General features: G+C 39.2%; 3 protein-coding genes across 4 annotated transcripts; 1 reads left to right on the top strand and 2 right to left on the bottom strand.

The window, feature by feature from the left end:
- Positions 1-21,445: 21,445 nt before the first annotated feature.
- On the bottom strand, positions 21,446-28,041 carry brms1lb (BRMS1 like transcriptional repressor b). Its single transcript, XM_041976399.1, has 10 exons — positions 27,767-28,041; positions 27,458-27,548; positions 27,158-27,285; positions 26,992-27,071; positions 25,049-25,145; positions 24,686-24,775; positions 24,482-24,546; positions 24,363-24,402; positions 24,044-24,173; positions 21,446-21,703 (listed from the first exon to the last, which is right to left on the bottom strand). Exons 1-10 carry the CDS (start codon positions 27,900-27,902, stop codon positions 21,586-21,588), a joined length of 975 nt encoding a protein of 324 aa, XP_041832333.1. The 5' UTR covers positions 27,903-28,041; the 3' UTR covers positions 21,446-21,585.
- Positions 28,042-44,227: 16,186 nt separating this feature from the next.
- nfkbiaa (nuclear factor of kappa light polypeptide gene enhancer in B-cells inhibitor, alpha a) lies at positions 44,228-46,587 on the top strand. The gene is made up of 6 exons (XM_041976409.1): positions 44,228-44,533; positions 45,073-45,178; positions 45,289-45,496; positions 45,605-45,693; positions 45,809-46,069; positions 46,175-46,587. The coding sequence occupies exons 1-6, from the start codon at positions 44,301-44,303 to the stop codon at positions 46,202-46,204; spliced, it is 927 nt and encodes a 308-aa protein (XP_041832343.1). The 5' UTR covers positions 44,228-44,300; the 3' UTR covers positions 46,205-46,587.
- A 1,193-nt stretch (positions 46,588-47,780) lies between these two features.
- On the bottom strand, positions 47,781-55,724 carry psma6b (proteasome 20S subunit alpha 6b). Of its 2 annotated transcripts, none has more exons than XM_041976497.1 (7): positions 55,706-55,724; positions 53,325-53,419; positions 52,947-53,028; positions 48,785-48,940; positions 48,331-48,509; positions 48,108-48,202; positions 47,781-47,997 (listed from the first exon to the last, which is right to left on the bottom strand). In XM_041976497.1, the coding sequence occupies exons 3-7, from the start codon at positions 52,960-52,962 to the stop codon at positions 47,940-47,942; spliced, it is 504 nt and encodes a 167-aa protein (XP_041832431.1). In that variant the 5' UTR covers positions 52,963-53,028; positions 53,325-53,419; positions 55,706-55,724; the 3' UTR covers positions 47,781-47,939. The 2 variants fall into 2 exon arrangements, with proteins under 2 accessions (XP_041832431.1, XP_041832430.1); XM_041976496.1 differs by lacking the exon at positions 55,706-55,724 and adding an exon at positions 54,237-54,414.
- Between the last annotated feature and the right edge of the window lie 16,365 nt (positions 55,725-72,089).

Here is a 72,089-nt window from a genome sequence, read left to right as displayed (position 1 = left end):
AATGTTAGTGCCATAGAACTGATTTAATAGATGTTGCTGGAATGACACAACCTATTTAGCACCATTATATAAAGTAGCTGATTGCCAAATATCACTTATATCATCTTACTGATGTCTTACTAACAAAAACATATTTTTGTTTTCTTGTCCTGACATTAACCGGTTTCACTTATGTTAGTTTAAGAGAGAAGGAGAGAAGTTCATGATAGTTAAATAATATAAAACCACTTCTTACTTGTGAAATATTATCCCTTGTTTCTTGGTTTCTGTGTTTCTTTCACGGGATCATCCGTATGCAGCACAAAAGTCTGGCATTTTGGTTTTAGATGCACAGTCTGACTGAGTCTGACTGCTTGTCAGAAACCCTGGCCCAAGATGGCGGCTGTGTTGATGTGCCTGACAAGCCCGAATGTAGCATCTATGTGTATATATCTATGGAATGTGGACAATAGCTAGCATGTGGAATTGAAGCTAAAGCTAATATACATGCTAATAGCTCTTTCTTTTAATCGGTTGACTACCATAATACTAGAGGTATTTTTTAGTATTGGCGACACAACAGAGGTTTTCTTATGCCAGACAGAAGAATGATTTGTCACAATGTTTTACTATTTCCGTCGCCTTTTCCAATAATGACGCTGACTATTTTCCCTATAAAAACTCCCCTAATCAAAATTATCACTTAAATAAATGAAAAGAGTAGTTACTTTGTCCTATAATGAATATGAATGCTAATAATTTTTAAATATATACTACACATTAATTTAAAACATAATATATGTACACAAAAGATCATTTCTGCATTGTCAGAGCTAATCTGTGATTCCTCCAATGACTAATTTCATTCCTGCATGTGTTTTAGGTTTGCTCAAACGTGTTGGATAAACAGGAACCCCCGCAAACCTTGGAATTTGCTTTAAATAGCTTAGAATTGTATTACGGCCTTCTACAGAGTGAGTGTGTGTATGTACATGCAACCACAAAGACAAGGCTAAACAGCAGAAGTGTCCTCTTCGCCATGTCCACCCACACAGAGGCCTAGTCACCAGGTGGGCGGCTGGCAGTTCACTTTCATTGGCCAGCTGAGGCCGTTTGTCCACTGGAAACTGTGAGAGTGCAGTTTTCTTAGCCAAAAGAAAATGATTTCCATTTCCTCATCTCCCCACACAAACACACCCCTGTAAGCAGTGATGAGCAGGGGCCGATTCTGAACAGATGATTACCTACATCTCTGTCATTCTGTCATAAGACTTCACCAACAAAGAATTTTTTGAAGTGGCTTTGATTGTGTTCGGGTAGCCTGTTAGACCTTGGTTCGTTGGTACACTAGAAACAGATTAGATTAATGCAATGGAGGTCTGTAGGGTTAAAAACGATCAGACAAGGCACTGTTAAATTGTTTACCTCAGTGGTTTACATCGTGGGAAACAAGTACTGATGGTTGGACAGGAGGAGGCCCATAGCGTGCCAAAAAAATATCCCTGACACCATTACACCACCACCGGCCTGAACCGTTGATGCCAAATTGACTTTACTATCTGAATGTGGAAGCTGAAATGGAGACTTGTGATGTTCAAAGTCACTTACATTCCCTTTTTTCCTCATTCTGATTCCCAGTTTTAACAAGTCAACAAGTCATCTTCATCATCTCTACCTGACTAAATGCAATGAGTTGCAAAAATATTAAAGCAAAATTAAATGATTTTGAGAACACGATGCGGCTCTGACTTGTTTTAAGTACACAAACCTTTGTTATGCACATCCCATTGCCCCAAGGGGTGAGATACTGCGGTTCACATTCTTGGTTTTCAGCCTGGCACAACCCACTGTTTTGCTTAATGGTACCACATCCAAACCAACTAGATCACACACTTGCACCAAAAGGACAAAATTAAACAGACTGGATTTTAGACAGGACTCAGAGAAAAAAGAAAAAAAAAGCATAATACATGTAAAGTTAGGTTTCTGTTACACTTGGTAAGTGGATCAACCTTGCACAGTTAAACTCCTCATCTTCACTACTAATCATTGCACTGGACTATATTATTTGCTGGCTATTCTCACTCTTACTGTGTATAGCTAAATATCTCCTTGTATAAGTCTTGTAAATATTGAAATTTTTATACTGTTTTCTATTTTTTTGCTGCCTTAAGAAGCACAACTGCTAAATGACTGTACCGCTGCAACACCTAAATTTCCCAGCTTGGGATGAATAAAGTACTTCTATCTATCTATCTATCTAAGTAATAATTAACTAACTTGTTCTGCTTGGCGTTTGCTTTGTTTGGATTTGTTGGTGAAGTTGCAGATGTGCAGGTTTATAATCATAAAAAGAATATTATCATGATCATTCCTCCCTCTCCTCTGCTTATGTTATAATTCAGTGGGGGGTTGAGACTGTGGTACCCTATATTAGAACGACTAAAGTCTATACTCCAGACATTCATGTTAATTCTATTTATCAGTGATAAAACCACATTAAAACAATAGTGTGTTTATCACTGTTACGTTATTTATCAAAGACTGAAAAGCAAGATGTAATCTTATTGTTACAATCTCTAAGAAAAGATGTTTTTTAATCAAATCTCAGATCCTAAATTGCCTTAAACAACTTTTTGGCCTGTTTTGGATCATCGTCTGTCATCAGCAACTCTGCTGTCAGCAATTTGGCATGTGTTACAGAAGCAGAGGAGAGTAGATTTCACTGTTAGACGGAGCAATGGATTCAATTAAATACCAGCAAATCTGGCAAACTTTATATGCTTAATACAAAATAAAATAGACGAGAAGAAAATGGCTTCAACACTGTAAAATCCACACTGAGCAAATTAAAGAAATGCAAACTGAAGGTTGCGCAACAGTCTTCACAGTCTGCTGATCAATGCAGAGACATTACTGAAAATCTGTAAACTGATTTTAGAAAAGCACAGCAAGCAAGACAGTCCAAAAAACTCTAAACTTTACAGGGTTTGGAAATGTAGGTAATCATTTTCCTAAAAGACGACTTGCTAGCTGTTTACAGTAACAGTGTTGAGGTTACAACTTGGTCCAGAAGGGCTGGCACCTTCTGGACAACTTGTCTTACATTCAGTACACAGTATCTGTATCTGGTTCTGTATCAAGAAGCACTTATGTACACGTCATAGATAACTTGCGCATCTACAAAGGTACCAACAATATTAAGTTATTGTTAAGTTGGGTTAATATTATGCAGGGCTTTGCTAATTTCATCTAGCCAATGCCAAACAACCATGCTGTGAACATAATACATCAGCACGGCTCTCACAATAATCTCAAAATATTTGGAAAAGAAGCTACATTAATACCTCAGAGGATTATTTTGTGACTCTTAAACATAGGCAGAATTATGCCAAACTGGCCATGAAATACTACCATATTTCAGTATGGCAACATTTATGATGCAATATTTTGCATGTGTTTCAACATCAGTGTAGCATCAGTGATGTACATTTCAGGATCTGATACTGAGCTGAGTCACTCACTTTTTCATCCCTCTCTCTATCCCTCCATTTCCTCTAATTACTGCCTGGCAAGTAATGAGGATTCTTTCATTAAATACAAATAGCAGTCTGGTCCTTAATTGGCAGCCTCTCTAGCTTGTTTTTGAAAACACTGCGTCATAGAGCTGAGTGGAGCATCTGATAAAGGACTGGTTGAATCTGACATTGAGACAAAGATTGCAGCACCCAACGTCAAATTGTGGTGGAAAATTATCAACAAATATCATTAGATCTGCATATCTGAATATAAGAAGTCATTCCTCCTGTTTTAACTAAAACCAAATGTGTTTTTACCTCTATTAAAGAAATTTGGGAATCAAATTATGACTGCCTTTACTTTCTTCTCCTGGTCACCTTCTTTACACTTATCTATCTGCCGCCCATAGGCTACTCTCTAAGAATGACACATGCCTATCCCAGTTACTATCAGGTAAAAGGAAGGGTACACCCTGGACTGGTTGCCAGTGATGTTCATTTAGTTAAGCATTAACAAATTCTTGCGTCACTTCCCAGTCTTAATGAGGTGACTGCAGCTGTAAACCAGAGGGTGTGCCTGTGAGTGCGCCTAAAAGCACACTGTGGTCTAGAGACCTGCAAAAAGAGACCACATTTTAAATATCAGATATGCCTACAAAACATAGTCTTTAATAAAATGGCACAAGAAGTAAAGATATCTACAACAGTTGCCCACATTTTAACTCAGATTATAGATTTAATCAATCCTTTATTGTTAATTAATTTAAATTTAAACAAATGGGTTTTCTTTCTTAAAGTGTTTACCAGCTCTTGGAGGGGAAGCATTACGATTTCAGCAGTTTCAGGTTCTCTAACTATCCAAAATAACTTTTTCAGTTTTTTGGAACAAGTTGCAGTCAAGACAGGATTTATTTCTATTGCTGGTCTTCCTATAGATTGTGCACAGGCACAAATGAAAACACCCTTACCAGATCCGTTCCCTCAGCCACAAGAACAAAAATGTCCAAGTCACCTGTGACTCCCAGATCCACCTGCTGAATGTGGTCTTTAATAATTAAACTTTACTACAACAGTGTCTTTTTATTGTAGTCATTAGTTTTATGAGGAAATCAAGGTTATGCTCTGTGTTGACAACACCACTGACTGACTGATCTGGAGGTTTGATTCCATCAGATACACCACTCAATCCATTGATGCACCATTTCTTAAAAGCAGGTGGCAATTTAATTTACAAAATGTAGAAGCTACATTTGGCTTTGTAGTTAAAATTTATGCTATGGTATATCCCCCTTTAGCCATTACACCATGAGGATGTGCGTCCTAACGCGCTCATTGGACCAGACGCGCTGCTGTCCAAGTTCAGGACCAGTTTATACATAAAACTGCTTTTATATGATTTTAATCTCACTGTATGATCATTTATAACCAAGTTATCACTTTAAAAATGAAGACGATCAGGCTTCAGTGCACATCTTTATTATCATTCTGTGTTTTCATTCATTCTTTTGGCATTCTGCTTGCTATTTTTCCTCATCTGTCTCACATGGCCTGTAAGTCTTTACCTTTTATGGGCATTTTTTGGGTGTTTATCTATGCAGCATAGGGTCAATAGGTGCACACTTTAAATTCTACTAACATGTTTGTGAATCTGACATAAGGTTTTTATAAAAAAAAAACAAAAAAAACTTGAGTACAACTTAAGAACAAAATTGGTGAATGAGGCCCACTGTTTGCTGTCAGAAATTCATCATGCTCTGGAGGAAGACAAGCATGCGTTCTGCTGTATCTGGAACTGAAAACATCTGATCATTGTCACAATGCTCTGATCTGACAAGCGCATCCGATAACAGTAGTCTTTTTTGTCCTCACTGCAGAGTGACAATGATCAGATGTTTCCAGTTCCAGACACAGCAAACAGACACCTCTTTCACAACATAGTTCGTTTCTGACCGTCATGTCCAGACAGTGACCTTTCATCTTCTGAGGGCGTTGATACAATTTTTTTTAACACACATGACTACAGTGGTGTACAGATTATGTCCCCAGTGCATGATGGCAGTATCTATTTCTGAAGTATTTTGGTTTCTCTTCTGGAGAACTGCCAAATTCTCTAATTTTATATCAAGTCTATGACAAACAGCAGGCTTCACAAGAGCTTCAAAGCATGCTTTATTTATGGCTTCATGACAAACTGCCCTGTAATAGAGCTGCTGCATTTTCAGTGTCAAGACCTCAATCTGAGCATACAAAGGTCAGGCCCTCTGAAGCCAGTACAGTGCTAATGGGAGGTCTCAGACTTCGCACAAAGAAACACAGCCTGCTGAACTAAAAGTATCCTTTTACTCTACATATCGCTGGGTCATGTAGAGTTTTGCATTGTATGTCAACCTCAATCCCACCCCACACAGCATGCCTGCCAGGCATACCAGTGCAGGTGAGGGGGTGTACTTCATCCATGGTTACCAAGGAGACCAGCGGGGGACTGTGAAGATGAAAACTGGAGATGACGGCAGTGGCCAGCTGAAATTCACCACCACCAAGAGAGTCATTTACAGTTTCCACAGCAGGACCTTGTCTTCAGCAAGGACCAATCACAACAACTCAGTGGCCCTGGCTGACATGTGATAGATGGCTGAGGATGAATCTGTTAGGTGTGGGCAGCTAGTGATAGCCCGATGAAGTAGCAAAAGCAATATATGTGAGAAAGCTCAATGGACCACTAATAAGACATTGGATCCTAAATGATAACATAGTGTTTATGTGAGGTCATCTGAGATGCCAGATGAATAATAGAGGTGATGTAGGCTGGTGAGAACAGGTGAACTCACCCGGTTGTGGTCAGAGCTCAGCTCAGGTGCAGAGAGGGGCAAACAAAGGCTAACAGGTGTAGTAGCTGGGCAATCAAGAGGCGCTGAGCTGCAGTTGGGTCACTGGCACAGAACAATGGTAATGGGACTCAGCTGTATAGTTAGCAGCAATCACCAGAGGATAGCAGGGTTTCAACAGAGAACAAAAGATGTTTTTAGTGCTAGCTGTTGTATTTTTAAAGTGGTGATTATAAATAAAAATTCTTTTCATATAGCTTAAAGTTGTTTTTTTCCAGTTGTTAATTCTAATGAACAATAATTTTAATAAATATTCTCATATGGCAACTTGTGTTCAGACTACATTTGTTATCTACCGTATGCAGACGCAATGTTTGTCTGAATTTCTGACAAAATCTTTTGTCTTTTCAACTTTTTACCGAGTTGTGTAGCAGCAGATCTATGATCAGCGCACAAAAAGAAAATTAACCAACAAATTTTCATCCTACGAGTCCTGGGCTGGAGGCAGTGAAGACATACACTCATAAAATATACAGAAAAGTGGGCTTCTGTAGAAACCTTTCCAAGTGATGTGGTTCGATCACCCTTTCTCAACAAGATTGTGACCGCTTGTTGCTTTCTGATTAACATGAACATGTCCCAGTGTTGTTCAGTCAGAGCATTAAGGACTGTTTGCTGTTTTCAGAGGCTTCAGAGTGGATCTGCCATCGGATCCAGTAAAGTTTTTTAGCATTTTATCGTCCCTGTAATGATTAAGAATACCTCTGCATATTTTTTGCATATTTTAATCCTGTATATTCAGACAGCTGTCTTTTACTTTCATAACACCCCAAATATATAAATTTATCAGGATAGATAGATAGATAGATAGATAGATAGATAGATAGATAGATAGATAGATAGATAGATAGATAGATAGACAGATAGATAGATAGATAGATAGATAGATAGATAGATAGATAGATAGATAGATAGATAGATAGATAGATAGATAGATAGATAGATAGATAGATAGATAGATAGATAGATAGATAGATAGATAATCACAATACCCATCAGCTGTGGAGTGAATCTGTCAGAACCCCCCACAACCAATAGCTTATAAAACCATAACCATCTGTTTTTGGGAATGCTGCTTTAATTGCACAGCATCCCTACCAGACGATTATGAGTTGAGTGGATGAATTAATCAGAAACGTATTTGTCAGATTAATCAATAATGAAAATTGTTAGTTGCAGCTCCAAAGCCAAAGCGACCTCTTAAACTTGCTTGTTTTGTCCAGACCAGACTTAACAAAGCATGGCTGTAATTTTCTGATATTACTGCTGTTAGCCCTGACCCAGTGAAATATTAATGAGGGCAGGTGTACTCCGCTGGAAAATCCATCTCTACCATTTGGGAAGTGCTCACTCATATTATTATTATGCCATAATAAGGCATAGTTACATCACACTGAGCACAATTATAATCGCCCCAGAAGCAGGGACAATTTGTTGCTATTAAAAACCTACTGGAATTATTTGGACTTGAAAATTATTGGATGATGTTGAATTCCATTAGTGCATCCTCCCTCTGTTCTCTACATCTCTCTGCTTGTGTCGTCTTTCTCTGTCCCTCAGTGTAATCCATTAAAGTATGCATCCATTTCACAATGAAAAAAAGCTCTTTTTTCCTCAGCCTTCCCCAGCTCGCTGCATTAGTTTGCTGACAGATAAAGGGAAGAGAACGCTTCCACATAAAGAAAACACAGACACATTAGCCTATTCATTTCCGCTTTTAAACATGTATGCGGATGGATGGATGGGTCAGGAGGAAGGAGCTGTGCTTTTGCTCGGAGGGCCCTCTGTCTTTATGTATGTTCCAGTACGCAGTCTGCGGGGCTTAACATGCACCCCTGGGCATCACTGAGGCTCAGTGAAGCCAGCACATAAAGACAGAGCAAGCCTGCTCCTCTGCTTGCCCTCCTTCTGAGGGTTACATAAGAGTAGAAGATGCAGGCATGCAGACGCTGTTGCAGCCAGAGGTGAAAGTAGGCCTGTAAAGCCGAAGGGGTGATAGGTGTTTGACAGGATACCATTTGAGGAGGGGGAAAAAAAAACAAAAAAAAAACAACTAGAAGCAGTGGGCAGGGCGGCTTGACGGAAAAATCTATTTACTTATTCATAAACAGAGACCTTGAAGGCTTGTTTTTAGCATATCTGTCAGTGTGTGTGTGTGTGTGTGTACTTTTTGAATATTAAGCAGAGGTAATTACGCTGGCATGTGAAATAAACCAGCTAACCAGTTAACAGATCACATGATTGACGTTCATGCATTCTTAGTGTGAGAATCTGATTTAGCATGAATAGAAACAAGAATTTAAACTTGCGTCAAACAATTTCGCTCATTGACAACCCTCAGAGGACACAAGACGAACCTGTGCTTGAACATAAATCCAACTACCCGAACCTCCTCTGACCCCTCTTCCACTCCCTCATTTAGAGGCCTATGTGGAACAACACGAGGCTTTTACCAAAAACAAGAAGGCCTCATGAATATTTAAGTTTTTAACACTGCTGGAGATGCAACAGAATTCGCTGAGATCAGCGCAGAGAAATTCCCGCTGTGTAAAAACACTCAAGTTCACTCGTTCTGTACTGTACGCCATGCTTGCATCGTGGGGCTCTCTCTCTCTCTTTCACTAACATCCCACCCACATACATCCATATGCATGCACATGCACAAACTCAAACCCTCCTACATGCTTTCATGTTTACATGCTCAGGCTGGTAGATATCGAGGTCCACGTCTTTTTTTCTCCAAGGAGGCCCCGGATGAGAAAATCTGTATGTTACAATTCAGCATCTGGCTTTAACCAGTTTGGATAATTTAAGATGAATCCATACCTGGACAGCTGCTTCTCTTTTACACTTATCCCTACACATGCTAAGACTGTATTTCAAATCTTTGCATTCGGACAATTTCACACCTTGTTCTCATGTGATTGTGAGTCAGTGCTTTCCATCATGTCCTCAGATGGCTCAACACCTGCTTTTCAACATCGTGGATAGAAGTTGATACAGTAGGTTCGACACTATAGAGGCAGAGTTTTGATCATAAAAGGAGACGACAGCTAATCAGTCTACTTAAGAGATTTTTGTGACGAGACGGAGCCCATGGGCCCACGACATTGACAAGTAACCTCGTATTGGTGCTGTACTCTGCAATCCCCTGACAGCACTGCTCAGTTTACAGCTGCGCATTTGACATGACATTCTGAGGAAAATAAACAAGGGTGAAAATGGATTTTCACTTTTTTTTTATCATTGACAACAAGACGTTTGTCCTGAAATGGGAATTATCCTGTGATTTTGTGATCTTGCGGATCCAGCTACGAGGCTGTACTTGCTTTCTCTCCGCATATGACACTCCCGGTGTGAACTGGCCCGCCACTATGGTCGGAACAAAACCACGGCACAGCTGGAAAGCTGCACACAAGAACCAGGTGGAAATTATGGTTAAGGATTGCACGGACAATCGCCTTGAAAGGAACTTTGCTGAGACGTCCAATCCTGAGAGGATCAGCAACTGTCTTGGATGTTTTTAATTTACAAAGAATAATCTTTCTTATAGAATGATGATGTTCAAATTGTTTGGAAATATCCTTATAGCCCTTCCCAGATCGATGCACACCAACAGTTGCTTCTTAAGATCACGGCGGATGTCTTTCCTCCTTGGCATTACCACACAGCTGAATGCTTCAGTCCAGCAACCTGACAGAACCTGCTTTTATCAAGGTGGTTGTATTTAATCAAATTATAGCATTAAGTATAGCATTTGCTGTATCTGAGATTGTTAAATTATTTTTTAAGTGACAGAAATCTTAGATTTAAAAGAGATTGTACTTCTGTTTTCATGCGGCTGTATATACAAAAAAATTTTGATGCCACGAAGGTAACCAAACAGTAAACCACCCAGGCCAGATAAGCAGCAGTCAACAGTCTCATTAAGGCTGGCCTATCTCCAGCCTATCTCTCTATCCTCAGCTTTTCCTTTTTTTCTGTAACCCAACACTGGAAAAACAACAAGCTTTGGAACTTGTCAAAGGGTACTACTTAAGTACTTTTTTTAAAATATCTGAAAACAAGTGGTGCAGGGAATTCCTCTGAGGACTATTTTCACAAAGTCAGAAGATGAAACAGAGAGAAACCGAATACCTGTCTGTACGATGTGCTCTGTCAGGATCCTGTCAACACCACACAGCCAATTAGGACTTCAGCCAAATGGCTGGGAGAGTTTCTTGCTGCTGATTCTACATCCTGCACAAACATACTTACCATAACATCTCCATATGCCCATGTAATACACAAGAGCAGACATGTATTCAACTGGACGTTCAAGTAAAATGTACATATGCAAACAAACACAAACTGACACTGAACCAAAAGAAGTCTGAGATGCAGGAGAATCACTCTGTTAAAAGTCTCTGTAGATTCCTGTTTCTGATGCCAGTTGACCATTTGACTACATTTTCATATTGACCTGAGAATGAGCATGTAAGGCTGAGCCTGACAGAGAGGGATAAGATGTGTGGTTTATCTGGGAAGACGCTGTTCAACTTGATCACAACTGTAAAATCTTGGATGAGCTGCTGAATTCAGACACAAAAATATAAACAGGAAAGGGCATGAAAACACATCCTGTCTTATGCACACACATATATGTTGCTCCTGTCTGCTGCTGCCATGCTACAGTAGTTCTGGGGCTGCTTTGCATATCAGACCTGACATAATGAGGAGATACTGCATGGTGTCTGAGGACAGTAGGTGTGGAGCTGGAAGGTGATACATCACCACCGCCACCTCCTCTGGCCAGCTAAATAAACCTGACACATACACACAGAGAGGTCTGCCAGCTTGTTGGATCTCCTTAGTTTCAAGTTATCAAGTTAAAACGACTTGTAATTCCAGAAACCAGTGATTGCTGCACTTTCACAGAACAAGAACAGCCTCTCTGAGGAGGCTGAGGTCAAACTGTTTAGCTCGGAAAAGATCCGTGTTTAATGTCATCAATATCTCCAGGTTGTGGGAACGCTTTAAAACCTCCACAGCCTACCTTAATCAATGTTATTGTTGATTAACCATGAACAAAATGGTTAATTGTTAGTGTTTTTTTTTTTTTTATTTTCTATTAGGTTCCACGAAAGCTAGCCTGCAAATATGCTAGTAGCCAAGCAGCACTCACCGGCCTGGATGGCACATGAGTCCAAAATGATTTCATACTTCAGCTGAAAAGGATGCACCAGCTGGTTAGTGAGTTGCAGTTAATCAGTTAAACCTGTTATTTAAATGCTGTGTGTTGTGGGAGACCTGGCAAAAACATTTATGGTTTACGATCCTGCAGAAATCTGCTGCAGAACGTAGACCGACAGCGGCTCATATGTACAGTTTGAACCAGTACAAACATGAAATGGTAACACCTGAAAAAATGCAAAGATACACATCTCAACAGATGTTGCACTGAACTGCATTTTGCTGCTCCTAGTTACAGACAGACAGCCAAGAGGTCCAAAGAAACCCCTACACAGCCACTGGTGGTGCCTCAGGGAGTGTCTGCTAAGAACTCTATCCAAAGAGTAAAACACACATTTCTCTCTGGTGGGGAGAAGTGAATTTGTATCATGACATACCCAAAGAACCTTTAACTTTCCCTGGCTGAAAACAGTTTGGGTGGTACGAAAGAACTGAACTTTATCCCCTATTAGCCGCTGTCATCGTTTGATGGATAACAGCTTTAGAAGCACCTGGCCAAGGTATAAATTAGAAATGTCTACAGAGGGGCAGAGGAGTAACCCACAGGAATGTAGACGCTTCAGTCAAATTCAGGGGAGGGTGGTTAAAAATAAACCCTCCAAGCCCCACATGACCAGAAGAGATCAATGATGCATAGGCCTTAATAGTAGAATATGACAGACATGAAAGGGAGCAGGGACGAGGCCTCCTTTCTTTTCCTCACACTGCCTCCATAAGTCAGGTTTTACCTTGTAGACAGAAAGGGCTGATAGCATTCTAGGCGTTTATTCTATAATGCTTCCATGCCTCTTTTGCATTGTCATGGTTAAGTCAGTTCCTCCCCCAGTGGACAGTGCTACGTTCAGACTTCACTCCTGTGAGGCAACCTCAGACTCTGTTTGACAGCAGTAATGCATCGTTATAAAGTTTATTCCAACTGCCCAACACGCCCTCAAAGCTCGCATATAGTCTTTCTTCAAAAGCTTGTGCAATTTCTACAGAAGTTGCGCTAGTCTTCATTCTTCTTCTGCTCTTTTTTGTTCCCTTCCTGATTCTCTTCTTCTTCTCTGGTTTGTTTCTTTCACCTGTGGCATGTCCGCTATTCTGCTCAGCACTGCCCCCGTGATTTCCGGTGGTATTGCTCCGTCTTCTGCGTCAAGCAACAGAGAGCTAAGCTCCCTGAAAATGGATCATATTATGCATGTAACCGACATCTTTTGTGCAGTCCATAAATTGGCCTTAACACTTAGCCCAGCTTGGGGTCAGTATAGGAGGTTTGGTCCATTTCCCATCATATTCAGTATATCTACTCCAAAAGTTGGTGAGGTACAAGGAAACGTGTTCTGCTTTGAACACAGAGCTAGGCAACTATAGAAAACTTGGTCATCTAGGAACTGTACAGCTATAGAAAACCATGCTTTCATTTAAAGTTATCAGCTCTAACGTTGGTCTCTTTCTTCAGAAACAACTTCTGGAGAAGCAAAGATCTAATCTGTTGTAAAATTTAATGGCAACGTAAGTATTATGAGATGTAGTTCCATGTTCTTGTCTCTCATCCTCCATCCAGGAAGTAGTATCTAAACACCAGAATATATAGTATTTCAGGTTAACTGAAGTGAAAGCTTCAAACAAACAATTGATAAAACCAGGTAATTCACTGAGGCAATGAAAACACCTGTTATTTATCAAAGCCCCATCACCAAAGTAAAAAAAAACATTTTCCATTTCTAAAAAACCACAAATATGTAAATTCAGCATGTATGAGCATATCCTTATCAATCTGTTAACACATTCAAATTGATGACGGTGGAGGATGTGTTTTTGTTTAAACTTCTCGCTCAGTGGTGTCTTTGCTTAGATTTAAGCTACTTGGTAAGGTTTGGGTATAAATCATAGTTTAAATTTCAGCCGTTCAAATCCCTAAGAGTTTCTTAGAAAGCATCGATGGGTGTTAAGGTAGGTGTGAACTCAGCAGGCTGTTCAGTCTGAAAATGCTGCAGTCATACACATGTCTGGTTCTTGGAAGTGTATAACTGCAAAACTTTAAGTCCTAATAGCTTAGCTATAGACAAATGGAATTCTGTCTCTTAGTTCTTAGAGATGTTTCACCTCTTATCTGATGAGGCTTCTTCGGTTCTAAACAGCCAGTTGGTAGTGTCATCTTATAAGTGCTAAAGAAACATTTACACATTAAGGCTGGATTTATACTCGTGCTGCACCTGCGTACGGTACGGTTGGTGTAGCTGATGCGGGTGAAATGTGCTCTTGCACTTGAGCGTATGTTTTTGGCATCTTGTTGCAGTTTCTCTTCCGCGGTAACCACAAAAATTCAGAAAAAAACATAATCACAAACCAACCAATTACAAGGGAGTACTTCCATGTAACCACGCTGCAAGCAGGGGTGCACATCGGGTCTTTAAGAGGTGAGCTTCGAGCCTCCGCGGATCTACACAGATCATACGGTGGTAACGCCATAACCGATCTTACGCAGATGCTGCACGAGTATAAATCCAACCTAAGGGTCTCTAAGGGTTGCAATGGACTGACGACCTGTCCAGGGTGTATCCTGCATTAGACCCAATAGCTGCAGGGATAGTCTCCAGCCTCCCTGGCCCGGTTGTTTAATTGTGATCCGATCGGATTTTGGTTGTCAGATAGGATCAAGTCTTTAAAAAAATGGGTTGTTCAAAAGGGAAAGCTGGATTCTGAAACTGGCTTGGATCATCATCCAATCCAGGTTGCTTTCTGGATAAAACCCTCAGTTTGGGTTCAAAACTTCTGAGTAGGATCCGGATAACTTTGATCCAAGAAAACAGATTATCCTGATCCCAACAGAGGGTAGGATTACAAGGTGGAATTCAGGAGGAAACTGTGGTAAAACCACAGATTTGAGCAAAAGTATCTTTTTAGTCAGTGCATATGCTAATATTTATATGTTGCACCTAACTTGTTTAATCGTTATAGGGATATAGGTTAAAATAGGCATAGGCTACCTATTAAGCCTTTCAGCATAGTACAGCAAGAATAAAACATAACATCATCTTGTCCCCACGAAATAAACCCCAAACAAATTCAATAACAAACATACAATAATCAATCTTCCGTCAGTCAGCACTGCATAATCAGAGAAGAACCTGCCAAAAATAATGTCTAGCGGTTGCATCCCTTACTACACGTCCTGTCCGTCCCTCATTCTGACAGAATGCCAGAGATTGGTCCGGTTCCTTACCATGGGGCTCAGGTGTAGCATTAACATAGTCACAGAGAGGGACATTGCGCCTTCATGAAGATGTTTCCAGAATATCCACAGTGTAGTTGTTAACAGATTAGTTTTACTTTTGTTGTGGCTCTGATGGGAAGTCATTTAATTATACACAGAAGTGGGTGTTCATGATTTCCTTTGTTGTCGCAAACTGAAACGGAGTTAAAATGACCCCATACCGGCTCTTCTACCTGTAGTTATTGTAGAATATCCGGATTTGGTGATCCTGAAAAACGGGATTCTGGATCAGGGTGATCCCATCCAATGCTGCTTTGAACTAAAAAAAAAATGGTCTTGTAAAATTTTTATCCAGATTAAATTTTTTAACAACCAGCCCGTAATTCTAATTCCAATGGCCCTAATATGGTATTAGGGGTGGTAGAAAATGGATGGACGGATGATTAAGATCACATCATGTCACTGACTCACCTGATCAATCTGCTGGTTTAAGTCAATTTTACTTGTGAATTTTCTACCCGAGTGAAACTTTCAATGTGTACATGGCTGTTAAACCTTCTACAGGAGAGAAATGGCTGCATTGTAAGTCCTGGGAAGATGATACCTAATGATCACCACTCCTGTTGAGGTGGTTTTTCCAGTTTTACATAGATGGCTTCTGCCACCTTTCTCTATCTGTCTTGTATGTCCAAAATGTGCACACTACTGTCCTCAAAAGAGCCTCCTTTATCCTTAATATGCAGATGAACTACCAGATCTTTATCTGTAGAGCTGCTTTCCTGTGTTGTGCAAGCCATTTATGAAGGGGTTGTCAGGTCTTTCCTTTACAAAGCACTCCTTACTGCATTGCCACTCTGCAGTAAGGCCACACAACGCCACTCGGCTTGTGTTTGGGTGTTTTGTCCTTTGGGTGAAGCAGCTTTTGTCTGAGGGTGTTTGGTTTGAAATGTACCGAGAGGTCATGTTTGGAGAAGATCCTTCCGAGTTTTACTCAGACACTGGAATGACAATATTCTTGCACCTGTTTGTTTTTTTCCCTTCTTCAAGAACCAGGAAATACAAGTCCAGCTGCCTTTATTTGAGCTCTTAAGATTACCATGACATGGCTGACTGAGAAGCTACACCAACAAAAGGGTTTAGCAATAAGCAGTGCCTCACTGAGGAGAATCTTTACTCTGAAAACACAAATATTGACCTTTAACTTGAATTTGAATTTCTTACCTGCTGGGGAAAATATACATTTATGCTTTAGTTTTCAAGACTGAAGCATTTATTATAATTACCCAACAACAGGAAGTGAGAAAAAAAAAAGAAATTCATGGTGAAGAGCTGAATAAAGATAAAAAACTTTTTAAAATGAAAAAAAGTTTCTCATGGTTTTTCCCCACTGCTTTGTCTTTTTAGCAACTATTCTAGAGGCTTTTAGGGGGTACAAATTAACAACACATGTATGATATTTATCTATAAAACTAACAATAAATCCATTCAAACTTACTTTTACATTTGCACTTTTAAATAGTTTGTAGACTAAACAGCTCTGGGCCAAAGTATCAAAGCAATCCTCAAGATTTTACATATCACTCGAGTTAAAGGAAACAGTGAAGTGAATTTATTCAAATGTGCAAACATATGGAAATGCAATTTATAAGGGAAACAACACTGTGAATATTATGGTATCAACAGCTTTTACCCTTAACACACTCAGAACACTCTTAGACAAGCTTTATATCATTACTTTGACTAGTCTTCAGGAATAGTCCTCCAGACTTATTGAAGGATTTTTTCAAGCTCTTGTTTGGATGTTTCTACCTTTTGTTATGTTCTCTGTCCAGATGATCCCAAACTGCTTCAGTAATGTTGAGGTCTGGGCTCTGGGGAGGATTCATCGCTCCATCAGACCCCTAATTTGCAGTCCAGTTGCTGTCATTTAGCATACCTCAGCCGTTTCTCTGTTTCCCTTAAACATGGCTTGACAGCCTTCCTATCATGGAGACCATTTCTGATGTGGGCTCAGTGAACAGTAGATTCCTCTCTTAGGTGCTGCGTCAGGTCTTTGTTGGATGTTTTCCTATTTCCTATAAATATGCCAGATTTTTAACTAAATGTTTCTTGGGAACCAAGTTTTTGATGCAAAAGTACTTATTCATGGCAGTCAAACTAATCTTCTAACCCCATCTTTAGCTTTTTACACACATGCAACTAAAGAACACAAATGATGCATCTTTGTAAATGCTGGTGCAAAGCACATATATCATTCAAGGTTGGTTCTTTGCTAAGTTGTCTGTTATTTGTATAAACAAGTTTGGAGCTAAACATCATAGAATGATTCATAGGTCAAATAACTGACTTAAAAAAGAGCTTTAGAAAACCTCTACAACTATTGCTCAAGACCACAGATTATAAGAAAGTCTGACTGCTTGAAAGAAAAAAAGAAAAAAATGATGGATGGCTCAAGTCTTTTGCACAGTGCTGTATCTCTTGCTAAAGAAGCAACAATAAGATGCAAGAGGAATTCAGACAGCAGAAGATGAAGGACCTGAGTGCTGATGGAGGATTCTGGGGCATTGACACCCTTAGAGAGGCGACAATGGGCTCATCTAGAGCGCAGGTTGCAAGCTTCAGCCCTGTCCATTTGAATCCACATCGCTCTGTGTCTGCCTCATCTATCCTGATGATGAGCAGCTTGCCTCATCCCATAGATGGCAACTTGTGGATGTGTGCATTTAACATTCTCTCCCACAATCTGCATCAAAGATCCACACCCACGCCCCGCACAGAGCACATGCAGGGTCTCGCTCTCCTGAAGACATAATGATACGTGTGCACATGCATCACACAAAGGGGCAGGGGTATAAGTAATTTAGAACACTGTGACACTTTCACGATCTAATTAGCCCCAGCGTTGCAGTAAACACGCCCCGATGACCCCACAGTTCTGGTTACTCATTAAGTATGGATAGAGCTAAAGATGGCCAGCCTTTCTCATCCGTCTGGACCCAACTGGTCACAGCAGGAGCTCCCCAGAACCACGCAGAGCCCCTCAGGACAAACCGACTCAACAAACACAGATGTAATCAGACTCAAAACAAACAAGGTATCCCTCTCTTATTGGTTCTTTCAGATGACTTATTACCATGTAATATTCATACTTGCTTGTGTGCACATTGACAGGAAAGTGCAAAGCACGTTCAAGGAAAGCGATGCTGTGTGGCATGTAGGGAGGCAGACAGCCCAGAAGCTTGCTTTGACACGGTGATGGGGATTTTCCTCTTTCTCTCACTCTCTCTGTTGCAGCAGCAAACGTGGCCAGCGAGCTGTGATCAAACCGTGCTTTCATCCCTCCTCTCTCTCTCTCTCTCGCATCAGCTGGAAGGCTTCAGCAGCAGGGTGCCCCAGATTAACAAGCCGACCCCCCCTTACCTCCTTCCCTCTAGTGCAGAGGCTGCTTCCCGTGTGCTGCAGAGCTCTAATGACACCCACTGGCAAAAGAGGAGGTACTGCAATATAAATACCTTCTGAAGAGAGGCTTTTAAAGCGCACTTCATTTTTCAGATGTCATCACGTTGGCCTGGTACAACCCTGTCCGAATAACTCACACTAACTTGGAAAAATTTTAGTTTGGTAATGCAGCTCTATCAAGGGGGGAGGATTTTGTCCAATTATATTCTCAAATGGATTCTTTTGAATTTCAGATGGCGCTGCCACATCGATAATCTGATTAGATCAATCCAAAGTTGCTGCAGTGCCACATGAGGCGTCCTCACAAATCTGCGAGCAGTCAGATGGGCCGTGCAGCGGGCGAGAAAAAGTGGTACATCAGCGTAGAGTCCCGGATCAATAGCAGAATGGTGTTAATCTCGCAAGTGGCCTTTTGGCAGAAATAAGTGACAGAGAGGTTTAACAGCCCAGCACACCAAAAGAGCCATTATCCAACAGGACAAGCTCAGCATTTTTCCTTCAAATAAGCCTTTTTTGTTCTTGTCATATAAAAGTGCAGCTAAGGTCTAACACACCCCAGGGGTGACTTTATGCTGAGCACTGATGTGGACTTTCTCCCTTTTCTTTATTGGAGTATTACATAAGATTGTATCTGAGCTTTCTTTGTACATGCCAAGCCAAATCTAAGAGGATATTCAAGAGTTTTTTCTTTTTTAAAAAAATGCATACAAAACTGTTCAAGAAAAAAAGGAGTTATCTTGATTCGAGCTGCGAAGGGTATGGATTTGTTATCACTTAAAGGCAAAGACGCAGCATTTTGTATAGAAATATATAGCCTCCATCACAGCAGATGGAGAATTTCTGAAAGGACAAAAAAAAACCCATTCAAGTTGAGGATGATGAGGATAACTTTCACAGCAAAATCAACTTCTATTGTTTATGCCAGCTCTGAACCATCAGGTCACGGATCCGGGACCTCTGGGGTGTCGTCTGGCAGCAGATCTGCTGGGTTCTGTCGGTTGTGGGATTGTGCCTCAAGAGACTTTCTCCATCACGTCCTGCAGATGTTAAATTGGACTGGGATCTAGAGACTTTTGAGGCTGGGTCAAAGCCTCGGGCTCTTCTTCTAGCTCCTTGATCCATTCCTAAACGGTCTTTGAGCTGCAGTGGTGTGTGTTGTTCCTGCTGAGTGGTGTCAGTAACATCCACATACAGTAAGTGCCAGGGGCAAAGGTTTTAAAGCAGAACACAGATGTTTAATGTTACCATCAATGTTGAGGCTGATCTCTTAAAGTTGTCTTGAGCAATAGTTCTCCAGAAATCGAGGTTTTTCACAGTTTTTTTCCACTCATTTTCAGACCTGTGCATGTACCTGGCCACTTCCTGAGGAATCTACTGTTGTGTTTTATCACTTACATTAATCTATTAATTTTTAAAGCCCCCCCATTTAGACACGCAGATTACTTGGCAAAAAGAGAAAACAAAAGCACTTGGGTCTCCAGCAACCTGTCACAAAAAAATCATCTGTTCCCACTTTTTAGGTACATCTACAAAAATGAGACACCAGCCTGAAGAATGGCATTTCTTCCACTGGTGTGCACTTTCCTGTCACTGTGAACATAAGCATGTATCATGTATATTACATGATATAGCCCCAAAATGAACAAGAATATTGTTTGTTTTGAGTTTGCTGAAGTTGTTGGCTATATGGTTCTGGATGATTCTTCAAAGGTCCCTACTGTGACAGGTCAGAGCCTTCAAGAAGCCTGGAGAACGAGGCTGTGTAACAGATAAAAAGCCACTCATTCCAAATACTAACTTTCAAGCTTATAATAATTGCCTTATATCCTGTATTTCCATTTACTTTTGCACATTTCAATACATCACTGCACCCATTTGCTGAATTTCTTGGTATAAAGATAAATGAAGTGTGGCGTGTGCAGAATATTCTCTCTTCAAAACATACAAATACAATCTCAAATCACTTCTAAATGAATTGGAACAAATGTCAGGTTTTATTTCCACATGTGTGTAAAAGGAAGCATGATGCATAAAAAGATAAAAAAAAAAAAGGTAGAAATGACAAGACTTTCTATCAAAAGTTCTCCCCAGCAGACGCCAGTAAGGCTTTGCATACAATTTTTTTTCTTCTTGATATACACTGCAAACACTTTTCTTTACAATACTGTTGGCAGGTAGTAGTTTATATGTGCACAAAGCTAAAAATATAAAGTATCATTTACACTTGGATAAGTTGATTAGACAGTTGCACATACAAAAATGAATTCTTGCTCTATTTTTTTGCATTGAGATGTCAGGATTCAGGAATAGTAGCGCAATAAGAAAGACAATGACGATTAAGAGGAAAGAGCAAAGACAGAAAGGACAATGAAGAACATAAATTCTATTAAAATGCTGCAAATGTAACAAAAAGTGAGATAGCAAGATGATAATAATAATTTAGGCCAAAGCTTTAGAGGTTTTTCTTTTAAACTGAAATTTGACTAATCTAAGCTAAGTTCAGGCACCATCACACAAATGGCAACATGAAAAAAACACACCAGTGTCTCTATATACAGGGCTGCTCCCGTTTCTGTATGCTTAAGTTTAGTTAAGTGCAGGCCGTAGTTTAAACTTAAAAGTGTAGTGCTGGACAAATAAAGAGCACCCAAAGTGGATTTAATCTAAACTCTGGGATTTTCTGAGTTTTTATCTCATTATATTCACAATATCAACATGTACTCAAACTGATTCATCCTTCTCTTTCTCTCCTTTTTAACTACATTGCTTTGGGAACCTAACACAGATTTAACAAGCTCCCTGCACGCGCATGAAATTCAAGTTGTGCCAAACACACACTGCTGGTGTCCGTGCCCGCATCAGGCTAACACATTCACGCGCTCACTGACCCGCTTCAGTCCACTTGGTGCTGACCCAGTACAGAGTAAGGCTTCACTGCATTTAGAGTTCAAGACTTATCGTTACACCCCCGTCGGCCAAGGTGTTGTCTCGTCTCGGAAAGGCACGTGACTGAGCTTTGCTCTTCACAGTTTGCTTCTGCGCCGGTTTTTCCCCTCATTATTAAATTTTTTTTTCCTTAGCAGCACTTTACACAGATCTCCATTTTAGAGAAAATGACACTTTGTGACCATGTTGATAACATCAACACACATACACATATGTACAGAGGGGGTAGTCGCCTCACACACCAAGGTTCAGGTGATATTCGTCTGCTTTTTGACTGTATGTTAGAGAAACCACATGGAAAAAGAGACAAGAAGAAACACAGCAGAGATGTATGTGGGTGTGTGTGATTTTGTCTTCTTTCCTTTCTTTATGAGTGTTTGATAGTGTATTTGCCTTTCTGCAGCTGGGAGATGTAAAGCTTTGATTTGGTACCATCCAGCCGCTTGAACCACACCTCATCGTTGTTGATGGTGGTGATGATGGCACTGCAAGACAAACACACACACAAACCGACAGGATAACGCTGCGTGCAGGAGCTTTCACCAAGGTGCATTTGCATGGAAACCTTCGCTTCAGTCAAGTGGATTCGGCTGCAGTAGTCGATACGGGGGAAATTTCTAACATGTTCATAGCCAGAGCTGCAGCATCTAAAATGATATGTGATGGGACGATATGACTTCAAATGAGTGGAAAACATCCATTTTCTAGCGCCTACATATGTTATAATTTACTGAGACAATGCATTATTGTCCACTTTTACTATTAAATGAATGTAATTACTTTAGTTTAGCCATGACTGGCCTTTTGAAACATCATGTTCAGCATTGTCTTGTCAGAAGCGCCAGAAGCCAGAAGTGGCCATATTTGGAAGGTGGAGCTGAAGAGTGATCCCTGAAAGTTTACTGGACAAAACTCTGTATCTGGGTCACCTTTTCAGCTCTAGTGTAGATTCAGTTAAATTCAGTTCATTTGCATAGTTACAATTCACGATTAAGTCATCTTAAAGGGCTACTTTTAAGATCAATCCAATATAATCCCATTAAAATCGAATTAAACTGATCATATAACTCACATTTGTTCAGGACATAATTTGGGTCATTAAAACCAATTCAAAAGAAAAAATGGCATAGCTAAGGAAACCATAGGATTGCTTTGAATCTCCCATTTGATTCAGTTCCCATCCTGAGAACAGCACATGGGACCGTGGAAAGAAAAACCTCCAGCAGAACCAGACTCGGGAAGAGCTGAATCTGGCTTGACTAGGTGTAGGTGAAGAGGGCCGGACTCGTAGACTGTGATATCTGCTGGGTTCAACTTGTATCATTTAAATAAATAAATTAAGCTTAAGCTGGTTTCATTTTACAAAGTCAGAGAGCCACTGTAGAGCCATGTTAAATCACTTTAAACCTCTTTTCCAACACACTACAAAACCTCCCTCCATTATTTATAAGATGTCGCAGCTCTTGCTATGAGCCCGCTGCAAAAATTCTCTGTATCTGTTGACGCAGCTGAATTTCTGTAGAGAACATGAAGTGGTAAATCTTCACAGATCATAGTGTTTGTTTCTTTTTACCAGCAAACTGATGTTTTAACATCACCATCAAAGTTTAGAAATGCTGTAAAATGCAATGAATAGTGTTTGTGAATAATAGTTCATATTCAGTTAAGGAGTAGCTTCGACTCATAATAAAGAGCAGCAAGTGTCACAAGTGACATGAACTGTTGGATAGACCATTACCTGTCAATCAAACTGCTCTGTATCTTTGCTTGTAGATGGAAACATAAAAAACTGAGCACGTGTTCAAAACGGCTTGCGATAAAGTAGAGGGAAGATCTGAGTCACGTAAATTAGAACCTGTGTTGTTCTGAGAACAAAGTTCTCAGATGAATATCCCATTTTTTATTTAGGTTTAGGAACTAGAAACTATTTTTTTTCCAGCTTTTCACCTTCTGCAGGGAAAAAAGCCAAACTGCCTGGACGTACACTGACCCTTTACAATCCCCACCAGGGTTTTCAAACACAGTCCAGCATTTGTGAACAATGCTGCAAACAGGATTTATACCCAAAGTTTGAGCAGGATTTAAAATCAACATCTGCAAATATGGCTGAAAACTTACTTTATAAATTCAGCTGTAGAAAAGTTGTTGCTCTATGAAACTTTGGGCAGCGTTTACAAATGTTACAAAACTTCAAAATAGCTGAAAAAGCAAAGGAACCGTGTTAAGCGGTTAAGCGGTTTGGTTGGTCTCCACAGCCCCGTCAACCCCTGCCCCCGATAAGAGTTGATGCTGCTGTTGCACCAGTTTTTCAGGGCTGGAATTGAAACAAGGAACTGGTTCTGAACCAGTACTGGAAACACTGGAGAGGAAAACGGAATTTGAGGAGGGGTATCTATGAAAAAAGGAATCATTTAGGGTAAAGACATCTTAGTGACATGACTTAGACGTGACTCAGTCTTTTTGTTTTTTTTTTTTTTTACAGTTATCTATTGGATCCAGCCTTAAGTCTGAAACAAAGTAAGTTATTCTCTACACAGATGAAACTGCTTCTACACATCATAAAACACCTTGTTTGTAGTCCCAATTTTCCTTCCACATTAGCAATAAAACACAGTTACATAACTCAGGCCTTGTCAATGGTCTAATGCGCCTCACATAAAATATGAGCAACTTTCCTACATGTCATTTTGAACCCAGAAGCTGTCAATCAAAGCAGACTGGACTTTTAAGAAGGATTAAAGATTAAAACAACCATCTACATTCAAACTGAACTGGAATAAATTGTGCTTTAATGGATCCTCAACAAACCCTCATCCCGTACGCACCTAGTCGGAAACTCATCCTTCCTGTTGATACAGATGGCCTGTCCCCTGCAGTACCACTGGTTGTCATAGAAAAGTCGCCCATCCTCAGAGCGAGCCACATGGTGATGTCTGTCAGGCTTCACAGCTGGGACTGGAGGCAGAGAAGAAGAAGAAAGAGGTGGATTGAATGGAGGGAATATGACATGAAAATGTTTTAAGAGCTGTGGTCTGCGGTGCTTCTCGCAGAAAGCAGCGAATCGAGCCTCCCAGTCTGAGAGCGGGTCGATTGCTGCCTTTTGCTAGATATTGACTGTAACCGAGGATGAGGAGGAGCTCTTACCATCCACCTTGACCCGGTGTGGTCCCAGAGATGCCATCGCCTGTAAGATGAGGGGAAAAAAAGATCAAAACACATCCAGAACATCAGTCACTGTATCCTTTTCCTACAGATCCAAATACCTTTCTTATTGCAGTCCAGTCTTCAAGAATATCCAGATCTTGCAGCATGTAAACGATATAAGGCCGTAAAACAAAGGCTAAGGAAAAAAGACAAGCAAAGCAGCAGGAAATATCTGAATTAACGGCATGTCACTGAAGAGCTGATAGTGGAGGAGATGAGCGATGGGTGGAACAAGTAGACGGCTGGGCGGTGGGAAAGGATATCAGAAACAACAACAGGCTTCTTCTTCTTCACAGGACAGAACGGGTCTTTTTTCTTGTTTTTCCGTGCGTGCAATCCATCATTCCACAACTCTGGAAAGCAAAGCAGACAGTTTAAGAGACGGAAAATACTGGGAAACACCTCCTTCCACAAGATATTTACTTCATGCTAACTATTTCACTGATACAAAATGAAGACTTGAAATGTTAGTTAATATCTTCTGCATCAAATCTACAGTACTGAACATGATTCACTGTCAAGCAAAACAGGTGGTTTTTCTATTTTGTTCTGATACAAACTAAAAAAAAAATAAAACAGATCTAAGAAAATATTTTATATAATAGTTTGTTAGAGCTGGTTGGTACCTGAGGTAATGTCAATACTGTGTCTGTCTTCCTCCAGTCTTCTTATCTTCTCCTCCAGCTCACTCTGCACAGTGTCAAATAGCAGCAACTTCTCACTCTGGACGACAGAAAAAAAAATGTGCTAGTCAGCCTCAAAAAATTCAGTAACAAGGGCAAGAGCTAGAGAAATAATCAAATCTTAGGTGCATTTCCAGGTGTCAAAATAGACTTTGCAAATGCTAACTGATGAGATGACACTGGGAGGAGGCAAAAGGTGGAACTTAGAAAAGTGGATGTGAGGCACTAAGGGGTTGAGTGTGCAGTCCAACCAGCACCCACTGCATCAAGAGCTAGCATGCACAAGTACTCTGGTGGGGAGAAAGATTAAATACACAGTGCAATGACAAGGATTCATCCTAAATCAGAAAAAAAAAGGAAATTACAAACAACTGCAACATTTATTGCCAAAGATTTGGATTCTTACTTAGCCTGGGAACAAGAGCTGTTGCACTACATTGTGTAATTTGGAGCGTCCCGTCTTAAAAATATTTTACTGGCACAGAGTTGCCCGTATCATACAACAAGACCAAAAGCGAAAACATGGAATCCTTTATGAAAGTAGATAGGAAAGCTCTCTCATCTAATGATTAAAGTGGGTCCTGTTCAATCCTCACCCTGACCCTCAGGGCTATGTGCCAAGTTCTCTCCTGTACACTCGTTACACCCCTCCAATACCCTCATTGGAGATGACACCACAATCATCAACCTCATTAGTAGAAGGAATGAGACAGCTTGCACAAAGCTGGAAGGATGGTGTACCAAGTACAATTAACTACTCAACACCAGCAAAACAAAACAGATGGTTATTAACTTCAGCAAACACAACAAGCTCCACTTTACATCAACAGGGTGTGTCTGCTTCTAAGTTCCTTGGGAGACAAATAGCTGAGGACCTCTCCTGGTCTCTCAACACAACTATGGTGGTAAAAGAAAAGCCCAACAGAAACTCCATTTCCTGAAGATGCTGAGAGGGAACCATCTGGATGAGAGGCTATCGATGTATTTTTAAAATCACAGTTCATAAGTAAAAAAAAAATACTATAATTTTCTTTACGATGCATTAATAAACGTTTATATGTTCAGAGAGTCTCATCCAAGGCTTTCTTTGTGTTAACTGGCTTGGCAACACTCCACTCAGAGATAAATCAGACTCCCTTTTCAGGTTCTGTGTGAGCTCACACAAAAATGGTATTTTTCTTCTACGCAAAATACATCCATCACCTGGAATATCATTCCAAAAAAGAGCAGACTGTATGAATAAGAAGGGATGACGCCAGAAAGCTGTTAGTTGTGTAAATTATTGATGTCTGGTGTTTGTAATGACAACTGCAAAAGCAGATATTCAACTTCTAACAGATAAGATGTAAACTCAGCCCTGACATGATTCCATAATAACACAGAAAACACGGTTTAGATCTCAGTGGTGTTCAGCTCTGGTCCACGAGGCTGTTGGATCCATTTAATTTGAGTCAGATGTGTTGAAGCAGGGACACATTGAAACCTGCAGGACAGCGACGACTTTAGACACCCCTGGTTTAGATACTGACTCTTTTAGTCAGTGATTTGACAATCACACGATTAGTCCACATTAACATCAGCTTTTAGTTCTTCGTGACAAATTCTGTCCAATTTCATTTCATTTTGTTGTCTTATAATCAATAAAATGATGACACAATTTAATCCAAAAACTGAGCCTGAACTTCTTTGGAGTATCTATGTGCTCAGCCAAAGTTACTTTGGTGATCTTGCCATTGAAAACTCTGATTTCAGACTTTCTCCAAGCCACTAATGTTGCTACCTCTGGTTTCAATTTACTCCATTTAGGTTGAAAAAAGCCAACGTTTTCTTCTTTATGAAATTAAATAATTGAAGTTTGTGCATTGTGAATAGGAAAGACCTCTTACTTCCCAATGTTGGCATGCAGCTTGGATTTCACACTCATATTTGTTCTTCACGGACTCAAGACACAGCTCCCTGTAGATCCCTGACAAAAAGAGAGAAAAAAACACTTTTCAGATAAGACTGTTACCAGAGGTATGATCTCTAAAACCAATAAAAAGTCCAGCTCACCAGCCACTTTGGTCCTGATCTGCATGTTTTCCTGTAGGTTGGCCAAGGGTTCCAGGTACTCTTGGGCACAGCCAGCCATCACCTCCTGCAGTTTAATGTCCACCTGGCTGAGACGCTCCTTATACAACCTAATGCGACATAGAAACAAAGCAGATTAATACATGAGCCCAGTCTGAGAGTTTGTTGGAAGTGTAGTGTGTGAGTATCACAAATAACCAGGAGATGTCAAGCATCCCACAGTCTCTAACCTCAGATCATTTGACATGAGCAGATGAAGGGAGTCTTTAAAAGATAACTTACTGCTCCTTCAAGTCAGTGAATTGTTTCTCGAGTGTTGTCATCTCATCCAGGCACTCCATCCTCCTCCTCTCGCAGTCCTCATCATCCATCTCTGTTCACATCAAGACATCACAGGTGTGACATTATTTCCTATCATCTGTTTTCTCTCTAGTCCCCACCATTACCACCCCATACAATATACGAGCTGTCTCTTTGAACTGTTGGTTAACTCTAATCACAAGCCACATATTTCGCTAAACCTATATATAGCAGATATATATGTCTCAATGTTTTACAAGTTGGTTGATGGTGAAGGCCTGTTTCTCCTACCCGAGCTGTCTCCATCTTCAGACACGGACGAGCTAACGGTGTCCTCCTCGTCTGTGCTGCTGCCGTCTTGCTCGGGAAAATCCACCTCCATTTCTTCGTGGTTACTTTCTTTCTTCTCCCGTGAGTGGACTGGCATTACGACTATCAAATGAGCCGGGGTTAACGGCGTGGCACGCCCGTACCTTTATGTTTAGCCCCAAGAAAGAGGCAATCACGGCTCAGACAGCTAGCCGGTTAGCCAGCCCGCACCTACCAGCCAGACACACAAACTGGGTCGGAGTCAGCCAATCATGTAAAGCTTTACTAAGATTGGCCAATCAAATATTCGCATATAAACATCGTAGCGACCGAAAAGTTTTAGGGACTTGTAGTTTTTTAGGCTCCTTGTAAACGCCTGAAACGTACATTTGTATACCAAGTTATTTTATGTTTTTAATTTACTTTAGCTTATGAAATCCATTTAAATTAATCACATAGGTAAAAAAAAAAAAAAAAGTATTTATTATTTTTTTCACACACTACTGTACATTAAACTAAATCACCAAAACCTGAACGTGTATTAGGAAATTATGTTTAATAATTACAGCTGTTCTAGTTTCTTTTTTCTCTTTGATTTTATTCTAGATTTTATTTTTTTTCTTTATTCTTAATCTTTACTCTCACAATGCCCCCTTAAAAAAAAACCAATCACGAGCATTAGTTTAAATGAAACTCTTTATAAAGGCTTTTTAAGCCCCAATAAAATTGTCACTACTGTCTATATTTAGGCTTTTGTTACATTATAAGGACTTAACAATGTTGCTTTTCTCCTTTAATTAATTACACTTACTGGTATCTAAATAAATATTTATGCTGAAAACCAGGAAATTGGTTCTTACAGCAAAACATGTGAAAATATCAACTGTTGCATTATATATTATTAAATGTGCAGGAGTACCTTCAAACTGCAGGGGGGGTGGAGGTGCATTGCTGAACACATAGACAGGCAGAATCATACGAGCTGACAGCTGAGTCATGAATGACAGTTGAAGCACACTGTGCAGCTGCAAAAAAAACATTTCAAAAGTGTTTCAGAACTTCCACCTGCTGCGTGACAGAGGCATCATGCACCCTGGGGTTAGAGCCTCCTACTTGATTCCTCTCTTTTCTCACTGACTGGTGCAGCAGTGATTGACAGGCTGAAGAATGAGTGGAGGCTGGAGATGTGGTATTGTCTTGCATTGTGATGGACAGCTGAAATTAAATAGGTGTACTTTCTTTTACTGAAAAACAACAACAGCACTTCAACCGCTTTAAGTCAACAAATGTCTTGTTAGATTTTAAAAATATATTATGCTTTATGTATTTTTCCATTACATTCAGCGTGTTAAATAGCTTTTTGTAGAGTCAAAAGTCCTCCAGAGTTACAAAGTTCATACAAATAGGAGTTATTTTCTCATACCTGAGTCACTGCTTCTGATATTTCTGAAACACCTTGTTTGTAGTTCATAATTTTTTTCCTTCACTTAATGACATCATAATTAAAGATTTTTACATGTGTCTGACCAATGAGAGCTGAATAAGCCTTCTCGAATGGATATCTTAAAGAGACCAGAGCTAAAACAAAGAGTTTCAAACTAAAGTTAGAAGAGTTTATATATATATATATATATATACTACAACAAGTGATTATAGTAGAAACCCTAAATAAAATGGTTGATAACATGTTGAATAACGTGATATGAGCTTTTTTAAATCCAGTAACTAATCAGCAATAATTGTTTTTTTTCGCGGGGGCACCACAAGAGATAATATGTGATATATGGTGAGTACTAGCAAAAAAACAAACATTGTATATATATATATATATATATATATATATATATATATATATATATATATATATATATACATATATATATATATAGATAGATAGATAGATAGCTAGATAGATAGATAGATAGATAGAAAATGGACTTTAATCATAGCCCTTCCTTACACAACCCTCTACATTTATCCGGGCTTGGGACCGGCCCTCATAGAACACTGGCTTGTGGCCCCCTTGGGGCTGCAGATTTAATCAAGATGCATTGTTAAATTCAAACAATGATAAGTCAATGTTTCTGGGAGTAAATTTACTAATTAAATGTACTTATTGTCAGCTATATGTGAAAATTTGCTTTTTTTGCTAGGATTTGTGCATTTTACTTTTATTTACTTCAAATAGCTCAGTTAGACTAAAGCAGATATCTCCTTTGTCATTATCTCGCTAATGAATACTTTTTCCCTAGAATGATTTATATTACAATAACATCCAGATTTCCCAGTCATTTGTCGAGGGCTTATTTGTATGGAAAGCCTAGCTCCTGAAGAACAAAGTGATTAATATATCTGCAGTTAAAAATTCAACCACTTGGGGGCAGTAAAGACCTTTAGTGCTAAACAATGGCTCCTGAGTTAGTATGACGCATTCTCTGGTGTTTAAATGGTAAAAAAACCAAATCAGTTTAAACAATTTTAGAAAAGATAAAGATATTCTATGCAAGAAATTAAAAAAAAAAAAGTGGCTCTGTGGAAAAGTTTTTGAATAACTTGATTGTCCTGCATTCTGCCAGGATTACACTCTGCAGCATCATTTATCTCAAAACATCACTCTGCTATGTGTATTTTAATAAAATTCCATTTTGTGTTTCACTGCTCAATATGAGCTCTTCCAAATAAGTGATCTGAAGGAACCTGAGCTCCTTTTTACCAAAGAAGCTTTTTCATTTCATTAACGCCTGTTAATAGTAACATTTATTTATAGCTGGAGCCACATGCACAGCATCCTCTGCTGGCCACACTGCAAAATCAGATTTCGTTCGCATTAGTTTTTCTCCATAGGTAGGACACTGCTCCTGAAAAATGGCACACATTTCCAAAAACACTGCACACAATTTTCTTTATTAGGACACAATTCTCAAAGCACTGAACTCTTGATTCAAAAGCGTTCTTTGTCAAAATGTAAACTTGTTTCCCAAATTATCACACTGCAAACTACAAAACACAGTTCTCTCACTGTGTTCACATAAAGTACAAAAAAATCATACATTCCTCAAAGACAACTTAATTACAAATACATCATATTAACTGACCAGAGAGGACCATTACAGTGTGTGACTGTACTATACAAAATAAAAATAAACTTACATAAAAATGCTGGATCCTGAAATAGAAGCGAAATGTCCTTAATGGGATCAAACCAGTTATAATCTCTTCAAATATGTATGTACACAGTACAGTATGCAAGATTTTTAGTTGAAAAACTATGGAATAAACAAACAACAAAAAAAATCAGTCATGTATACTTACTGTAATTTTACTAGCAGTAGTGGAAAAAAAATCTGCATTTGACTTTTTACAGTATTCTCAGAATATTTCTGAAAGCTCATATTGTTACAGTTTAGACATGTCACTAGAGTGACAAATAGATTTACATACCAAGCAAAATAAACCAGAATAAACCTGAGACAATCTACTTTATGCACAACCCTTGACCATCAGCTCAGTTTGAAAGATTGACCAGAGAATAGTGCAGGTCTGGAAAGGATGACACTGCAGTATTTGAGGGTCTGATAGCTTCAGGCTGACCTTGTTTTTCTTCAGAACTCGATCAACGGTGGAGAGGCTTGCATTGTTGATTCCTCTGAAATTGTTGTTATCTTGGATTTTCCGTTGCTGGATTTCACAGAGTTTTATTGCATTGTTTTGCAACCACAATCACAGCCTCTTGCTGTTGGTTAAATAAAGGCAGTCTTTCTGCCACAACACTTACAACTCTACAAAACAAAAGAACATTACAGTAAAACATAATAAATCTCCTGTAGAGTAGGTGTATATTTGAGTTACAGCATATAATTGATGTCCTCTTTAAATCTTTGAATAATGGATCCCACGGTGCATCTGCTCAGGTTGGGTGTTAATCTTTGTCCTGCTTCTTTCACTGTCATTCCATGTCCCAGGACATTATGAATGACAGCCACAAATTTAATCTGAAATTCTGCTTCTTTGCCTGGGTTGTTTTCTCCATCTAGGTTTTGGCCTTTGTCTGGGTTGTGGTCCTGGAGAAGATGCATTGGCCGGACTGGATTCTGGACCAAGAGCAGGTCTGGGATCTGGTTCTGGACCAGGGTTAAGGGCTGGTTCTTACTGTGGTCTGGGTCTGGGTCGTCCATATCCACATCCTCTCCTTCTAACATGACCTCTTGCTCCTTTGACATCCATTTTGTTCCATTAATGCTGTTTACCAGCTGTTTTTATAGTGTGCAGTTCATGAGCAAAACACTTTTTAAGCTTTGACCTGTTGTGTAAATTGTAACAGCTGTGTGGGAGAAGTGTATGAATTCTGCCTACTAGTGTTCACCATAGCGTGTGCTATGAGTGATAAATGTATTCACGTGAGCCAACAATGTGTCCAGTCTTTTGATTTGAGTGCAAGACTTTTTGGAACTCTTTGCAAACCATGAATTTTGTTCAAGATTTTGACAGCAGAGTCCTGTTTTTAAGAAATGTGTGCAGTCAATTAGTGGCAATGGTCAGTCAGTGGAATTTAACTGTAATTTTTCTGTTGGTTAACTTCTGTGATGATAAACCCTTTGAACTCTGGATTAAATATATAATTGTGAAAAGGTAGACCTGTACCCTTATATAATTCTTGCCGGCTCTTCTAAGTTATCTCTAAATCCATGTCTCCTTCCTTAAATATCCTCCTGACTACCAGTAGTATAAATTTGTCCTCTGTGGAGGACATTTGTAAACCTGAATATCTCCATCCCCCTGCATGCTATTAAACCCACTCATTTTGTTCTCTAAAAAGGACATCCAGGGCTTTTGAATGGTACCACATTTATAGGGGTGGGGCTTTGGGAACATCCTGTTTTCCTTCAAGGAAAATGGCATTCATTACCACAATCACATTTCATAAGAAGAGGAAAAGTAAGTGCATAACTTCTTTTTGTGCAAATGTAGTCCTGAAGTATTATTGTAATATTTCTTTATGATATCTCTTGAGAACACATTAAACCATTTTCTAAATGAATATAACAACATTTTACCATAACATTTAAGAGTTTGAGAATTGTCTTCTGTAGTGGACATTTGTAGCTATTTCCTGAATTTTGTTCTGTATTTTTCAATTAAGAAGAACGAGTTTCATTGTCAGAGTTTTCTCATTACCCTTCAAACAGGGGGAATAAAAAAAAATATTGATTAAACAATTTTTTTCTGGTAGTCAGGAGGATATAATTTGAGCTGTACTATATAAGTGCAATAATCCCTCCCTCCCATATCAACTCAGGTGTCTTCTCTCTGACCCTAAAAACAGCTGACACCAAGTCACTCCTGAAAAAGAACAACTTAGATTCATCATTTATGAGCGGCTATCAAACCTCCCCATTCTTAGTAAAATGACAGAGATAACTGTCTTTCAGCAACTAAAAAAATTCGTCAGTGCTGCATTTGACAAGGTCAACCATAACATGCTACTAGACCAGCTGAAAAACTGGGTAGGACTTTCTGCCACCGCAGTTAACTTGTGTAAGTTCTATCTAAAAGACAGGGACTATTTTGTGTCTAAAGGTAACTATAAATCTGAGTAAACTAAAATAACCTGTGGAGTTCCAAAAGGCTCCAGCTGTTCAACATCTATGCGCTCCCACTCGCTCAAATTATGAAAAACAACAAAATATGTTACCGTAATTATGCTGATGATGCACAAATCTATATAACCATTTCACCAGGAGACTGTAGCCTGATCCCAACAATGATCAAATGCATTAATCAAACTAAGAATTGAATGTGCTGGACCTTCCCTTGGTTAAATGAAGACAAAACTGAAATGACCGTTTTTGAAGCAAAGAAAGAAAGATTAAAAGTCAGCACTCACATACAAACAATAATGTTAAAAACCAACACCCATGCCAGAAATCTGGGAGGAGTCAAAGACTCAGACCTGAATTTCAGCATAACATTAAGACAGGTGTAAAGTCAGCCTATTATCACTTATGTAAGAACATATGGAGGATTAAAAAACTGCTGTCTCAACAGTATGTACAAAAACTTGTCCATGCATTTATCTTCAGTAGACTACATTACTGTTACGCTGTCCTTACAGGTCTCCCTAAAAAGTCCATCTGCAGTTAGTCCAGAACGCTGCAGCTCAAGTCCTCACCAAGACCAAGTGGATTATATAACTCCAGTCCTCAGATCTTTACACTGGCTTCCTGTTTGTCAAAGGATTGACTTCAAAATCCTGCTGTTTGTTTACAAAGACCTGAATTGTTTAGGGCCAAAATACATTCAGGATCTTCTGGTTTGTTGTGAACCAACCAGATCCCTCAGGTCATCAGGGTCAAGTCTACTTTCTGTTCCCAGCGTCAGAATTAAACATGGAGATGCAGCGTTCAGTATTTATGCTCCTCACATGTGGAACAAACTCCCAGAAAACTGCAGGTCTGCTGAAATGCAGCTGCTTTAAATCAAAGTTAAAACCTTTTCTACTTGCCACTTTTTATTAAAACAACTATTATATCCTCACATTGTAAATCTTATTTCTTGCATTTCATCTTATTTGATCTTTCTCTGTCTCTATTTAGTCAATCAATTTACTTTTTAAAGTCACTTTTTAATGCTGCAAACAGCCATAATGTTTTTAATGTTTCTTTGTAAAGCACTTTGAATAGTCTTTTACATGAAATGTGCTATACAAATATACTAGCCTTGCCTTGCCTTGCTAAAGGAGGTCAAATATCAAAAGTATTAGGATGTTTTATGTATACTTTGTTCTACATGTTCAGGTTAGATTAAATCAGGTGTGGACCCCAGCTGTAAAAGGCCAGGATTCACTGACTTATGATAAAGTATATCTTGCAGGAAACTGGAATTTTACCCGAAACTCACATGCCTCCAAACATCATCAGAGTTTAAAAATGCCTATGAGAATACTTAAATTTTGCTCAGATGATTTGCAGTATCTTGTTGCCACACTGTTTCCGTGGTGCGTGGCTGGCTGCCAGTCACATCCCTTTTCACACGCCTTGTTTGGAAATTTTGCTGGTCTAATATGTATTGAGGACAGTACAACCGGTTTTCAGAAAGTCTGAGCTGTCATTGTGGTTATTCCACAATACGCGTAATACTATTTCTCATGGTCTTTTATAATACAGTGCTGGTATATAAAGTATAAAAAAATATAAAACGAGAAGAAAATTGAATCACCGTTTATGTTCAACTCCCTCATCTATTTAAAACTGTATTACTTCACTGTACTAAAGATGTCCACTGGAAAAATGACTTCTTTCCTTAATTTAACTCTGTGTGTGTACTCACATGACAGTCAGCTCTGTGATAATATTATGTAATTAATGTAAATCTATGACCTCAGCTCATACTTGCTTACACAGGCAATGTCTCCTTTTATTTTTAGATTTGACATTATTGCAATGTTATGAGTTCAAATGAAATAATACATTTTCCTGGTGATGTTCTTGAGAGGCCTTCTGCTGCAGCCCCTTTTTTAAAGTCAGTCTGATATTTACCTAATCTCCTTTAAACCACTGCAGCCCTCACAACTCTTGCTTCAGTCAAGGTACATAGCCAAATTGGGTCAAAGCACAGTGTTTATAAAGTCTCCTAATAGCATTCCTCCTCTGGTCATCACTGTGAAAAGTTATTGGAACATTTTATACCTTTTAAATCCATTTTGGTTACTAGATGCATTACATTTTATGATTCTGAAGCCTGAATTACTGCAATCATATTGTTCTCATCTTTAATTAGCTCCTTAAACTATGACATATGCATTTTTAAAAGTTAGCTTGTTAGCTTTCTTGCTAAGAGTTTACAGAGAAGATTACATATCTGTTTGCTCTTCTTGCATATTTCTCTGTAAACCAAAAGTCGTGATAAAAATGTTGTAACATAAAAGATTAATACAAGAATACAAGTTTAAAAATCATTATGGTTTGCTAATCAGATTGGCCAGCATCCGTATTGCCATTGTTAGCTTAAACTGCAACAATAGAAATTCTAATTAACAGAATACTTCTTTCACCACTGTTCATACATAAAGTATTGGTGAGGATCCTCTAAGTTAAATTCCAGAAACAGAAATCCTCAATGTGGCATTATAGTTGAAATTTTCTTAACCGATTTTAGAAATGTTAACTTTGAAGTCCAAGTGAAGCAAACCAATATTATATAGTGAGAGTAAGCATGTTCAGACATGAGTGTAGCGTTACACATTGAAATGGGGAGTAGCAATAAGCAATAAGTCAAAATTTGTTAAAGCTGATTATCAGATGGTAAATATGAAAACCTTTAAAAACAAGAAGTTATTTTATCACATGCTGAAATGTTTTATCAACTGTGTACAATTTCTCCTTGGAAATTCCGCTGTTAGTCTTGCAACCAATAACAACAAACCATGAATGTTGTGTGAGCAGTTTTTGGACAATTGGGGATTGCGGCTTCCTCTATTTCCAACCTTTAAGCTGAGCTAAGCTAATTAGCTGTTGGCATAACTTCATGTGAGCAGTACTGATGCAAGTTTCCAGAGCTGCTACTTTACAATATCTCAAGTTCAGGGCCTAAACTTATAACTTTAAAATTTTAGAAAAAGAAAATCAACATGTTAAAAGATATATCTGAAAGGTGAGTTATATAAAAATAAATAAGAGGACTTATGTTTCAGTGTTGTAATCTACAGTGAGCCACTGATAGAATAAGCTGGCAGAGACCCTGATAGCAGCACCAGCTAGATCCATTTTAAAGGGGTACATGCTTGAGTATCAGTCTGTGCAACTCAAATAAAATGTTACTGACATATGTATATTAGGCCATACAATTACTCACTTAACTATTGTGACAATTTTGTGTACTACAGCAGCTGGAATTTATTACATCTTTACCTTGGATTGGTTATATGACTAAATATATCATCGGTAAGCCACATGAAAGTTTGCCATACTTTGTATAGTGGCTGTTAAGAAATCTTGAATCAAATATACATTAGAAAATGTAGGATTCCTAAAATATTCCTGCCATCGAATGGTTTGAGGTGCTATGAACAGCTTCATATTTTGTAGTCTTGTGACTGTCAACTATGGCTTTGTCTTCTGTACAAACATGTATCCAGTCATGTTCATCGTCATGAAACCTGCATGAAAAAAAGATGATTTTTCATTTCAATGAATAACCAAACATAATCCAGAATAATCATATTGCATATTGCAGTTGAAAGGAGCTCATTATTGACTAGTTCATGGGAGAACCTGATGCTTTTTAAACCAGATCCTATTGGAACCCTAGTTTTTGGAGCCCTTGTGCTCATCTTTGTTTTACATACACTCACTGGCCACTTTATTAGGTTTACCTTGCAAGAAACTTGCTAAAGTTGGACACCCTTGTGCTGTCATGATTGCCTTAATTCTTGGTGTCATAGATTCAATGAGGTGTTGGAAATGCTCCTTATTGACATGATCTGCAAATCTGTGGGCTGCATCCATGATGAGAATCTCCCGTTCCACCACATCCCAAAGCTGCTCTAGTGGACAGAGATCGACTGTGGAGACCGTTGGAGTCCAGTGAACTCATTGTCATGTTCTAGAAAGTAGTTGGAGACCATCTGAGCTTTGTGACACAGTGCATTATCCTGCTGGAAGTAGCCAACAGGCAATACTCAGACAGGCTTTCGTGTTGAAATAATACTCACTTCGTACCAATGTGCTCAGAGTGTGCCAATAAAATATTCCCCACACCAACATACCACCATTACCAGCCCAAACCGTTGATACAAGACAGGGTGGATCTATGCTTTCATGTTTTTTCCACCAAATTCTAAACCTACCATCTGAATGTGGAGCTGAAATGGAGACTCATCAGAACAGCAATGTTTCTCAATCTTCTATCGTCCAGTGTTGGTGAGTGTGTGTGAATTGTAGCCTCAGTTTCCCGTTCTTAGCTGACAGGAGGCACCCGGTGGGGTCTTCTGCTGCTGTAGCCCATCTGCTTCAAGGTTGGAGATGTTGTCTGTTCAGAGATGCTGTTCTGCATACTTTCATTGGAACCAGTGTTCATTTGAGTTCCTGTTGCCTTTCTATGATCTCCAACCAGTCTGTCCATTCTCCTTTCATTTTCACTTAAATCTTCTTTCTTCATCATTCTGATGATCGGTTTGAACTTCAATAAGTCGTCTTGACCATGTTTACATGACTAATGGTACTGAATTGCTGCCTGATTAGATATTTGTGCTAACAGCCAATTAAACAGGTGGATCTAATAAAGTGCCTAGTTAGTGTACATGTTTTATAATGTAAGTTTAACAGCAATCTGTATAATGCCAGAACATACAAAATCTGAATCAAAGCAGCCATACAGTATAACTCCGTGGACTATAGTAAGTTTTTGAATCATACTGAGGATTATATTTTTATTTTAATTGGAATGAATGTTAATAAAATTAGTCAGCTTGAACTTAGTGCTAGACCACCTTAAATTGATGGCAACTGACTTCTTTTTTAATGTCTGATGTACTATTTTTGAGGCAAGTTTTTCAGTGGGATTACTTACTTGATATCTGCATATGTAGGACATGATTTTTCAGCTCAAAAACATGTTGAAAACACTCATAATGGTTTTGGAAATAACATTTGTGTGAAGATGAACAATTTTACATATTCAGCTTTACCATCTGTTTCAGTTTCAGCAGCTAGTTTGTGGCAGTAAAGGAGACTGATGCCACACATTGTATAGCAAATTTCACACATGCAGGAAGCATTAAAGAAAAAAAATAAATAAATAATAATGTTCGTGCTCCTGGACCTCAATACAACTTAATATAATGTCACCTCTATATGGCACATAGGGCAGTAGGACAAAATTTTTTTAAAGGAATTCAATTGTCCGCGTTTTTGTGTGTGTCTGAGTGTGTATACAGTATATCTTGCAACGTGGGAATGCCTGGAGTAGGAAATAGAAGTATTACCCCTTCTCTGAAAAACACCTACGTTTCCCCGAAAAAATATGCATTTGTACATTCAGCATGAAACCAAAGCATCAAAGGGGAGGATCACAAAGGTTTTCACCCTACTTTGAAAGTGTAAATCAACACACAAAATCTCAAACATCTGTCATAAGTTTTTCAGACTCTAGTGCATATGGAGAAAGAGAGAGAGAGAAAGCGAGAGAGAGAGTCATGGCCATCGTATGCCACAGGTATGGGAATCTGTTTGAGCTCTTCTTTACATTCAAGCTGTAATTTTCCTGAACTTTTCTTAACATCCTGAATACAATAATTGAAAAAGGTCACAAGAACAAAGAAAAAAATGCTCACTTTTTGTCTCCTTACTGTGACTATTAAACACACCTGATATATGACATAATACCAACAGCATGTAACGACAAAGGTTACTTTACACACAGTGTGATGGTGAAGTCCCTCAGATAGAGAAACAGCCTGACTCATATCATTAGGCTAACATGAGCCTACCCATTATCTAATAAAAGCCATAGAAACAGCCATGTGTGAACTTGTCATTATAAAATACTCCTTTTGTTACATTATGAAAACGGGAGGGTGGGTGTAGTTTGTATAAACTCTGGGTGTTGAACTGCAGTGTCACAGCACCCACACAAGAAGCGGACTGGTTTATGTTGACTGTCAGTGATTACTGTAATATGGAGTGAAAGCTTCCTTTTGAAACAGGAGGAACATTATCATGAATGACATGCACACATCTGAGAAGCTGAAGCCATTTTTAGACCAGTGAGCTACTTGTGTAAAAGAGACTCATACTGATGGTACTGTGTCTTCTAGTGGATTCACATTTCTTACCCTTCAGAAACTAGCTTTTTGAGACATTTTGACAAATGTTTATCTGCTTTCCAGACTAAATGAATAAAAAATTATTAATACCACTCTTGTGGGTTGTATGCTAAATATAGAGTTTAAGGCGGGAGGATTTGAACAACGAGGCAGATGTAAACAGCAAGAATGGGTCGTGGCAAGTAAATAAAGTGTCTATCGACATGATTAGCAATGCCAAGCTTTACACTTGTTTAATTCATGCACTAAAAATACAAAGTGTGTCTGCATGTTAATGATGCAATATCTAAATCTGCTGTTCATAAAGCAGCATTATAAAATTGTTGAGATCTAGGTCCTCTATCAGTATGTGAATAGGAAAAAGAAAAGTTCAGGTAACATTTTGTGGTCGCAACTGCAATATTTTTAGATTCAAAAAACATTTTTAAAAGCAAATTTATAATGAAAATGTTGTCTTTGTTGGTAATATTTTTGCTCGGTTTATCTACAGTTAACAAAAATGGGTTTACATTAATTTGTGACTTTCAGGGCTTTTTACTTTATCCATATTTTAATCAAGCTAGGCTAATGCTGTTCTTTAATGACATGCAAGTTAGCCAAACTGATAATTATGCAACACATTACATTACGTGATTACTAAATACTTAAAATCCAGTGTTAGCACATTAGCTTCTGAGTTAGCTTAACTTTGCACAATCTTTGAGAAAATGTTGATAGAAATTATAAAAGTAACCACAACTCTAACTTTTTTTTCTTTTTTCATTTTTTTTACTGATGACTACAGATTGATCTCTTTAGGAAATGGTTACTTGTCAGATACTGATTAACAGATAAGATCATTTTCTCATAGACTCCTAAACAGAGGCAGGTTTAGGTATGGTTATGCAAACACCATTTGCCATGTGATGGCTGTGGACTTCTCACTGGCTTCATTTCTCAGACTGGGAGGCTAATTAAATCCAGCATATGCACGCTTTTAGCAGTTATTACTTACATGGCATTCACGTCACAACTTACAACATTTAAATATAATATGAGACATATTTTGGTAGATTATTCCATAGTTTCCTACATCTACTAGTCTCATCCTATCCAGCTCTCAGTCAGATATACATTACACTGTATTATCCCCCAGAGTACTTCACAGAAAATAATCGAGTCATAAATAAGCAATAAGCTTTGTGGAGAGTGGCTGGTGGTTTAATGATGCCTTGTAAATAACCTGCATTGCCTCTGAGGGCTTTCATTTTGCAAAGGCAATATTGAGCTAGTGATTTGTCACTATTTTTATTACTTTTAATTTGACCTAGAGCATACAGTACATCAAACTTTTAGCAATATTGTAAAACAAGTTGTGGAAAATGTGACAAATTTATTATAAACACCAGTTACAGGTTTGTACTCTCCTTTAAAATCATTAAATACTTACTCAAGTGCTGGATTGCAATAGAAGTTGCAGGTAAACCTATCAAAGTGGCTAATGATTGTAAGAGTCACAGAAATATACAAGACCTTGTCCTCAACTTTCCTATTTGAAGTTAAAACACTAAATGCAATACTGCAGCCAATAAGAAGTGGAACAAAAATCTGTTTCCAAAAAGCTCTATATTTTTGTTATGACATCTTTCAGTTAGGACTGGGTCTATTCTGCCTCTCGCCTATAGCAGCTGGGATAGGCTACAGCCCCCCCTGTGATCTGCTTTGTCATGAGCAGTTAAAAACAATGGATGAGTAGATGGATGTTTACTTTTTTTATGTATCTGGATCTGATGTGTTTTTGTCCCATATAAAGGTTTGAATTAATCTAGCAGAACCATTCTTTGGAGAATACAATGGCTTCTTCCCAGCTTTGAAGCAGAATTTTCATTCATTTCCAGTTTTGCATGAAAATGAAAGCTACTGAAGATATTACTTTTTAAAAAATGGCATATTCTTCTAATAGAATAGAAAATAAAAAGTTCATATTAATATTATTCCTGGCTCAAGCTCTGATGGTGTGGTGACCTGTCCAAACTGTACCCAGCTTCTCCTCTTTACATCTGGGAACGGCTCCAGTCTCTCACTGGCCTGAACAAAATAAAAAAGCTAAATAAAATGAATGAATGAGTAAATATGATTACATAAAACATCCAGAAATCACCATTAAGTTGAAAAGGTTAATGGATATTAAAGGCCAATTTCATCTAAATCCAAGGTAGAATTTGTTTTGTGAACTTTAGAAGAAATTTTAAAAGAAATTTAGCTTCAAGGGAAAATTTGTTGTACAGTTTAAGGATTAGGCAAGTAAATTTAGAGGAAACTTTAACCCTTTTTTTTTAAAAAAAAATCCAAATCAACAAAAATAATCTCATATGAGCTATGATACCTATCATAATTAGAATTCTCATAATGTTAATTTTATGATTTAAATGTTTGTAGATCAGGGGAAAAATGCAGATATTTTTTTTATTTATATTAAATTTCTTTCTGAAACTCAATATTATAACCTTCATGACAGCTGGACTTATTGCAGGATTGTTTTATTAGACCAGTTGATGTTGGGCAGTTGGAGAAAACAGAAAAGTTTCATGACGGTAGCTTCATCACCTGACCTGTTGGCGTCACACTAACAGGGCGTGATGCCCCCTGGGCCATTTTACTGACTCAGATATGTTATGCTGTACCAGAACAGACAGAGGGCAATGTACAACCCTGACACTGAACTAGCATTAGCTATCTCTCAGCAGTTGGTGTCCATAGCAACCAGTGTTATAAACAAAGCAAGTGGAGACAAGAGTATTTGCATAACTTTAAAAAAAAAAAAAAAAAAAAAAAAAAAAAAAAAAAAAAACTTAAAGTGGAAGTGGAAGTCCCATTATTTCCTATGTGGGGCACATCTGACCCTATAAACACAAAAACACGCAATCTTGGCAACAGGAAGTAAAAAAAAAAACCAAAAACACACTGGACTGCAAGAACAGTTTGTCCCCAGATTGTTCATTATGATACTTGCCAGAGACAAAAGAATGTCTGGAATTCAATGGAGACCCACAGGAGATCCTTGAGTGGGTGACGTTTATTTGATGTCACGAACGCTCACAGATAGGCAGGGATGCAGTAGGCTTCTAGATGGTGTAATCACAAGCCCTCTGGGTGTGTACAGGTGTTTCTGTTTGGTTTGTATAGTGTAATCCCAATTAAGTATCACCCCGCAGAGGTGTGAATGCTTCACTGCTCTTGGATACTGTTGCTATGTTTTCACCAAGCCTACCTTTCACAATACAATCAGTACTGATCCTGGGATTTTTTATCTTAAATGTCAGAAGTGCATGTTCAGGTAGCTCTGTCACACACTCTGTGCAACAAGAAGGAATTTCTTTCTTCAGACTGGAAATGTTACATAATTAGATACAAAGGAAATTCACAACAGGTATGAAAAGAGAAGGAAAAAGTTTGAAATTTCCATTTAAAAATCCAGGAGATGTACTTTTTAAAAAAAATTCAATTTACTACAATGCTTTACAGGATTGAAAAAAAAAAAAAAAAAAAAAAATTCTTGGTGGAGGACTTCACCTCCAGAAGTGTGCTAAGCATGTGTGATGATAGACTGGTAACTCCAGAAATTCCCATTGTTGAAGAATCATATTGCTTTCAAGGGGGAGACTCCAGGAGGACACATGAAAATATTTCCATTCCCTCCTCTACACAAAGTAAATTCACTTGTAGTGTACATCTTCCTCTGTCTGTCCCCAAAACATACGGGGGGGGGGGGGGTGTCCATCACGTGTTCTTTTCTTTAAAAACATATTTAAATATAAGCTTGTGAAATTAACTTTGCATGTGTAGGAGGCTGCAGAAATGGTTTAGCGAGTAAGAAATCAATAAAACTATGTTTGCTGGCTAAAAAGGTGCATATATAAAAATGTGTTTAAAACCTGAGCTGTTCTTTCCCAACTACCTGCAAATTCTTTATTAAAATTATTTAAATGCACTTTGTGTTAAAAGCCTGGACCGTTGTCTCCCTTTTCCACTGCACATCTTTCAGCACAGTTAAGCTATAATTACAACCAAGCGCATATATTGTGTAGAAAGAGAATGCAAACTATAACAAAAATGTAGGAAAAGATACACACTTGCTTTGGAATGTGAATTAAGTAAACATATTGCATGGTGACAACCGCATAATTCATATTATGTTGATATATTCTTAATAAAAGTGCTAATTGTTTATATAAATTTCGAAATGTTGGAAACTTGAATGTGCCTTTTCAAACTGGTCCAGATTTGGCTAAAAATAAAAGAAAGGAAAATTATGCTACAATTTGGTTAGCCCCTTGAAATAAATAATTTCCCCAGTGCAGAAGGGAATTCTTGAAGAACCAGTCAGGGGCTGTCTGCCTCTCATTCATGCCCATCGTGTCTCATTCACTGAAATAACCAAGAACCAATGTCCTCTAACCTACACAGGTGAAAATAGGTGTCTAATAGGAAACTACGAAGTTTTCATTCTGAGTCTCTTCAGGGGGGGGATTTTTCTCACAAAAGCACAGGCCATATGTGATTTCCCTTGCTTTTCAAAGATAAGTAAGTTGGAAATCCCCACCAAGGCTCCGCCCTGAAAGCACAAAAACCCAGCGCGACTCTCTCCGCCACACAACTCTTTCCTGACCTTCGGAGATAGACGGAGCCTGTAGTCAGACAGTCGCTAAGTTAAACATGGACGTCCACAGAATGCCTAACCACAGTCAAATGGATTATAACTTCGACAACATGGAAGCCAAGCACGGGAAAACGTTGCCTTGTCCCGAGGATCGTTTTGACAGCGGCCTGGATTCCCTGAAAGAGGACGAGTTGGTGAACCAAATTCAGGAGCTCAGTGTGAGCATAAGCGACGATCTCCCAAAGGAATACGAGCCTTGGAGAGCTGTGATGACAGACGACGGTGACACGTAAGTGGAAGTTTTGTGTGGATTTTTATTACTGCAAAAGCCATTTTGCTTCTCTGCGCAAACTACAGTAAATCCGGGTCGTGCGCAGTGCAGAACCGTGCGTAAAGTTGGAAAAGATGCAGAAATATGATATAAAATCCTGCAAATGAGCGCATGGAAATATATATTTAAAACATGCACGCAAACAAGAGGCCTTTAAAGTTGTTTATTATGTTTGAAGAGAAAAGCTGTGAGTGTGCAGCAAAGTGCGCACTCGTGTGCGTGTTTGTACTTTGACCGAGAGCGCGCATTTTGGGCGGAGCTAAAGTTCGCTCTGCGCATTCAGGAAAGTCCCTGGCCTGCTGCCAGTAACTGATAAAGCATCAGATGTGTCAAGCCACAACTGGTGGAAATAACCCGACAAAACTCCATTCTTGCGAAACGTTCCACTGCTCAGCCTTTGTTCTCTCTCATATGGCTGGAACCACTTCCCTCGTGTGTATTTTTTTAAAGCACTATTTTAACTAAACCTCTTTCTATTTTTCTCCCCCTCCTCACAGGCTGCTCCACTTGGCCATTATTCATGAAGCAACTGAGCATGCCCTCCAGATGATCAAACTCTCTCACAACCACCCTTTCCTCAACACCCAGAACCACCAAAGACAGGTTATTATCAACATTAAATCCCAGTGATAAGCAGACATTTGGAAACCTTATGCACACATGCACAAATTATTTAAACTCATTATAACATGTTTCAAATGCATCCTCCACAGACTGTCCTCCACCTGGCAGTGATCACAGAGCAGCCCCAGTTGGTGGAGAAACTCCTGAAGGCCGGCGCTGACCCTCTGCTGGCTGACAATAACGGGAATACGGCTCTCCACATCGCCTGCAAAAGAGGCTCCCTCGCCTGCTTTGGGGTCATCACCCAAAACTGCCAACGCCACCTTACATCCATGCTATCCTTCCCCAACTACAGTGGTGAGTATAAAGTTAAAATAGCACCCTTAAATGCAAAGACTCATGCTATTTTTTTTTTATTGGATTTGGTAACTGAGCTTTTTTTAACCTCTTATTTTCTCTCTCCAGGACACAACTGCCTCCACTTGGCTTGCATTAACGGTTATATTTCTTTGGTGGAAAGCCTTGTTCAGCTGGGAGCAGACATCAATGCACAGGTATGTTTCTTTAATACAGAAACAGAAATAATAATATATATATAAAAAAAAACAAACAAAAGGCTAAGCTGCATGTCAGAACCTAATATTTTTTTTTTAAAATGGTTTCCTGTAGGAGCCATGCAGTGGACGGACAGCTCTTCACCTGGCAGTGGACCTCCAGAACCCCATGCTGGTCTGCCGCCTTCTGGAGCTCGGCGCCGACGTTAACTGTTTGAACTACGGTGGCTTCACGCCGTACCACCTCACCTATGGACGGCAGAATGAGGAGATCCGCTGCCAGTTGTACGAGAGGACGGCGCAGAACCTGAGAGAACTGCCTGACAGCGAATCAGAAGAGAGCGACATGGAGGACCTGGACATGTCGGACGATGAGGTTAGTTCTGGCTTCAGATCAGAATTAGTCTGAGTACCATAAGATTTCATCCAGTCAGATCTTCAAAGTGCAAGTCCTTAAAGTGTTTTTTTTTCTTGTCTACAGCTGTATGACGATATAAAGTTCGGAAAGTAAAGAAACACCCTTCTTCTGGTGTGAACTTCAAGCTGCTACTGGGTTTGCCAAGTCATGGCTCCCAACAGGGGACAAATCAAGTCATAGCCTCCCCTCTGATCCCCGTCCAAGGTCCAAGGTCCAGGTCCGCGAGAGCTGGCCCTGGGACTGCAAACAAGAATGAAGATGGCCATCCAGTCTGGTCTGGTCTGGTCAAGATCGCCAAAAAAACACAATAGCAAGACCATGACCTTGAAATGGTCCTGCAACTGTTTAAATGTATATTACTGTGTATAGATATGTGTAAAATATTGTAAATAGAGATATTATTTTTGTACTAACTGTAAATTTAAACACTATTATTTTGAAAAAAAATGTTCCAAATAAAAAGGAGTTTATGAGTATTAAGAGATCTGACTTGTGTGCTTCCTGAACTGAACCAAGAGTTGAATTTCCCTCCATATGACTGTTGTGTCCTTTCCATACAGTAAGAGTCACTTCTCAGTTAGCCAAAGTCATGACAGCGTCATCAGAGACTTGTCAAAGATACAGACATAAAAAAAAAAAAGATCAAACAGCCCATTTGGAGCAGTATGGGATTTCCTTTGTTGGGCGAGGTCACTGGGTCTCTGAGTCACCGCACTGAAAGTCCCTGGGCGGCATAAGAGGAACATAACGCGCTTAAATATTCCACCCAACCCAGCTGAATAGCAGCTAGCTGACACTAGCTACCAAGGAGGAAATGTTTTGTACAAATATGGGAAAATGTGCCTGATCGTTTGATTTACTGCTCCCGTGATGACCAGGAAATTTAGCTGGAGTCTGGGAAGTACAAGATTTCCCCACTAGCTTGAGTCAGGAATTTTTTTTAAAGAGAACTAACTCACAACCTTGGTTATATTTCCCTGTATGGGGAAAACCTAAATGAAGTACTTGTACATTACCATTAGACTCACATGGGATTACAAGATTTACTAAAAACCCAAGGACCTATGACCCAAAGATCCACACTGAATTTATGAGTATATGAAACTTGACATTTTTTAAATTGCTGCCGAGGCAAAAAAAAAAAAAAAAGACAAGGAAAGAAAAGATGTCAAGAAACCAAAGTGAAAGCTGAGAATGACTAGTTGATGACATGTTCACATCACTTCTGATCAGAGGTGCAGAGCTGGTCACAGACCCCCAACCGAGACTAATCTTAACCTCTGTGTCAGCTGATTTTCCTTTTGCAAAGAGACAACAATGACTTAAACTATGACTTATAGGTTTCCGCTAAGTTGTAGTAATCCATTTCTGACATGCTGCTTGTGTTTAAAAAGTACAGGGGGAAAAAAAAGGAGGTCAACTCAGCTCTTCATTGAGCGTGTAGTAAAATAACCTGCTCGCAGCACCTCAGTGTGTCATGTGATTGTAGATCATTTATAGTCACAACAGGAAGCTCAGAGGCAGAGCTGTGCACACGCTCATGTTCCCATCAGAAGTTTCCCCTGATGCTGAACCTTTCTACTACACATGGATTAGTTTACAAAACCAGGGGTAAAAAAAATACTGACGTATGTGGAAAATCAAACAGAAAAAGGACATTTTTTCTTTTACTCCAAAAAGTTGTTTTTTTTTTATTGTTGAATGAAACAGTGGTGGGAGAGGGTGGAGAGGGGGGGTAAATATACAGCAAACAAAGATAACACCAGCCTCAGCCTGGGAAATGCAAATCCCATCATGCTCTAAGTCAATCCAGCAGGTGTCAGCTGGCTCAGTCCCGCTCTGCCAGGGACATGAGGTGGGAGTCTACTTCAGTCTCTGTCAGCATCCTGCAGACAAGAAGTAGTAAAAGATGGAGAAGAGATGATGAGTCCAACTCTAAAATTGATTTAAATGTGAGGCTTATCTTGAAGGGCATCACTCTTGGCAGATGTTTTACCTGAACTTAGGGTCCTGTGTTGTTATGACGCCCACCTCGAGCTCAGAGGGCTTGAAGTCAATGGAAAGAACGGTTGACAGACAAGAGATCGCCGTCTTGAGAGAGAAGGAAAAACAAAAAAAATTGGAGGTTTTCTACTTGGTTCAAGGGTGGAGGAGTTAACTGAAGCCACCCCAGCTCATGTAAGTTCTGCTTCATCTGCAAAACAAGACTGCTTTCATACCTCGATAGTCTGTTCAAAGGTCCAGTCCAGTTTCTTTTTCACTTTCTTCTCCAGGAAGCTGGTGGCTTCTGTCTGCTTCACTCCAGCTGCGGTGGCCTTGAAGCCGCAGTAGTAGCCTGCAGGGTCGCATTTGTACACCTGAGGTCCGTACTCTTCGTCTATGCCGATCACGATCATACCTGCAGGATTACAGATGACACGTTACATTTCTAGATATGTGACTTAACTTTACCATCATGGACAAACCCCTTCTGAGGCGTGCAACCACCTTTTACATCCAAGATTACCTAAAGAAATTTTCCTCTCATTTTCAAAATTTCTTCAGGTTTCTATGTTCTATTGTGAATAAAACAGTTTATAAAATCTACAAATCATTGTGTTCTGTTTTAAATTAGCATTTTTCCATTTTACACACTACTTTTGTGGAATTGTGCTTGTAGATGGATGTACTCACAGCAGCCTAGAGGTCGCATCTCGGCGTTCTGCGTGTAGACTTGGGAGATGTCAGCAATTCTCTTACACAACATGTCCACTGGGATCTCATAACCGTACTTGTACTGCCAGTTGGCTGCTTCGTAACGAGCTCGCTGGACTTGGGACCTGCTGTCAGCTATAGAGGATGGGATAAAAAAATTAAGCTAAATGAGAAAAAAGTTTTTCCATTAACATTTTTAAAGATAAAAAAAAAACATTGTAAGAAATCGTCTTTTAGGGGGACACATCTTGGTAAAAAGGAAATATTGATATAACAAATGCTGTCAAACATACAAAGATTGATGGGTGTCAAAAATACTTAAAAATTTCAACACCCTTTAGCTGAAACTCCTTTTTAAGAGTCTAAAAACTCTAATAAAACTAATCAAGTGTTTCAGTAATGGAAAGTAAATTCTGGACAAAAAATAAAACCCCTAAGCCCAACAACCGTGAGAATATTTGGACAGTTTTTGTATAACATTGTTTTGTTTTATCATTTAAAGAACGTTTATGTGTTGTCATTTCAAGTAGCACTACTTCACTTTTCGACTTTAAAATTCTGCTTGTGACACGTTGAATGTCACACAGACATTTATTATGTTCATTCCTGGAGCCGGCACTGCCCAGAAGTGTCCTGAAGATGAAGAACTGCACTTCACAACTTTTATTTTCTCTCAGCATCTTGCTTTATGGCACCAAGTCACACCTGCAACTGAATATCAACACACTGGCAGTTTTGAAGGTGCACCATGGCTGATTCATCAAAGAAACCCAAGAGGACATTATTGGAGGAGACATAAGGAACAAAGTAAGAGATAAAATAAGAGTCAGCATCAGACTGACTTAGGGGCCGTCCCCACGACGCCAGATTCCAGTAAAACCACAAAAGTATTTCAGCCAACCACCCTTTTATCCCCACGAAGCCAGGGATTAGCCTCCATGAAACCGACTATGTCTGAAGCCAGGTACCAAGAGGATAGGCTTGAGTCCTCCGTCTGCGGTACTGTGCGTACAGCGAAGCTGCACAACTCGAGGATATGACGTTAATGTGATGAACACGCGCCGATTCCCAATCCACCCTTCCTCGAGTTTTTTATGCTTTGTAGTCAAGCATTTTTTGAAGAAGCTCAACTTCTTTATTAAGAAATGTTTATCTTTTGCCTCACAGTGAATCCTCAGCTATCTTCTCTTCTCTGCTTCCAATGTGAACTTCCTGCAAAACGCTGTGAGCCTTTATCTGCGCATGTGTTGTTTTATTCTAGCTTTGGAGTGTTACTCTTTAGCGTCCCCACAGCCTTGTAGTATGTACCACAGCGGTGTCGTGGGGACGTTGAAGCCTCTCTCCAAATTTTCACACCGTTTTCACACCTGAACCGGCTTCGGTGCCATGTGGACATAATCTTACTTGCTAGGAAGAGCTCAAAGAAGAGACAGGATGCAAGATGGATCCTAAATTATGGCCCATTTATACCCGATGCAGAAGATGGATTCCCAGACGGACAGTTCCCTCTGTCTTCTTTATCAGTTACGCGTGTAATTTGATCCGTTTTCAGTGAGCTTAGCTATCTCTTAATTGAAGCAGAAGACGGAGCAATACCATCAGAAATCGTGGGGACAGTGCTGAGCAGAAGGGCTGACATGTTTATCCTGGAAGTGGAGAATCATAAGATTCTCCACGTGTCCTGTGATTTTGTGATCTTGTGGATCCTGCTAGGTGGACTGCACTCGCGGGCGCTTCTCACCTGACACACTTCTGGTATAAAATGCCGCTTCATGCAGGTCGGAACAAAACCGTGGTGCAGCCGTAACATGCCACACATGCACCTGGTGCAAAGGGGGGGGTCAACGAAAGACTATATGCAAGTGTTTAGGGCGTGTTGGACGGTTTAAAGTGACGCATAACCGCCGCCAAACGGTGTCTGAAACTGACGTCAGCCCACAGGAGTGAACTCTGAACTGCCCGCTAGTGGAGGAAGTGACGCAACAAACATGACAACGCAAAAGAAGAATGGCAGTATGAGGACGGTGACGTATGACAACGTTTAAAATGACACTATTTACGTACGTGTGGGAGCATAAATGGGCCTTAAGCATTTATTAGGGTGGAGGTGCCTCACTGAGAAAATCTGCTAAAGTTTCGTAGTGGGGCTTTAGGGCCCTTGCAAGGTCCCTCAATATTATTATTTAGTCTGAACCATCACTTAAATCTTGATGCCAGTAAATCGCCTACTCAAACAGTGGAGGGAAGGTTCAGCAGACTGCACTGAGTACAGCATGTGAGAGAGCTAGAGATAAACAAAAGCAAGACAAGCTAACAAATGCCACAGCCAAGTGGGCAGCTAAAAACCGCAGTGTGTTATGAAAGACTTTGGTCTGTGGAACTTTCTTAGGATTCCAACGAATAACAACATGCATTTGCTTCCCTCAAGATGCACCGTCACAAGACAAATAGACAAGTTGTATGAAAAGAACAGGACTCCAAAAACATTGGACTTAAACTGTTACTCTTACTGGATACTACTGGTCATAGCTGGGTAACTATAGTTACCTCAGAGTTACATGCATTACATTTACATGCTCTGACTGTAATGATTGATAACATTCATGCTTAAGCTGAGACTTACAAGAACTATTTTAACTTCTACTATGTAAAGGGAATTATTTGTTTAAAGTATTTGTAAACTAAAATTAGTGCACTTTTGTTCATATAGCACTACGACGCACAAAGACACAATTAACTTCAGAAAATTATGCAGTTAATTGTGATAAAAAGTTTAGTATTAAATTCTTTATTACCAACAACATTGAATTGTGTTTCATCTTTATGCTTTCAAATTAAACAAAATTTCTCTATAGACATGTCTTAATTCTCTTTCTAGAAAAGAAAAATTAAACTTCTAACCAATACCAGCTAAATTCAACTAATGTGAAAGTACATAAACATTCTAAACTGTATGCAGTAAAATTGTCAATCACTGATTCATTAAAGAATGTTATCAGTCTTATGCTGTACTTCGCCACTGTACCATAATTTGGCCTAAAATGAACAATAGCATCACAATGTTGGTATTCTTATTGGTATTTTGGTGGCAAATGATATATGTATACCTAGATATCATTATTAATAATCTACAATTGAACGTTAGACTCTTCCTGTACCACTTTTTGCATCCAGTGTTTCTTTTCTAATTTCAGCAGAGCAGACTGGACATGTTGCATCTTCTGTTTTTGCATAAAATCTATAAAGAGGCACCATTTCATGGTGACTTTTTGCATAATGAATGTTGCATGTTTGTATACACTCATTCTGATTGTTTCTTAGGTGTATGCTGTTCCTGCACATGCTTGAACCACATGGGGGTTTGGTAACATGATGACTTTCAAGCAAGACTTGAAAAATGGCAGAAGCAAATCAGAGCTGGATTGTGGCAGAGATAACATCGTTGAGCATGCGTAAAGCATTACAATTGTATTAAATCTGTCCATCATGTAAACTCACAACTGATCAGATCTATGTAAACATGTCAGCTGGAATCTCTGATCAGATTGATTTCAATTGGATTGATGAAATATTTGTCTTTGTAAACGTAGCTGGCGTCTGCAAAAAGCAGCAACTTTCCAACATAAAGGAGCAGTTGTCTAAGTATGTTATGTAAAAAAAATAAATAAATCGGAAAACAAAAACTAACTCAGGATACTTTCTATATAAAACATGTAAATAAAGCAAAATTTGCATGTCTGCTCATTATTATACCAAATCCGTGTTTGGATTGTATGTATAAAACATAATGTGTGTCACTTAACACTCCGTGTGGTGTGTTAAGTGACACACATTACGTTTTATACATACAAACTTTTATTTGCAATTTCAGCTTTATGCACTGAAAAATGACTTAACAGTTATAATGTTTCAGTGCTCAACAAACAGCAAAACCCAACTTATCGCTTTCGCGATAGAGGAGAATCCCAACATTTGACCCATTCTGAAGGACAGAATTTGAAAATCGCCCTGACCAAGGATGATATTTTCCACAGTACAGACTAGGGACAAACCTGGTGACAGTGCACAAACACAGCATAAAGAATCATGGACAGAGCACAGGGAAAAACCCACATTGTCATTACATCAGCTTGTTTCTTACCCGTCATCCCAGACATTACACATCCAATGTTGTCTGTTATTCTGAAGAGGTGGGTCACTGTGGAGGCATCCAGAAGCTTGTCCTGTTTAAACAGTAAACAGCAGGTTTGTCACATTAAAAACATTTACTTGACTATACGAGAGATCAGAATAAGCATTTCAGACGTCTAAAACTGGAACAAAACTATGCAAACAACTGACACTTGATCAGAAATGGCTTAATTTCAAATTCTTGAAGGCTTTAAGGCTTGGTTCTTTCAGATTCAGCTAAAATGAATGAAACAGCAAATATAAAAATCCAACAGAAAAAAGGTTGGTTCTCCCAAATTTACTAAAGCAAATAATGTCATATAAAAACATCAACATGATATCAACTTACTGGTACTTTTTTTTGTGTTACAACAACTGCACAATCCTTCCCCCGAACTGCTACTGACGTGAGTCCACCTTGGTTTATAGCCTTGAAAGCATATTCTATAAGAGGACAGAAAGGGTGACTTTAAGCCATGCTTGTCTGACAACAGCAACAAACATTAGAAGATACAAACAAAGGGACCATTCACTGATTTTGATTTCAAGACTGAGTTTATATACACTAAGAGACAGTTGTCTGTTTCAGATGGAAAATTGGAGCAACAACTCTTTTAAGGTGTCATCTAATCAGCCAATGGACAGAGATTATTATTTGATTCTAGAGCCTAAGAGAAGTTTTGCTGGAAATGTTGCTCTGAGTAGTAACAGTAGCAGTATAACATAATGCTTATAAAACTGTGCAGCTGGGATTATATTCTCTGATCTTTTTCTTGCCCTCAACTAAAGTGGCATCCATAACTTCACTACAGACTGGCTCGTGCTCACATTTAAAAAGTAATAAAACGCCATCTTTATCAGTAGAGTAGACTGTCACTGTAATTCTTTACTAACCTAATCTTAAAATAATAAATAAATGAATACGTCAGCGCTACTGTTTGATTCAGCGACAAATTAAGTCTAACAACAAGGAATTGCCGGGCTTGACTGCAATGCTAACCATGCTAACAAGCCTACAGTCAGCTAGCTGTTTGGATACGCTGTTTTGTAGGATAATAGCGTCAACAAAATTAACCTAAAATTACAACGACACCATATTTAGTAAGACTTTCGTGGTAATAAACTATATTACTTTTGCTTTAGCGGGGAATTATCTATCAGCCCGAAGCCGGGCTAAGCGAACCATGACAGAGCATTTAGCTAGCTAGCAAACCATTGAGGTAGCAAACCGGCTTTTGGTAGAACAAAAACCCACACTGACCAACTTGATAAAGTCTGCCTTCAGGAGAGAAGATGGTAATGTGTCGATCAAACCCTGCACTTGAGCCTCGGGACATTTTCTAAGGTAAAATTTGCCAAAAAGTTCGTCCAAATGAACCTGTAAGCAGATTTCACTTCATGCACAATTTATTTACCCGGAAGTTTAGCTTGACACACGGGAACTTCTTCCGGTGCAACAGGGCCTATTTGTTTCTATGGCGATATGGTACAATGGTACACTTGGTGTCATTGATTTTTGGTAATCTTAATAAAATTTGACCAAAAGACATTTGAATGCCCTAGTGTCCACAACATTAGTTTCTCTAAATAATATAACAATTTTAAATTATTCAGTTCTTTTTAAAATTCACTATTATGTGACTGGCACAATTACCAGCATCTTTTCAGGTTAATATTTTTATTAGGAAAAATGGCATCATATTTATTGACCATAGGCATATACTTTAACTACTCATCACTTAAAAATATAGTCACAATCACCAATACTTTGGCTAGTTTTAACATCCACACTGAAGACCTAAAATTTCAATTTGACCAAATGATGTATTAAAAAAGCAATTAGCTTAGAGATATCTATAAAAGGGACTTGCCCCAATTAATGTAAACTTATAAAGGACAAAGGTCTAAGAATGTTTAATTTAACAATAATACTAACATCTGTTTCAATGCAAATATCAAAACAGCAAAACTGAGATGTTGGCAACTAAATTTTCTATGTAGAAGTTTCCTTCTCTAATCTCAAATGAATCTAATAAGATTTATGGAGGTTTTGAGTTGAAAGTGGACTTTGTCAAGCAGACCACAATATGTAACCCTTGTTAACAGTGTGAGTGCAGTGTATGGCAAAATGAATGGTTGTAAGGAAGTCGAAGAAAAATATTTTTATCATTTCTCATAGCTCAATAGTCTGTTGGGACTAAAATGAGGAAGCAATGCATGTTAAAACGTCCTGTTAGTACAGAGCACTGTGGTTTGTGGATTTCTTGTCAACACACACAGCAAAACAACATAGCCTTTTCAGTTATGCTAAAGCCTATATTAAACAATTAAGACTTAGCATACAGGTAGAATTAACCATGATTAATTAGCAGGCTTTTGGTACAGAAGAAGCACAGAAGATGATGACTACATTATGACTCTGCAAAATTCATGCTATGTCCCCTAGGATAAAGGTGCACAAGCTTTGTTACGCCTTGTCCATTTCCTTTCAGTCACACTGTTCGCTGTAAGAGCAGTCTGTATAACTTTTAAAATTCCAACAATGATTAAAAAAGAGAAAAAAATCCAACAATGATTAGGTTTTCTTTTACCCATTACTCATCTCCCCAGAAAGCTTTATATTACATAACAAAACAAGCAAAAAAAAAAAAAAAGAAAAGAAAAAAGCTACAACTTTCTTCCTTCAGATAACGTCCCTGTCCTTAAAAAGCTGAAAAAATTAAAACTTACAGAAAACTCGGCTTTGGTCATCAACATTTCTGTTTGACCTGAATTTTAAAAGCTGCACTGTAACAGTATATTACAGTGTCAAAGTGAAAACAGATAGTTGTAGGATTACATTTCCTCATAAAATAACAAGCCAAGCTGAAAGCGATGCCTTCATTTCAAAGTAACATAAGCATTGAATTTCATGTTGAAATTCAATGGAACACAATCACGGTTTTGATCTTTTGGTAAGTGTCCAAATCCCTTTTCCTTGTTCCTGTGCAGCGCTGATCATGTGCATGTGTCATTAGGTATTTTCCCACTGTCCACAGGTAGATAAAAAAATCAAATAGAGGATGTTTGCTTCCTCTTTCTGAGTTACTAACCCATTCAGATAATGACTCACAAGACTACTCAATGAGGCGTCACGATGTGGGATTAGTAGAATTAGAATTTCAACTCTGCGATGCAACCCGGGGTAATTTTCTCAAATTTCTGAATGATTATGGTATTATAGCAAAAAGTCCCAGTCAGTCATGACAACCTCATTTTCCTCTTTTAGAATCTGGATACAGAGTCTGTGTCATAATTATAAGTTGATATACATGGGAGGATTCACATGTATTCACTCAGTATTTATGCAATGCTATCAGTTAATAATCCAAAATAAATGGAAGATCCAGAATTGCAAAAATCCTGTCCACTCCTGCATAAATACAGGTTTATCACTTGACAGTTCTGCACAAATTTTGCAACTTCAAAATGTACTTTTTTTTGGTCTGCAAAATAAATACATCAGTTCAATCTTGATTTTGCAGAGAGGTGGTGTGCTGAAATGGGTGATTTTGTAATTACATCTGCACCTGCTTTAATATTTCATAACCCCGATAGCAAACCTCCCCCACAGATGCCCCCCCTACCCTCATATCTAACCTACTGTTCTTTCTCTTTTTCTCCCACTGCTTCTGTTCCACTCTGTTATGAAAGTGTCTTTCATACTGTATTAGGGCAACATTTGCACTCTGTATGCACATTTGAAACCAGAAAGACCCCCACCCCCTCGCCAACAACCAGAGGTGTGGGACTGATTTCTGGAGTGCGGGGGGATCTCCACCATCTATGAAAATGCTTTTTTTCTCCACGCTGTAAAGCCGCAGTGTGGCTCATGGTTTCCAAACTCAGAAGTTTAGATGTTAGGCAATGAGGCAAACTTCAACATAATGAGACCTTTTGCTGAAAAGTCTCACAGTGCAAGGTGGAAAACAGAAGCTTTGACTCATTTTTGAAGAAAACTTTTTAAACCTCTTTTTTTTTCCATGACTATGGACACTTTCAAATGTGTATTTTGAAAATTTACCCCCCAAAATTCTCAGAATAGCTGCATGCACTTCTCTGTGCAAGCAGTGCAAAGGTTTGAAAGCCTGAAGATACAATGCAGATAATGTACTCTACCCACTAAATCAAAACATTCATTGGATTTATAACACACATAAAGAAGGTGGCTTCTAAGAACCTGAATGCAGTGAGCAAGTTCTGGGAACAGCTTATCTAAAGGGAACTAAACTGCTGAGTGGTGCAAAGATGATATAAGTCCACTGAGCATGATAATGTCAAATGCTTACTTCCTTTTTACCGCTAACATCTTTAGAATTTGCAACTTTTTCGTTGTCAATTATCTAGTGGTTTTTCTTACAAAGAAATGATTGCACAGTAGCCTCAAGGTGTGTTGCAATTTGTGGTGTTACGCTTAAATGCTTTAAGTGTGAGACCGTAATTAATAGAGAACAGAATGTTGTCACCCCTGTCTGTTTGCATACCAGTGAGGCATGTATGTGCAAACATCTTTCTGGGTGCAGTGACACATCTGGGTCGGATAGTGAACACACGGATCAGTATGTACAGTGTGCACTGAGTGCGGAATTCAGAAGTTAGATAAGCTTGTTCTGCAGCGGAGAGCGAATGTGAAAATATAGAGCAGCTATTTTTTTATGGACCAAACAAACCTTCATCTTCTGATCTAGTGACTTAAATAAGTGGAATTTTTTAGAAATGAAAACAGCAGGATGTGCGCTTTGACTTCTTTTTCTAGACTGAACTGTTTTGTATAGTCTTTGTTTATTTGATTTTACAGATTTAATAACTAAAGATACGTTTACACAGAAAACTTACAGTTAAACATCTTAAATTAAGATAAAAACCTCTGAATTAAATGCATTTGTGTCAGGTGTCATGCAGAAATTGAGATAACAGAAATCCATAATTACACTAAGATAATCTTACGTGACTTTTGATTTAACAATGCCAAAATGTTGGTAACATTGGATAAAGCTATTATTAAAATTATTTTATTGACGTAAACAGATTGAGAAACATTTTAAAATCCCCCCCAAAACCTATTGAATAGATTCAGTATGTTTTTTTTATTAGGAACAGTTGTTTTTAAAGTTTTTGTGATTTTTTTTGTGTATTTAGCATTATCTAATTAAATATGATCTGAATAACATAAATATCCATCCATATATTTTCCGCACCCACTCATTTCAATCCAGCTTAGTGGAGCCTATCCCAGCAGCTACACCCTGCACAAGTCGTCAGTCAATACCAGCATAAATGTCCAATAATTGTATGAAAATTAGCACTTAAAATGCATTTTAGACATTGCATTTTCCTGTGCATTTGTGTGAAAGAAGGTGCGATTTTGTAAAAGAATATACTCTAAAAAATGAAAAATTCTGGTGATGATGTGAGAATAACAAAATTCAACAGAATTCTGCCTCTGTTTTTACAAAGTGACACAATATCCTGAGGTCCTAATAAAATGTATGTAACATACTTTGTAGAAATACCACAGAGATGCAACACACCAGTTCTCTTTTAAAGCACAAATGTACAGTACCTTTCATGGAAGCTGATTTTTAAGGTCAAAACAACAAAACAAAACAAATGTCACAAACTCCTCAGCTATGACTTGAATGTGAAAAGTATCTCAATAGACCAACGACACACACTCTGAGAAGGGTCTATAAGAGCTAAAGAACTTTACTTTAGCCTTTTTAAATATTGTAAAAATATGTTGTAATTCCACCACCATAATTCTTATGGCTGTTTTTAAAATGGATTTTCAGAGGCTAAGCTTTGTTTGTAAATGCTGCTTTTAACGTTTCTGACTGTTGCAGGGCAGAGTATTTAATGCTGAATTGGAAAGAATTTTCAGCTTCTGACTGCTAAAAAAAACAAAACAAAAACAAAACAAATTAGAGGTTGGATTTCCAAGAAGGCATATAAAACATTAAAGTACAGGAGAAGTTTTATTCACTAATTCCTCCTGAAAATCAGTTACACAGTAAAGTTGGGTTGAAGATGAAATTGGGGTAAATTGGCAGTTCGGTTAAGATGAAGCTGATTTCTTCTCTCAGCTAGAGGTGTGATGTAGAAATCCCCTACAAATCTAAACCGCTCCGAGATATTTACAGACCTTTAGGGGCCTCACACAAGGTGCCAAGGTTGTGGTTTTTCAGAATTTTTTTTTAAATTTGTAATGTCTTCATAAACCTAAATATATGTGCTTTCTCTCTCTCACACAGAAAAGTAATTCTTTTTGTCATAATATTTCCTTCCTTAAATCCCTGCTACTTGGGAAACATTATATTACTTCCCCCCCAAAGCCCTTAGGAAGGTTGAAACTGTTTTGAGACTATGAAGCAGTTTTTGAATTGGTAACTGGAGCAAAATAAATACACAAATGCAAGCTCTGTACACATACAGTTATTTTAATATTGAATGGTATGCACCTGCTCTGCCATCTAAACTTGAGTTTGACAGTGATGTGTTTAATTACACCACTGACTTAAACAGGTAAAGGTAAAGACAAAAAAAAAGGAGATTGCTGTTAACCATTCTGCAAATGCACTCTGCTTTAAAATGTCTTTTAAAAGTCTTTCATTGATATATTTAAACTTGAAAAATAACTTGATAAACTTCTTTCATTCTGCACATTTATTTCAAAGCTGAAATCCACCAAATGTATATTTTGCATAATCCCATACATAATTATACAAAATTTACATTAAAGATCAGTCCCTCCCCATTTGGCAACCCTCTTTCCTTTTCACTCATAGCTTCCTTGCTGGGTTAACTTTATGAACCACTTAAGAACAGGTGTCTGCTTAAACAATAGAGCCTGCGTATAACGGGGGGAAGGGTGAGTGGGTGTCCGTGGTTTTAAGTCACAAGGCCTTCTATAAATGTTTAATTTAAAAAAAGGCTCATAAAATCCCCATGACAGATGTAACGCTTATGATATTCACAGATACGGAGTGAATTTTTTTAGAAGCGGATGCTCTCCCTGTTTATGATCTGCTTGAACTCTCATAAAATACAAAGAAGCCAAAAAGTCTGAATACTAAGATGGTGGGTGATATCAATAAGCTGTTTCAGACTGCCACATTCTTCCTGATGTCCTGAATATATCACAAAGCTCTCCCATAGGAATATTATATTCAGTTTCAATGTGTTGCAACCTTATTGTGTTCACATCGTTACACTGGAGCTATGCTTTTGTGCTGCTGGACCAGATAAAATTGGACAAGGAAAAACAAAATCATACAAAGAGCATTTGTTAGCAAAAACAACTCCAACGTCACATTCTCTGAAGTCAGACACTGGAGGAAGTGAACATGCTTTACTCTGCCATAGGGCTGCAGGAAACCTAAAACCTCTTCCAAGAATCTTTTTTTTGTTTGTTTTGAGGATGGGGAACTAAACAGAGTGTCTGTCTGTATACTGCAGCAGGCGTATTCAGACAGGCCTTAACTATCGGGTTTTTCTTGTAGCCATCATTAGCTATGCCTGACAACTAGCTCACAGTATCATCCTCTCCCATGAATGATGCATCATGCTCAGCTACCTCATTATGTGTACCATTAAACCCATCATTTGATAGCAGTGTGCAAACCAGACATGCAAGATATAATCTGGGTGTTTTACTCACAGGCTGACAGAGACCTCCTTGCCCTCAGGTTTTTAGGGTCAATTTTAAAAAGCTAGCAAGCCAAAGAATGTCAGAGAAGCAAGTCAAGCAATATTTTCTTTAACTGATGTTTCAGATACAGTTGTGTTGATGGCCTATGTTACAATTACGCAAAAAGAGAGTCTTTAAATAGAAATGTAAAGACACCTTCACATTGATGTATACAAAATCTTTAAAAGAAAACTATAGAGCAATGTTGCAGGCCAGGACATTGTGGTAGCCTCAGTAATAACAGAGAGCAGTCAGTAATCTCCTGATGGCTCAAGAAGAGAGGAAACACCCTGCTGCATTACAATAATGCCAACTCAATGCAGCACCAGCCAAACCAACTGTTCATTTGACCATTATGACGATAAAAGAGGCAAAGAGGCAAAGGCAAACAAGAACATCTACATTATTGTGTTTCCAAATCTTGGGCGATGGTTAAGCAAGGCCTCAACTAGACTGACATGTTTGTGGTGCGTTATAGGGGCGAAAGATTTAAGTCGTCAAAAACATGAGTCATTTTCTGCACACCACTGTACGCCCCTAAAAATTCCCCACCTTCACACACTTGGCCGTTTATTAATTGAGTGTCCACATTTGCCCGCAAATGGAAAAGATGGTCTCAGTGATCGGACATGGGCATGTTAGATAATCAAATAGGACTATGAATAAATAGATAGATTTAGCTGTGAAGTCACTGGAGGGAATTCTAGGGGAATTTGGATGAGAAAACACTTGCAAAAATAATACAGCTAATATAACATATTTTGGATGTTTCGAGGGTATTCTTAAACCATGGATAAACAAGAACAGTTTTTTAGAAATATAGTTTTGTTAACTCTAAAATACCTTAAGATTTAAAAGACATTCTTATGCAACTAAAGCAGTCCTAATTAATTCTCTTTGGCCTGCCTGAACTTTCATGCTCCCCAGCATTCCCAAACTGAACCACTTGCAGGAAATCTAGCAGGAATATAAGCTTACATGTAATACTCTCAGTCTAGGAAGATTTATTGCTAGCTCGAGGGCATGCTGGATCCTTAAAACTGCCCCACAACTTTCATTTCAGCTGTGAGATGTTATGAAAAACGCAGGAATGTGTTCACAGAGGACTGCTGGAGTGGAATTTTTGCTGGGAATTTCCCAGTCGCGTGTGTGTATATGTGTGTGTTTGCACATGCACACAGCGTGTCTCCAGCCTGTGTTAAGCGTATTGCCTCTGAGTGAGCATAAACATGTATGTCTGACTTAGGTGCACATTTCCTTTTGAAAAAGGTAAACTAATGTGCGTCATGTCAATGTGAGGGTCATATCAGACCAGTTATGGGAGATAAGAAGAAACTAGTTCCCTCATCATAATTTAATAAAAGGCCTTAGATGCATGCATGATTTCTCCCAAACGCCTGGTCACGTTTGATAATCAGGATTGGTTCTCACACATTTTACTTGGAAAAATAAAGAAAAAATGCCTCACTTTCTTCTTATTTTAAAGTCAAGAGAAAGCTGCTTTGTTTAGTAGAAGTAATTTAAGGGAAATGGAAATATGTGCTCCTCTTAAAAGGCTCCAAGTTTAAAAGTACAGTTTCATAAAGGAAACGGGCTACTGCTGACCTCCAGTAGCTTGGTTAACGCCGGGCCACATCTCTCCCTTCTGAAATCCCCCAAACTTTCCCCACGCCAAACCTTTCCTCCCAGCCGCCGAGATAATGGGCTTTTCAGGCCTCCCATCTTCCACACTGCCGTGGATCCACCGCAGCTGGAGAGCTGGCTGCCAGGCGAGTGGCAGTTTACAGTGGCCATGTGTGAAATCTAATTTCTTTTCCAGGGCAGCGTTATGGAGACGAGACACTGGAGGGCTCAGAGGATGGAAATGGAGGCATACGGGGAAGCTTTGCGGCCCAGATGTGTGCAGTAGCGGCCAGCCAGGCACACATCTGCAATCATTTGAACTTGCTGGGGGAATTCCTGTCTCACTGTGCTTCTCTATATATTTTGTCCTGCTGGATCCTCATCTCAGGACAATGAGTTGCTTGACTGCCTCCTTCTGTTCTTCCTCTCATGTGTCATGAACTGTTTCCCCACAGACAGACAAACAGGCTGGTCTGGTATCAGGTCCAGGCGTGGGATCCTTTTGTGTTGAGAATAAGCAAATATAAAAAGAGCTAAAATCTTTCTGTAAATATACAGCTTTGCATACGAGGAACAGACATAACAAGTTTGGCTATGAGGCTGGGTGTGTTATCGCCGTCTTTGAATGCACCTCACCGCACTTGTCATGACTGCAACAAAGGAAAAATGCAAAGATTTCTGCCGCAAGTGCCAAATCAAAGCGGGGAGCAGGAGATGGGCCTCTGCTTGCCTCATTTTATTTTTACAGTGCTGAAGAGTGGGATAAGTTTAACAAATGGGCTAAAAATATCTATTGTTCTGCTGCTGCGTGGGTTGGCCACAGCACAACAAAGGCAGGGAGTTTCCTCATATCCAGGATGTCTGGAGATTTCCTTTTATTAGCATTTTAAGACCCAGGACAAGATGTCCTGATCGACTTTGACGTAACATTAGAAACATTTCAGTGCTTGAATTCTGCACACTGTCTATTTTTTGTCAGGACACAGTAAGCTGTATGTTATTGTACAGCCCTTTTCTGTTTATCTTTTCTGGAAAATCACATTTCTTTCTTTGTTTATGCAAGTGCTTAATTACTGTTTGATATGAACCCTAATAGGACATGACCCCCCCCCCCCCCCACACACACACACACTAATCATTTATGTATACTTAATATTTGTTTCTCCTTTAAAGCAATTTAGCAGACAAGGCTGCAGTAAAGGATATTTAAGACAGTGGCTCTGTCAATTCTTGTAGGTAAATAAAGAAAAAAAAGTGACGATACATACTACTTACAGTAAGTTTGAGTTGGGTTTTAAAGTAAAAAAAAACAAAAAAAAAAAAAAAAACACATATTGGTACAGACTGAGAACAATCAGGTCTGATCCTGCTTCTTTCTGTTTAGAAAATAAATAAGTTTACAATTTGATTTGAGAGGAGAGAAATTTGGACTGCAGACAGGCTAGTCAAACAAAGTCTGTGAGGTTATGCTTTTGAACATCATGCAGAATGAGGACTAACATCTTCATGGTAGCATAATACACTTTTGCATTGGTAATATCCTCACAATGTTTTGGCAGGCAATCAGTTTCATGAACACTAATGCTTTCCCATACTCCCACAAATGCAAACCTATGGATGTTTTCTAAAAACAGCCTGGATAGTACTTCTCATCTTTGGCACTTATAAACAGATGTCTGTTTCTTTCTCAAAAGCAGCTGAAAGATGGACCCATCAAACCACAGAACAGATGTCCACTGTCTTTCTATCCACCTGAGGTAAGCTCATGGCCAGAGAAAACTCAGCAGTGTATTTGCAGAGTTGATATATGGCTTCCTCTTTGCATGATACATCTTCAGTTACATTTCTGGATACAGGGTCATGGTGGCGTGGCAGTTTCTTATCGAGTGCTGCATGAAGGCTCAGAGGTCACACCCATCCAACAGTGGTTTCCATCATTGGCCTTAATGCACTAAGATTTCCCCAAACTTCCTGAAACTTTTCATGATGTTTTCCTCTTGCTATGGTTTTTTATTTGAGGCAGGGCCCAAAAGCAGAACCATGCTCATAAAACACACAAAAACAGGAAAACTCAGAGATCTGTCAGCTCTGTAGATGTTAAAAAAACAAAGTTATTTCAGTTGGTCAATGACTCTGTGACTGAGTTTGGAACAAAGTCAGCTACAACCCATGTTTGATTGGAAGAATTAAGCCTTTAACAGCTGCTCCTTTTATACCCAGTTGTGACACCCTCACCTGCCACCCATCAATCTGCTGATTGTAGAACCTTCCTGAATGTTGTAACTAGTTTACAAGTGTCCATAGAGCTAATTATTTTTTCAGTCCTTGTCTTCTAAATTGTCTCAAATATGTTGCTGGCCTCATAATTTACATTTATTTATATTTCCAAAATTACAGTTTAGTAATCTGTGTGCACAGAGTGCAAAAAGAGAGAGCACAGTTTAGCAATGCACAATGCACAAATTCCACAGTTTTGTTACATTTTTTTTTTCCAACCCGGTGGCATGTTCAGGGCTCCTGACTTGAGCTAAAACATGTCTTAATGTTTTAAATGCAACTGTAAACTTGTGTTCAGGGAAGTTCAGGGAATGTAGACACACTCTATTAACTCTTCCCCCATTTGCCTTCTGTATTTAGATGAATGCATCAAGTTTGTTGGCTGTGCTAGTACCCTAACACTCATAACACACCTAACATGCTAAATAGTTAGCAGGCAGAGCTCAGTGTTGCGACAAATTGTCATTGTACAGCCCAAGCATGTAAAATAAATAGGTTTCACAGCAAAAGAAATCTTAGTTGATATGTTTTTTCCATCCATTATCAGTATTACTATCAAGTCTGTTCTGCTATTTTTTTAGCAACATCAACAACCACAAAGTGAACAACTCATGGTTGACATATTTACTGTTTTCTCATCTCGTTCACACAGTATAGCTGTATTTCAGATCTGACAACAGTGGCAGACACAAGGGTGGGGTGGGAGGTGGAGGGGTGCTCTTTACTTAGGAAAGTACCTAAAGCATGAATTCTGAGTTCAATGTCCTTCGCAGCACCACACTCCGCCCATGTAGATGCCTTATACTGCAGAGGATGTTTCACTACTGTTTCACTACCATGACCAACAGTTACATAAGTAAATAATGAGGAGACACCCACTGACCAGTCAGACTGGTTGACATGTCATGACATTTAAGTTGTACTTCAGGAGTCAAAAGCATAAAGTGTTATTTTAGCTAACATATAACACACTGTATAGAATGCTCCTGTGTTAAGGCAATTTTCAATCTCTGAATAAAGTAGACTAGATAAAAATGAGTAAGAAATGCTGAGATAAATATTCAAAGCCAGTAGATCTTTGGCAAAAAGACCACATTTAACGGCATTGGTGGAGTGTAATGAAGCACAAATACTTTATTACTGTACTTAAGTATGTTTTTAATTTATCTGTACTTGACTTTAGTAGATTTAGTTGTGGATATCTTTGACTTTTACTAGACTACATCTGACAGCAAATATCTCTATGTTTTACTCCACTACATTTAAAAAAATGTGTTGCATGTTACAGTCATGACTTGAGAGATGAGTTTATTTATACTTTTTCTTAAATACATGTTTAATTAATCCACCACTGATTAGCTGGACCCAGATATCAGATAGGGCATCCACCCCAGTGGGAAGACCTCACATGAAAAAATACTCAATGCTCCCTGTTGTGACTTTCTGCTTATTTTTAATCCTTTTATATTTTATCTTAGTTTATTTGCCTCTATCTGTAAACATCTAGTGTCTCTCTGTGCAGTGACTTTAGATTTCTTTGCAGATTTGTATGTTTGCAGATGTTTCGCTTCTCTTTTTGCTATCTTTGCATAACTTTGTGGTCAGAATTTCTTTGTGATGGTTCATATGTGTTTTCTCTCCAAAATAATAACAAATGGATTATCTAACATTCTGGGCACCTTGTAGTCACTGAGTTGACCCTAAACTCCAAGAGTCAAATGTGAGTCCATCTGTCTAACAGGTAAAGCTTGGCTGAAACTGGGTCATGAAACAGGCCAATTGGATTTTTAATTGATAACAACAAAGCTCATGCTCCAAACATGTGCAACTTAAGCTAACTGCCCTTTGGTTGAACACAGGATATGTTTTATTTCTTTTTGTCATCTAGGGATTGGTTATTTGAAAGTTTATAATAAATGTTTTATATCTCCATATTGTTTAATATAAGCTTCTCTTCTGTAGGCCATGTGTAAAATCTAAGATATAATTTAAAAGTCTTAACCTTTTTATAAAAAGCTCTTAGTGCTGCATAAAACTCATTATACGGGACAAAGGATGTTCAGGATGGGTCTGTCGCAATCAAACATCTGCCCACACTGCAATGAAAACACACCTGACAACTATCTCCATGCCTTGTGGTCCTGCACACCTGTCCACAGGTTCTGGCTTCAGGTATGTGTGGACATGTCAACATGGTTTAAATGTAATATTCCTGCAAACCCCGCACTGTGTCTACTAGGTGACTTGGGTGATATTAATATGGCAATTAACTCTGCACACATGATACGCACTGCATTCTACATCGCAAAGAAAACTATCCTTGTGAACTGGAAAACCAAAAATAATCTGTGTATTCAGGGTGGCTCTGGGTCTGGCCCTATTGGGGGCTGTGGGGGCCAGCGGTTGGAGTCGCCTCATGACGGGGGGTGAGGCCACTGGTGGCGCCTGGGTGGGCCTTGGGGGGGGGGGGGTCTGGGCTCTCCCGCTATTCTCCTTCCACTTCTCTCCTTCCCCCTTGGGTGTCTGGTGGGTGGGTATCTTCTGGGATCGGTGGCGACTTGTTAGCTGCAGTCGCTGCATGGCCTGGTCGTGGGGGCCGGCTGCCTCTGGCCTGTCTTGCCCTGGGGGGCCTCCTGGGGAACGGGGGTGCCTAGTGCTGCTGGCAGCTCACCATCCAGAGGGAGGTTCTCTTCCCTTCGGACTTACATCCCTGGACCCCTCTTCTTCCCCGCTCTCTCTATCTCTCTTACATACACACATAGACACACACATAGGGCTTTGGGAGGCGTGCACATCATGAAGGGGTGTATCCTGGGGGGCACCCAAGTGGCTTCCTTAGCTGCACCCTGTGGCAACTCGCCTCTCAGTTTAAATTACACTTAGACATCAAAACACCAACACAACACACAAACAACTTCTGGGGGGCATGTCATGTGGTGCATGGAGGGTGGGACTACTAACATGACCTTGCTCCCAGCACAATATGGTCACTGCCCCCCAGTTTTACTTGCATAAAACACACTCACCACAAACAGTCATCAGCGGGGAGGAGACACCTCACACCCCTCTTCCCCGGGGCGCCGCCGGTGTCGGGTAGGGGAGGTGGTTGCCCTGGGGGCTGGAAACCGGGGCGGCTGCACTGGGGAGCAGAGGTGCCTAATGCCACTAGAGGCTCAACATCCAGAGCGAAGTTTGAAGTTTCAGGGGTGGGGGGCGGGGGGGCTTGTGCTTGGGGCTCGCTGTCCTCTGGTCCGCCTGGGATGTCCCCCACGGTGTCCCCCCCTCTGCCGCCCTTCGGGTGGGGCTGGAGTCATCTTCGTGGTGGGGTAGCTTGGGTTAGTGCTCCGGGGCTGCTGCTGGGGGCCCGGGTCTCTGGGCTGCCCTGGTCTTCCTCTGACCTCCGTAGAGGCGTGGTCGCATTTGCATGATCTCACTCACCACTCTTCATCACTGATCACTCCTTATTCCTCATGCTCTGCATGCTGACACAGTCACTGAGTTGTCCAGTGGGTTTATATACTAAGAGATAATTCTTCTTTTTTTTTTCCCCCTGTGAGTTAGTATCTGGTTGCTGTTACACTACTTTCATGGTATGTCTTTCTGATTTGGTTAATTTTTAAAAACTCTTAATGACTAGCAGCTTTGGTTTCTTTTTGTTTTTTATTTTTGTGTGTGTGTGTGTGTGTGTGTGTGTTTGTTTTTGCTTTTTGTAAAAGTTGTAGGAAATTTTCTGGTGTGTTCATGTACAGGTGTAACAGTTTGTTGTCTGGTGATGGTGTGGATTGAAGGGTTGTTTCCTTCTGTCTGTGATGTTTTTGTCTACTTTCTTCTTTCCCTTTTGCATCTTTTTGCTATTTTCCATCTTTTTCTGTCCCCTCCGGTCAGGTTCAGCAAGATTACACAGATTCCGTGATTCAAAGTAAATAAATGAATCAGATTATCAAGAGGAGCCTTACCCATAGGCCTCCCCTTGGCAGAGCAAATATGTTCAGCACGATACAGCAACCAGATCATCATTTTGCTTGCTATGATGCTGGACTGGACAGGTTAAAAATAAAATAAATAAATAAATAAATAAAATAAATAAAGTAAAATAAAATAAGAAGCTCTTATCAACCAATAATGGATTTTAAAGAGCACTTTGCTCTCAGAATGTAAGTTTACTTTTGGTTCCTGTAGTTTCCAAAAGTATAACAGGAGGCAGAACCTTTAGTTTGTAGAACCAGGAGGCAGACACCTCTTCTAAAATCAAGATTAGACTCAAAGGTGACCCTGAACCATCACCAACAAACTGATGTGCATGCCATTCTTGTTGTCATTAGGATTGTGTTACATTGTGAGTTTTTTGTTTCTTTTCCATAACATTTCCTCGTAATGTTTCTTCGTGCCTTCTTGAGTATTTTAATCCCCCAACCGGTTGAGGCAGATGGCTGGCCTTCCTCAGTCTGGTCCTAGTCATTTCCTGGTAAAAGGGAGTTTTCCTCTCCGATGTTGTTGGCTGTTTCGTAAATACTCAGGATGGGGATTGAATCAAAGTGAATTTTCAGTACGATTTGATGCATTCACAGCCTATTTTATTAATTTGGTATTATATTTATTGCAACTAAAATCACTTGGTTGGATTTTGGACTGAATTGGATTAAATTACAATTGAGTTACAATTTAAGCCAGTTGAGTTGATATAAAACAAAAGATAGCGGTCAGGTGAGTTTCATACTGAAAGTTTAAACAAACCGCAGTCAAGGACGTACTAGGTGAAAGGTGTCAAGAGACTGCGCTTATGTCGATGATGGAAAAACCCTTTGTGCATTTAAATTCAAAGGCTGTCAGTCACACTTCTCTTTATTCTGTGTGCATTAGACTTTTGCATTTTTACTTTTTAAATCAGCAACAGGTCAGTAAAGGTGGTGCAAAGCAGGCGTGCTCACAGGTCATGCTGTCTCAGCATCGTTGTCACCATGACAACCACCTGGCAGCGGGTGCCAGGGACTTTCCGCAGCATGTGCATATTGTGTGTGTGCACACAGCTCTTGATAGTTGAGTTCATACATGTGCATCTGGGTGTGCGCAGACGTTAAGAGTTACACACAAACTGAAACAAGTGTGTGGAGAAACGCTTTTGCAGTAAAGTGGCAAAGATCCTAATCATGCATCTGGAGAGTTTTCCATGCTGCTTTTGTTTGACAAAAAAAGTTTTTGGTAATAAATTTATTTTAATGTAATTTAGCAAGTGATGCTGTGATGCTCTTATAGACTGGGGCATGCAGGCAAAAAATATAAGGAACTCAATGCTTCATTTTAATAGATTCCACTTGACTATACCACCCGAGTTCAGTCTTATCGCTTAAATTAACAATGCCTGACATTCCACATGTTGTGCTGGCTTCATCTCTGCAAACATGCCCCCTGTGTTTTTAAGCCCATGAAGGAAGCAAAGACTACAGGGTTGAGACTGCAGCCCAAGCAATGCTGGAAATCCCCGTCTCTCAGTAGGCCTGCCTCGTCTTAGACACATAGGGCCCCTCTGAGGCCCACATCAAAAGGGCTGCTGGTGTTCTCATCATCCCACCACCCCCCCTTTCTTCTGTTTTTCTGTATGTCTCACAGTCTTAATGACTTTACCTCCATACTCATGTTTCCATTTATACACATCTCATTTCCTCCATTGTCGAGCATCTGTCCTCATTTTGAAAAGTTGCTGCATCTCAAGGACATTTATGTCATACTAAGCCACGACAAACCAGGTACATCCATGTGCGAAAAAATGCAAGTGCTATTGATCACATGCACTCCACCATCAGCAGGTGCAATTATCAATTTTAAACATAGAAATTTGGTGGTTTGCAGCATTTACACATGTATGTACAGTACACAATACCTAGGAAGATAGACCATCATCAGTCTGAGAAGGGTCATAAGACCATTTCCAAACTATTTCAATCCGTTGTCCAAAATTATGATAACTTGTAAGTGAAAAACATTCAAGACTGCTGCCAATTTTTTCATGAGTTTGATTGGGGGAATTAAAATTTTATTTTGAATGTTATTTGGAATTTAGTTTTGATTCTCACACCTTCACAAGAGTGGATGACCATCCAAGTTCATCCCTAGGTCAGACAGTGCAACTTTCAGAAAAGCTGCAGAGAAACTGAACTATACAGACTCTACAGGCCTCAGTCAGCACAATTAGAAAAAAAAATTAGCAAGTATGGCTCATTTAGAAAGCCTTAAAAAAATATTTAAGAAATATCTTTGGACAGACGATGGCAAAGAGGAGATGCATGGCCATAATGCACCATATCACTTCTGGCACAAACATATCTGCAGAAACACTTAGAGAAAGAGTTATAATTTGGGCTTGTTTTACAACCACAAGACCTGGACACCTTGTAGTCATTGAGTTGACCCTAAACTCCAAGAGTCAAATGTGAGTCCATCTGTCTGACAGCTAAAGCTTGGCTGAAACTGGATCATGAAACAGGCCAATTATTCCAAACAGAAGCAAATCTACAACTCAATGACTTTAAAAGGAACGTATCAAGTTGTTGCAATGATCCAGTCAAAGTCCAGACCTCAACCTGACTGAAATGCTGTGGTGAACCTGATTGAAATGCTGTGGTGAGCTTTGCAGAAACAAACATTCATAAATCTAAATGAATTGAAGCTAAGCTGTGAAGAAGGGTGAGCCAAAGGTCCCAGTGATGTGAGACGCTGATAGTGCCATAAAGGAAACAATTACTCCAAGTTATTGCAATTAAAGGGGGGCTAGCTACTGAATCATACAGTCTGCTTTGTTTTTCAGACACTACCTCTGCATTTTGACTTAGTTTTTGAAACCTTAGACTGGAAAAAGGGTTCACTTCCTTTTTACCATGACTGTAGGTTACATTGTTCTGCAGGATGGATTGCATTTACAGCACAAACTGCACACATGCCAGTGCTGTGCAAGGATAGAAATAACTTTCAAGTTAAAACACTGCATCTGTGTCCTAATTAATCCCAGGTCAGATTTTTCTGCACATAAGGCAGTCAGGTGTGGTGGAATACATTTTTAGGTCTTGTGGTTAGATCTATGCACCATCTCTGAGTAAATCAGAAGTGAAAATGTAAGGCTAAGTACTCCCCCCAGATCACTAAACAATTTCTGTCCCCTCCAAAAGCCCCCACGTTTGTAACCCACAAAAATGTCAAGCATGTGTGAGGCAGCATGCAGCTCCAGTGCAACACGTGGACCTTCATGTTGGCGGCTGTGATGGTGGTGGGGGGGGGTTAACAGAAGTTTGGGTCGGACCCTTTGGGATTATATGCTGAAACACTTGCACATCAGCGTCCTTGTGAGTCTTAGTGCACGAGTTTATAGTCATGGCTGCAGCGACAAACAGTAAGTCACAAGGACTGGCATTGTAAATTCTCAAGTCTGGATTTTCCCTCTTAATCACTGAATGTCCGATGAGTGCAGCATGTCTCATGCTTCCCAGATGGAAGCTG

Source organism: Melanotaenia boesemani, chromosome 22, assembly GCF_017639745.1.
Source record: "Melanotaenia boesemani isolate fMelBoe1 chromosome 22, fMelBoe1.pri, whole genome shotgun sequence".
Lineage (NCBI taxonomy): Eukaryota > Metazoa > Chordata > Actinopteri > Atheriniformes > Melanotaeniidae > Melanotaenia > Melanotaenia boesemani.
This window is presented reverse-complemented; position numbering and strand designations above follow the sequence as displayed.

Coding starts and splice junctions, on each gene's coding strand:
- brms1lb (XM_041976399.1), bottom strand. CDS start 27,902: ATGCCAGTCCACTCACGGGAGAAGAAAGAAAGTAACCACGAAGAAATG. Junction 27,549..27,766: donor TGAAGATGGAGACAGCTCGG/GTAGGAGAAACA, acceptor TGATGTGAACAG/AGATGGATGATGAGGACTGC. Junction 24,174..24,362: donor ACACCGGGTCAAGGTGGATG/GTAAGAGCTCCT, acceptor CTCTGCCTCCAG/TCCCAGCTGTGAAGCCTGAC.
- psma6b (XM_041976496.1), bottom strand. CDS start 54,312: ATGTCCCGAGGCTCAAGTGCAGGGTTTGATCGACACATTACCATCTTC. Junction 48,941..52,946: donor TGTAATGTCTGGGATGACGG/GTAAGAAACAAG, acceptor CATCCTCTATAG/CTGACAGCAGGTCCCAAGTC. Junction 47,998..48,107: donor ACACAGGACCCTAAGTTCAG/GTAAAACATCTG, acceptor TCTTGTCTGCAG/GATGCTGACAGAGACTGAAG.
- nfkbiaa (XM_041976409.1), top strand. CDS start 44,301: ATGGACGTCCACAGAATGCCTAACCACAGTCAAATGGATTATAACTTC. Junction 44,534..45,072: donor ATGACAGACGACGGTGACAC/GTAAGTGGAAGT, acceptor CCCTCCTCACAG/GCTGCTCCACTTGGCCATTA. Junction 45,179..45,288: donor CCCAGAACCACCAAAGACAG/GTTATTATCAAC, acceptor CATCCTCCACAG/ACTGTCCTCCACCTGGCAGT.